We start from the raw sequence: 72,089 nt of genomic DNA, 5'->3' as shown, positions 1-72,089 counted from the left end.
CTCTTGAGAGAAGGGCATCGACTGGATGGAAGGAGTTCGTGGTGAGCGACCACGGACGTTACACACGCACACACACACACTATATATACACACTATACACACTATATGCACTATACACACACACACACTACATGCACTATACACACCCTTTTTCCCCTTACACACACACTATAAACACACACACACTACAGTATATGCACTATACACACACTATATCGACTATACACACACACTATATGAACTATACACACACTATATAAACTACACACACACTATATGCACTATACACACACTTTATGCACTATACACACACACTATATGCACTATACATACACTGTATACACTATACAAACACACACACTATATACACAATACACACACAGTATATACACTATACACACACTATATAGACTATATACACACTATATGCACTATACACACACACTATATGCACTATACACACACACTATATACACTATACAAACACTATATAGACTATACACACACTATATGCACTATACACACACTATATACACTATACACACACTATATACACTGTACACACACATTATATACACACAATATATGCACAATGCACACACACCAACACACACACTATCTACACACACTATGTGCACTATGAGAACATGCGCTACATGCACTATACACACACACGTTATATACACACACTTTATGCACGATGCGCACACACACACACACTATATACATACACAATATGCACTATGAACACACACTATACACACTCACTATATACACTACACTATACACACACTATGGGGAGAGAGCTGGTAGGCCCCTTTAGGGTCCCTGACGGTGTGAAAATTACCTTTGCAAAGTACGTAGAGTTTATGACTGACCACTTTCTTCCATGGTACAAAAAGAAGAACCGTGCCTTCCGTAGAAAAATTATCTTCATGCATGACAATGCACCATCTCATGCTGCAAAGAATACCTCTGTGTCATTGACTGCTATGGGCATAAAAGAAGAGAAACTCATGGTGTGGCCCCCATGTTCCCCTGATCTCAACCCTATTGAGAACCTTTGGAGCATTCTCAAGCAAAATATCTATGAGGGTGGGAGGCAGTTCACATCAAAACAGAAGCTCTGGGAGGTTATTCTGACATCCTGCAAAGATATTCAAGCAGAAACTGTCCAAATACTCTCAAATTCAATGGATGCAAGAATTGTGAAGGTGATATCAAAAAAGGGGTCATATGTTAACATGTAACTTGGCCTGTTAAGTTTTTTTTTTATTGAAAGAGCTTTTGATTTCTGTAAATATGACCTCCTGATGCTGCAAATTCAACAAATGACCATTTTAGTTCTCTTTACAACCTTAAAAATGTTTTGATCTCTGTTGTGCATAATAATTTGAAACAGTGCATTTTGAGTTTTTTACTTTTATACTCCAACGGTTGATTGCTTGAAGATTATACTGACTGTCATTTGCATCGACTATTTAGGAAAATCAGCAAAAAAGTAACATTTGCATGATCATTTGGAATATGGTGTACACTATACATGCACTATATACACAATACACACACATTATATACACACACTATATGCACTACACACACACACACACACACACACACACACACTATATACACACTATACGCACTATACACACACTATACACTATACACACAGACACACTATATGCACTATACACACACACTATATGCACTGTACACACACTTTATGCACTATATGCACTATACACACACACTATATGCACTATACACACACACACACACACACACTATATGCACTATACACACACAATATGCACTATACACACACTATATACATTATACACACACTATATACACACACTATATACACTATATATACACTATACAGATGCTATATACACACACTATTTGCACTATACACACACACTATATACATGCTATATGCACTATGCGCACACACTATGCACACACTATACACTATACACATTCACTGTCTAAACTAGACACACACACAAACTATATGCACTATATACACACACTATATGAACTATACAAACACTATATGCATTATACACAGACACTATAAACACACACTATATACACTATACACACTATATACACTAGACACACACTATATGCACTATACACAGACTATACACACAGACACACTATATGTACTATACACACACCATATGAACTATACACACCCTATATGCACTATACACACACCCTATATGCACTATACACACACTTTATGCACTACACACACACTTTATACACTCACACAAACACACTATATGCACTATACACACACTATATGCACTATACACACACACACACACACTATATGAGCTATACACACATATATGAACTATATACACACGATATGCACTATACACACACTTTATGCACTATACACACATTATATGCACTATAAACACACACTATATGCAATATACACACTGTATTCACTATACAAACACACACACACTATATACACACTATATACACTATGCGCACACTATATGCACTATACACACACTATATGCACTATAAACACGCACTATATGAACTATACACACACTATATGCACGATACACACACACTATAAACACACTATACAAACACTATATACACTATACACACACACTATATGCACTATACACACACTATACACTATTTATACACCCTCTATTCACACGCTATATACATACACACTATATGTACTACACACACACACTATATACACACTATACACACAATATATGCATGATGCACACACACAAAAACACACACTATATACACACACTATATGCACTATGCACACACACGAGCTATATGCACTACACACACACACACATACGCTATATACACACACTTTATGCATGATGCGCATACACACACACTATATACACACACACAAGATGCACTATGCACACACACTATACACACTCACTATATACACAATACATACTCACTATAAACACTATACAATCTCACTTTATACACTATACACACACTATATACACTATACACACACAATATACACACACACTATATGCACTATACACACACACACTATATGAACTATACACACACCACATGAACTATACACACACTGTATGTACTATACACACACTATATACACACACACACTATATACACTACACCCACACTATACGCACTATACACACACTATACACTATACACACAGACACACTATATGCACTATACACACACACTATATGCACTGTACACACACTTTATGCACTATATGCACTATACACACACACTATATGCACTATACACACACACACTATATGCACTATACACACAAAATATGCACTATACACACACTATATACATTATACAAACACACACTATATATACACACACTATACACAGACTATATACACTATACACACACACACTATATGCACTATACACACTATATGAACTATACACACACACTATATGTAATATACACACACTATACAAACACACACTATATACACTATACACACACACTATATACACTATACATACACTATACACACACTATATACACTCTTCTCCAACTTGGCGTACAGACGATTCTCCCTTAACCGCAGCAAAACTTGACGGACATGTCTCTGATGTGTCATAGGATCTGTAGAAAAAATCAAGATGTCATTAAGATAGACCACAACACAAACATAGAGGAGGTCACGGAAAATGTAATTAACGAACTCCTGGAAGACCGCGGAACCATTACACAGGCCGAAGGGCATTACAAGATATTCATAGTGTCCATCACGGGTGTTAAATTCAGTCTTCCATTCATCACCCCAGTGAATCTGGATTAGATTGTAAGCCCCACGCAGGTCTAGTTTGGAAAAAATCTTTGCACCACGTACACGATCGAACAATTCAGAGATCAGTGAAAACGGATACTTATTTTTCACCGTGATTTGGTTAAGACCCTGGTAGTCAATACAAGGACGCAGGGAGCCATCCTTCTTTTTGGCGAAGAATAACCCGGCTCCTGCCGGGGAGGAAGACTTCCGTATGAAGCCTCTCTTCAAGTTCTCTTTAACATAGGTGGACATGGACAGAGTATCCGGCAAGAAGAGAGGATATATCCTACCAGGGGGAATGGATGCACCAGGAATCAGCTCGATAGGACAGTCATACGCCGGCCGTTTTTCACTGTCGTGTGAATAAAGCCTTAGGCTCTATTCACACGACAGGGTCCGAGTGTTGGCTGATAAAAATGACCGTTTTGGTTAATTTTGCTCGGCTGTTTTGCATCCGTTCCAAGACGTGTTTCAATTTTTAACAGTGGATTTTGACTAGTTTTGCTTCCATTTTTCCCTGTCCATTTTAAAAACCGGATAAATTTAATTTGTCAATTTTTGGCCACACACTTCTCTCTTTAGCTAATGCCACACACTGCCCTCTGTAGATAATTCCACACATTGCTCTCTGTATATAATGCCACACAGCCCCTGTAGATAATGCCACACACTTCCCTCTGTACATAATGCCACACACATCCCTCTGTACATAATGCCACACACCTCTCTCTGTAGATAATGCCCCACACTTTCCACTGTAGCTAATGCCACACACTTCCCTCTGTAGCTAATGCCACACAGCCCTCTGTAGATAATGCCACACACTTCCCTCTGTATCTAATGCCACACACTGCCCTCTGTGGATAATGCCACACACTGCAATCTAAAGATAATGTCACACACCTCCCTCTATTGCCAATGCCACACACTGCTCTCTGTAGCTAATGCCACACACTATCCTCTTTAGATAATGCCACACACTGCCCTCTGTAGAAAATCCCACACAATGCCACCTGTATAAAATGCCACACACCTGCCTCTGTAGGTAAAGCCACACATTTCCCTCTTTAGATAATGCCACACACATCCCTCTTTAGATAATGCCACACATTGCCCTCTGTAGCTAATGCTACACACTTCCCTCTGTAGATAATGCACACACATCCCTCTGTAGATAATGCCAGACATTGCCCTCTGTAGCTAATGCCACAAACTTCCCTCTGTAGATGTCACACACTGCCCTCTGTAGCTAATGCCACACACTGCCCTCTGTAGATAATGCCACACAGCCCTCTGTAGTTAATGCCACACACTGCCATCTGTAGATATTGCCACACACTGCCACCTGTAGATACTGCCACACACTGCCCTCTGTGGCTAATGCCACACACTTCCCTCTGTGGATAATGCCACACAGTGCCCACAGAAGATAATGCCACACACCTCCCTCTGCAGCTAATACCATACACTGCACTCTGTAGCTAATGTCACACATTGCCCTCTGTAGATAATGCCACACACGGCCCTCTGTAGATAATGCCACACACTTCCCTCTGCAGATAATGCCACACACAACACACTGCCCTCTGTAGATAATGCCACACACTGCTCTCTGTAGATAATGCCACAAATTGCCCTCCGTAGTTAATGCCATACTGTCATGTCCATGGCTGCGGGCCATCAGGTTCACTCACCTCCTGACGGCCGCAGTCATGGGTTGGCGAGCAATGGCCCCAGTCATGGGTTGGCGAGCAATGGCCCAGTTGGCGAGCAATGGCTCCTGAGGAGACTCCAGCGCTCACTTCCACTCACCTCGACCGTGTCCCGTATGTACGCGCGCACGCTCATGCCCGCTCTTAAAGGGGCAGCACACACACCTGACTTTAATGCTAAATTAGCCCATGAGCCCCCTGGACTATAAGAAGGGCCAAGCCCCTTCCTGCAGTGCCTGAATATTGTTTGTCGTATCGTAGTTTGTCTAAGAAAATGGTCTCCCAGTGTTTTCCAGTTCCTAGTGTATCCTGTATCCCGTGCTATCCTTGTCAAGTGCCATGCTGTGCTGTAGTTGTGCTGTGCTGTATTCCACGCCTGTCCTACTACTCCACGCCTGAGGTCTAACCGCTGCCTAGTCCCAGCCGAGCCTGCCTTGCTACTGTCCGAGATGCTATAGATACCCTATACGAACTATAGACTTTGACCTGGCCCTGTGTGCCAGCTGCCATACCGCCACGTGACAGTACGCTCAGGCCATGGACCCCGCTGGTCGATCCAAGACCAAGATGACATCAAAAGAGATGCGGACGGATATGCTGGGCCTGCGATCTCGACAGGACCAACTCCTCCAGGCCTTGAACATTCTCGCACGCACGTCGGCAGGAAGCACAAGCTGCCGTTCCTCCTACTACACCTCCTGACAGTACTGATCCTCAGACTACACCTCCTGGCATTGTTGATCCTCGTTTTTCTTTGCCACTTCCTGACGGCTATGAATGGAGACGCAGGTACCTGTCGTGGATTTTTGTACCAGTGCCAGATCCACTTCGACCTGTATACTAGGGCATTTTCGTCTGTTGGCGCAAGGTTCGCTTTCATCATCTCTCTTCTTACTGGCAAGGCCCTTGCATGGGCAAACCCTATCTGGGAGAGGCAAGGACCAGAGACCCGTGACTTCCAGGGGTTCATCCGGACATTTTACACGGTATTTGAGGAGCCTGGACGAGTCTCCTCTGCAGCAGCTTCCTTGCTGAACCTACGCCAAGGAGACATCTCTGTGGGCGAGTACGCCATCCACCTCCGCACCCTGCCGGGAGAACTGTTGTGGAACAATGGGGCCCCGGTGGCTACATTCTAGCATGGACTGTCTTATAAAATTAAGGACAAACTTGTCGCTCGAGACCTGCCATCTACCCTGGATGACCTCATCCTTCTGGCTGCCCGGATTGATAGAAGGCTCCGAGAACGGCTCCAAGAGGTCCATCGGGAGGGAGCTGTTCCTAGTCCGGTCGCTGGCCCAGCAGGAACCCCTGTCCTCAGATACCGATCCTCCTAAGGAGTCTGCGAGGATGGACCAATTTGTGCTATCTACCCAGGAGATACAACGCAAACACACTTCGGGACTCTGTCTTTATTGCGGCCTTGGAGCCCATCTTGTGCGTCTGTGTCCCCAAAAGCCCCAAAGCCTAGGGTTGGTAAGAAATACAACCTTGGGCAAAGTAGGACTCCCGTCTAAATTGTCCATACCCGTGACCATAGTGTCCGGTGAGAAAACGCATCAGGTCTCTGCATATCTGGACTCTGGATCCACTGCTAATTTCATTTGTAGAGGCCTGTTGGGCCTTCTTCAATTACCCACTACACCTCTAGGGAGACCATTGATGGTTGCATCGGTAAATGGACTACCTCTGCCAGACCCAGTTGAGCGGACTGAAGGTAGGTAAGGTTCTTGTGGTCGGTGTAGACCAAGATGGGGTAAGCTGCGCCCTTTAGCAGATGTCTCCACTCCTCCAGAGCCAATTCGATGGCCAGTAGCTCCCGATCTCCAATAGAGTAATTGCGCTCAGAAGAAGAAAAAAGTCTTGAGTAGTAGCCACATACTACTGCCTTTCCTTTGGAGTTCCTATGGAACAGAAGTGCACCTGCACCAACAGAGGAAGAGTCCACCTCCAATGAGAACTGCCGAGATACGTCAGGATGATGGAGGATCGAAGCTGAAGTGAAGGCTTCCTTGAGGCTAATGAATGCGAACTCCGCCTCTGGAGTCCATACCTTGGCGTTCACACCCTTCTTAGTAAGGGTAGAGATGGGAGCCGTCAGAGATGAGAAGTTTGGAATAAAGAAATTTGCGATTCCCAGGAACCGCTGTATGGCCCTTAGGCCTTGAGGACGTGGCCATTCCAGGACAGACTTTAGTTTCTCGGGATCTATCTTAATACCTTGATCCGAGATGATGTAGCCCAGGAAGGGCAAAGACCTCTTTTCAAAGACGCACTTCTCCAACTTGGCGTATAAGCGATTCTCCCTTAGTCACAGAAGAACCTGACGGACATGCCTCCGATAGGTCATCAGATCTGGGGAGAAAATCAAAATATCATCGAGATATACTAGAACACACATATAGAGGAGATCTCGGAAAATATAATTGACAAATTCCTGAAATACTGCGGGAGCGTTACACAGTCCGAAGGGCATCACTAGGTATTCGTAGTGCCCATCTGGGATGTTAAATGCCGTCTTCCATTCATCACCCCGGCGCATCTGGATTAGGTTATAAGCCCCCGCAGGTCTAGCTTAGAAAAATGTTTGGCTCCTCGTATGCGATCAAACAGCTCGGATATAAGTGGCAACGGGTATTTGTTCTTGACCGTGATCTGGTTGAGACCACGGTAGTCAATGCAGGGTCGAAAAGATCCATCTCTCTTCTTAATGAAGAAGCTGTTATGGCAGGCAGAAGGGGAAGGGGACAAGTGAGCCCTAATCTACCCACCGCCCTGTCCCTGCCTACTTGCAACGACCTGCCCTAGGCGACGGGGTACAACTGGGCGGCGGTCCCTACGCTGACTAAGTGCAAGGGAATACAAACAGGGAACAAGCAAGGGAAGGGGCAGTAGCCCACGGAACACCGTGAGGAAACCAGAGTGGTCAACGAGCCAGTCAGAATCAGGATGTTACGAAGTATACGAACGCAGAGCAAGTAGCAGGAAGCAAGCCGGGGTCAGAGAGAAGCAGGATAAGCGGAAGCTGTAGCAAGGCTGAAGCAAGGCAGTAGCAGGCTGGAACAAGGCTGTAGCAGGGCCAGTAAACCAGGAAGAATCACAAGCAATGAGGAAGAGAAAACGGCAGGTATAAATGGACAGGGGGCGGAGCTAACTCCGACTGACCAGGCCGCGATAGGCTCTCCCACTCCTGAGCCTGCCACCCTGATTGGTGGGAGCCGGAGTCAGTCTAAGAGGTCCGGCCTCAGGTGTCGATTGATTAATCCTGGGAGTATCCACAGACGTAGTGCCTGGCAGATCCTTTACAGAAGCTGTCCCAAGGCGTGGATGAAGATTTTTGTATAAAACCCCTCTCCAAATTCTCCTTGATATAGGCTGACATAGATAAAGTCTCTGGCAAGGAGAGAGGATATACCCGTCCACGGGGAAGAGAAGCATTTGGAACCAGTTCAATGGGACAGTCATAATTCCGATGTGTAGGCAACATCTTAGCCTCTCGCTTGCAGAAGACATCCGCAAAACTGGCATACTGAGATGGTAGACCGGAGAGTGACTGAGGCAGAGGGGGCATAACAGGACGGACTTGTGACAGGCAATGGCTATGGCATCTGGAACCCCATTGAAGAACTTCTCCGGAACTCCAGTCAAGTACCGGGGCGTGTAGGCAAAGCCATGGCAGACCCAGCAGGAAAGGATTGATAGCCTTAGGGAGTACAAGGAAGGCGATCTGCTCCGAGTGAAGAGCTCCGACCCGTAGTGTCAACGGTTCCGTGATGAACACAATCGTATCAGGCAATGGTAGACCATTCACAGAGGCAACAGCCAGGGGTCTCTCCAGAAGAACTGTGGGTAGATGTAAACGATTCACTAGATCCTGCTGGATGAAATTAGCAGCCGCTCCGGAGTCAAGATAGGCGGAGGAGGGATGTGACGTCTCTCCGGAGACGATGGCCACAGGAATCGATAATTTCGAAGAGGTTTTAATGTTTGGAAACGTCCCACCTAGAGTTCCCTCTCCAACCAAACCTAGGTACTGGAGTTTCCTGGTTTCTGTGGGCATTGACGCACAAAATGAAACTTAAGGCCACAATACATACATAGTCCAGAGGAGCGTCTGCGCTGCTTCTCCTGTTCAGACAACCGGACTCTATATGACTGCATGGGTTCTTCAGGTAGCGCACTAGGGGAAGGCAATAGTGGTCTCTGGACCGAGGGTGCTGGTCTATGGACCCGGCTCTCCTGTCGAACCTCTTAGGTGCACTACCGGATTCTCATATCAACCCAGGTGGCTAACAGGATGAGGGCATCCAAGGTAGAAGGAAGGTCACGGGCTACCACTTCGTCCTTGATGTGAGAGGACAGTCCATGCCAGAAGGTCGCCACCAGTGCCTCATTGTTCCATGCCAGCTCGGCTGGCAGGGTTACGGAAGGAGATAGCATACTCCCCTACTGTGGGACCCTCTTGTTTGAGGGTCAACAGAGTAGCTGCGGCAGAGGATGTTCGACCCGGCTCCTCGAACACGGCACGAAAGTACTGCAAAAACAAGGCTAGGTCCGAGGATACAATTCCTTGTTGCTCCAAGATTCGGTTCGCCCATGCTAGGGCCTTGCCAGCAAGAAGGGAGATGATAAATGCTACCTTGGCCTCCTCGGAGGGGAAGAGATGAGCCCGTAACCTAAAATTAACCGTGCATTAATTAATAAATCCTCTACATGCTCTGGGATCACCGTCGTAGTGAGGAGGAAGAGGCAGAGGTACTGTGGCTCCGGAACAAACAGGAGGAGCAACGGGCAGTGGCACAGCAACAGCTTCAGAAGGAAGAACCGGAGGTGGAACAGTGAGTAGATACAGCCAGACCATGATAAAATTCACAGTCTCAAGGAGTTGATCCTAACGTGTGCGTAGGTCATGCATCTCCGTCTGTATCTTCTGGACTGCGGTCTTGGGCTGGCCAACGGGTTCCATGTACTGTCATGATCACAGGGTATGTGGACCCACTAGGCCGCTCCGCCATAGTGGAGAGGCAGCTGACCAGGTCATAGTCTATACAGAAGTCTATAGCAGTTCGTAACACTTGGGTACCTGAACTACTCCAGACAGTGGCTGTGGCTTCAGCATGGATGGAGGTCGGTGCAGCAGGTAGCGCCAGAAGTGGTGGGCAGTATCCGATGTGGCAGAAGACACTGGACGTGGCAGAAGACACTGGACGTGGCAAACAACAGCAGGAGCAGCAGACAAGACTCCAACACTAGCAGGTACAGGAACAAGAACAGCAAGGGATAAAGGAACAGGTAACAGGGCACGGGTAACAACTGGAACGGGAAACATTAAGGGACCATTTGAGAGACAGACTTGGGATAAACTAACAACACTCAGGCAAGGATCAGAAGGGCTGGGGCCTTCTTAGAGACCAGGTGTAATGACGGGGGTAGGGAAACGGACAAGTGAGCCCTAATCTACCCGCCACTCTGACCCTGCCTACTTGCAACGACCCGCCGTAGGCGACGGGGTACAACTGGGCGGCGGTCCCTACGCTCAGTAAGTGCACGAGACAAACAGACAAGGGAACACAAAGCAAAGGGAAAGGGGCAGTTGCCCACGGCAACACCGTGAGCAACAAGAGTGGTGAACGAGCCGAGTCAAACCAGGAGTGCACGAGGTACCAAACGCAGAGCAGGAGAGTAGTCAGTAAGCCAGGGTCAGTATGGAGCAGGATCAAATAGTTAGAAGCTGTAGCTGGGCCAGGAAACCACACGAGAAGAATCAAAAGCAAACGAGGAACAGGAAAGGCAGGTATAAATAGACAGAGGGCGGGAGCTAGCTCCGTCTGGCCAGGCTGCGATAGGCTCTCCCACTCCTAAGCCTGCGATCCTGAGTGGTGGAAGATGGAGTCAGTCTCAGAGACATAGACTCAGGTGCAGACTGATTACCTATGGGAGTATACACAGAAGTTGTGCCTGGTAGATCCTTTACAGTACCCCCCCTTTTATGAGGGGCCACCGGACCCTTTCTAAGTGGACCTGGTTTATTGGGGAAACGAAGGTGGAACTTCCAGACCAATACCCCAGCGTGAACATCCCGGGCGGGTACCCAAGTCCTCTCCTCAGGCCCGTATCCTCTGCAATGGACCAGGTACTGGAGGGAGCCTTGGACCATCTTGCTGTCCACAATCTTGGCCACCTCAAATTCCTTCTTGGACGGGACCTTAAGGCGCAAGTTCCTAGACGATAACCACACCAGATCCCCAACCAAAAACAAGGGGTTTGCAGAACGTCTTCTATCAGCCTGAGTTTTTTGTACACTCTGGGACACCTCTAGGTTCTTCTGAACCTGGGCCCAGACTGTGCACAGTTCCCGATGAACGACTTCTACCTCGGGATTGTTGGAACCACCAGGTGAAACGGAGGAGAACCGTGGATTAAACCCAAAATTACAGAAAAAGGGGGAGACCCCTGACGAGTTACTGACCCGGTTATTAAGGGAAAATTCGGCGAGGGGAATGAATGAGACCCAATCATATTGACAGTCAGAGATAAAACACCTCAAATATTGTTCTAGAGATTGATTAGTCCTCTCAGTTTGGCCATTAGTTTCAGGATGGAAGGCAGAGGAGAAGAACAGATCGATCTCCAACTTTTTACAGAAGGCTCTCCAAAACAATGAAACAAATTGTACCCCTATGTCCGAAACAATATTGACAGGGACCCCATGGAGACGCAGGATGTGTTTGACAAACAAGGTAGCTAACATCTTGGCGTTGGGTAGTTTCTTGAGGGGCACAAAGTGGCACATCTTACTGAAGTGGTCTACTACCACCCACACCACCGACTTGCCTTGAGATGGAGGCAAATCGTTGATAAAATCCATGGAGAAATGGAACCAAGGTCTCTGGGGAATGGGCAAAGAATGTAGTAAGCCCGCTGGTCGGGACCTGGGAGTCTTGGACCTAGCACAAACCTCACAAGCGGCGACGTAGGCCTTAACGTCTTTAGGCAACCCCGGCCACCAATAGTTTCTGGCAATGAGGTGTTTGGTACCCAGGATGCCTGGATGACCAGATAGTGCGGAGTCATGATTTTCCCTAAGTACCCTTAGCCGGTATTGCAGGGGAACAAACAGCTTGTCCTCAGGAAGGTTCCCGGGAGCTGAACCTTGATCAGCCGCAATTTCAGAGACTAAATCAGAATCAATAGAAGAAATGATTATACCAGGAGGCAAAATACAAGCAGGATCTTCCTCCGAAGGAGGGCTGGCCATGAAGCTACGCGACAGTGTATCGGCCTTAATATTTTTAGACCCAGCCCTATAGGTAACCAAAAAGTTGAATCTGGTAAAAAATAGCGCCCACCGAGCTTGTCTCGGGTTTAGCCTCCGGGCAGATTCTAGGAAAACCAGATTCTTGTGGTCGGTAAGGACCGTTACCTGGTGCCTAGCCCCCTCCAGGAAGTGGCGCCACTCTTCAAATGCCCATTTAATGGCTAAGAGTTCGCGGTTGCCAATATCATAGTTACTCTCAGTGGGCGAAAAGTTCCTGGAGAAGTAGGCACAGGGGCGGAGATGGGTGAGGGACCTGGTACCCTGGGACAAGACAGCCCCCACTCCCACCTCGGATGCGTCAACTTCCACGATAAATGGCTCCATTTGGTTGGGCTGAACCAGCACCGGGGCCGAGATAAAGCACTTCTTAAGGACCTCAAAAGCCTGGACAGCCTCAGGAGGCCAGTGGAGGAGATCAGCACCTTTGCGAGTGAGGTTACATAGTTACATAGTTAGTACGGCTGAAAAAAGACACATGTCCATCAAGTCCAACCAAGGGAAGGGAAAAGGGAAGGAAAAATTTCTACACATAGGAGCTAATATTTTTTTGTTCTAGGAAATTATCTAACCCTTTTTTAAAGCCATCTACTGTCCCTGCTGTGACCAGCTCCTGCGGTAGGCTATTCCATAAATTCACCGTTCTTACTGTAAAGAAGCCTTGTCGCCTCTGCAGCTTGAACCTTTTTTTCTCCAGACGGAGGGAGTGCCCCCTTGTTTTTTGAGGGGGTTTTACAAGGAACAGGATATCACCATATTTTTTGTATGTGCCATTAATATATTTATATAAGTTAATCATGTCCCCCCTTAGTCGTCTTTTTTCAAGGCTAAATAGGTTTAATTCTTTCAATCTTTTCTCATAACTTAAATTCTCCATGCCCCTTATTAGCTTCGTTGCTCTTCTTTGTATTTTTTCCAACTCCAGGGCATCCTTTCTATGAACTGGAGCCCAGAACTGAACTGCATATTCTAGATGGGGCCTCACTAATGCTTTGTAAAGTGGCAATATTACATCTCTGTCCCGCGAGTCCATGCCTCTTTTAATACACGACAATATCTTGCTGGCCTTTGAAGCAGCTGATTGACACTGCATGCTGTTATTGAGTTTATGATTTACAAGAACACCCAGATCCTTCTCAACAAGTGAATCCGCCAGTGTAGCTCCCCCTAGGACATATGATGCATGCAGGTTGTTGGTACCCAGATGCATAACTTTACATTTATCTACATTAAACTTCATCTGCCAAGTGGACGCCCAAACACTTAGTTTGTTTAAATCTGCCTGTAATTCATGAACATCTTCCATAGTCTGAACTATATTACATAGCTTGGTGTCATCTGCAAAAATAGAAATAGTGCTATTAATCCCATCCTCTATATCATTAATAAATAAGTTGAATAATAGTGGTCCCAGCACTGAACCCTGGGGTACACCACTTATAACCGGTGACCATTCAGAGAAGGAATCATTGACCACAACTCTCTGGATACGGTCCTTGAGCCAATTCTCAATCCAATTACAAACTATATTTTCTAAACCTATAGTCCGTAATTTACCCATTAGGCGTCTATGGGGGACAGTGTCAAATGCCTTTGCAAAGTCCAAAAACACTAAATCCACAGCGGCCCCTCTGTCTAGACTTCTGCTTACCTCTTCATAAAAACAGATTAGGTTAGTTTGACAACTTCTGTCCTTAGTAAAACCATGCTGGCTGTCACTTATAATGCTATTTATTGTCACATAATCCTGTATATAGTCCCTCAATAGCCCCTCAAACATTTTCCCCACGATGGATGTTAAGCTTACTGGTCTATAATTACCCGGGGAAGACCTAGAGCCCTTTTTGAAAATAGGCACCACATTTGCCCTGCGCCAGTCCCTTGGCACTATACCAGTCACTAGAGATTCTCTGAATATTATGAAAAGGGGGACAGAAATAACTGAACTAAGCTCTTTAAGAATTCTAGGGTGTAACCCATCTGGTCCCGGAGCCTTGTGCACATTTATTTTATTTAATTTAGCTTGGACCATCTCTACATTCATCCAATTCAGTATATCAGCCGATATATTAACAGCACTGGCACCGGCTACATCAGCTGCTCTTTCTTCAGTTGTATATACAGAGCTAAAGAACCCATTTAGTAACTCTGCCTTCTCTTGATCCCCTGTGATCAACTCCCCATTACCATTATCTAGGGGTCCTACATGTTCAGACCTTGGCTTTTTTGCATTTATATGCTTGAAGAATTTTTTAGGATTTGTTTTACTATCCTTGGCCACCTGCCTTTCATTTTGTATTTTTGCTAATTTTATTACATTTTTACAGATTTTATTAAGCTCTTTATATTTTACAAAGGCTACAGCTGTACCCTCAGATTTGTATTTTTTAAATGCCCTTTTTTTGTCATGTATTGCCCCTTTCACAGAAGGTGTAAGCCATGTGGGGTTTAATTTGAGTCGTTTATACTTATTACCTGTAGGAATAAATTTTGCACTATAATAACTCAAAGTAGATTTGAAAATCTCCCATTTATCATTTGTTCCATTATTTGACATTAGTTCTTCCCAGTCCATATCCTGAATTGCAGCCCTCATCCTGGGGAAATTGGCTTTCTTAAAATTAAATGTTTTTGCCCTCCCAGCCTGCGTTTGTTTTTTACAGTATAGGTAAAATGTAACTATATTGTGATCACTGTTACCGAGGTTTTCACGAACATTGACATTCCCAACAAGATCTGCATTATTAGAAATGACCAGATCCAACAGAGCTTCACCTCTAGTCGGGTCTTCCACAAACTGGCCCATAAAATTTTCCTGCAACAGGTTGAGGAAATGTCTCCCCTTTGCAGTTGAAGCCGAACCATGACACCAATTAATATCCCGGAAATTAAAATCTCCCATTATCACTACAGTACCCGTCTGTGCAGCCCGCTCCATCTGTTTATATAGCTGAACTTCCATCTCCTCAGTTATATTGGGGGGTCTATAGATTACACCAAAAGTAATTTTTTCAGTGTTTACCTCCCTTTCTAGTTCCACCCACAAGGTTTCAACCTCCTCACAGTCTTCACCCACTATTGTCTCTTTCACACTCGCCTTCATATCACTTCTCACATACAGACATACACCACCACCTTTCCTATTTGTCCTGTCTTTACGAAAAAGTAAGAAGGTCCGTAAGAAGCTTAGCGATGACCGAGAAGTTAGCAATAAATCTCCTGTAATAATTAGCGAACCCCAAAAAACACTGTAACGCCTTCAGGGAGGCAGGTTGGACCCATTCCGCCACAGCCTGGACCTTGGCGGGGTCCATGCAGAATTCATGAGGAGTGAGGATTTGACCCAAAAATGGTATCTCCTGTACCCCAAACACACATTTTTCGGTTTTCCCAAACAGTTTGTTTTCCCGAAGGACCTGGAGCACCTTCCTGACATGCTCAATGTGGGAGGACCAGTCCTTGGAAAACACCAGTATGTCATCAAGGTACACTACAAGAAATACCCCCAGGTAATCTCTCAAAATCTCATTTATGAAATTCTGGAAGACCGCAGGAGCATTACACAACCCAAAGGGCATGACGAGGTATTCGAAATGACCTTCGGGAGTGTTAAACGCAGTCTTCCACTCATCCCCCTCTTTGATGCGGATAAGTTTATACGCCCCCCGTAGATCAAACTTAGAGAACCATTGGGCCCCCTGAACCTGATTAAAGAGATCAGGAATCAAAGGAAGGGGATACTGGTTCCTTACAGTGACCTTATTCAAGTTACGGTAGTCAATGCATGGCCTAAGACCACCACCCTTCTTCCCTACGAAGAAGAAGCCAGCACCTACCGGAGAAGTAGAGGGGCGAATGTAACCCTTGGCCAGGCATTCCTGGATATACTCTCTCATGGCTTCACGTTCGGGACAAGAGAGATTAAATATCCTACCCTTAGGGAGCTTAGCTCCTGGTACCAAATCGATAGCGCAATCGTATTCTCTATGAGGAGGTAACACTTCGGAGGCCTCCTTAGAGAAAACATCAGCAAAGTCCTGAACAAACTCAGGTAGCATGTTCACCTCCTCAGGGGGAGAAATAGAATTAACAGAAAAACATGACGTCAAGCATTCATTACCCCATTTGGTAAGCTCCCCAGTATTCCAGTCAAACGTGGGATTATGCAACTGCAACCAGGGAAGGCCTAAAACCAAATCGGACGATAATCCCTGCATCAACAGTACAGAGCACTGCTCCAAATGCATGGAGCCAACAAGGAGTTCGAAAACAGGGGTATGCTGTGTAAAATAACCATTAGCAAGAGGAGTGGAGTCGATACCCACTACCGGGACAGGTTTAGGCAAATCAATCAAAGGCATAGCAAGAGACATAGCAAATTCTACAGACATGATATTAGCAGAGGACCCTGAATCCACGAAAGCACTGCCGGTAGCAGACCTACCACCAAAAGAGACCTGAAAGGGAAGCAAGTTCTTATTACGTTTCATATTTACGGGAAATACCTGTGCGCCCAAGTGACCTCCCCGATGATCACTTAGGCGCGGAAGTTCTCCGGCTGCATTCTTACGCTTAGGACAGTTGTTCACTTGATGCTTGTCATCCCCACAGTAGAAGCAGAGACCATTCTTCCTGCGGAACTCTCTACGTTGTCGGGGGGACACGGAGGCCCCGAGTTGCATAGGTACCTCCGAGTCTTCCGTGGAAGAGCGAAGCAACGGGACCTCGGGAGGCATCATGGGGGAGTCAGAGGGGAAAACACAAAAACGTTCAAGCTGTCATTCCCTGAGACGTCGGTCAAGTCGTACCGCTAAAGCCATAACCTGGTCTAGGGAGTCAGAAGAGGGATAGCTAACTAGCAGGTCTTTCAGGGCGTTCGACAGACCCAACCTAAACTGGCACCTTAAGGCAGGGTCATTCCACCGAGAAGCTACGCACCACTTCCTAAAGTCAGAACAATACTCCTCAACAGGTCTCTTACCCTGACGTAAGGTCACCAGCTGACTCTCGGCAAAGGCAGTCCTGTCAGTCTCGTCATAAATGAGTCCGAGAGCAGAAAAGAAACGATCAACAGAGGAAAGTTCAGGGGCGTCAGGAGCCAAGGAGAAGGCCCACTCTTGGGGCCCTTCCTGGAGCCGGGACATAATTATACCCACCCGCTGGCTCTCAGAGCCTGAGGAATGAGGCTTTAAGCGAAAGTAGAGCCTACAACTCTCCCGAAAGGAGAGAAAAGTCCTCCGGTCCCCTGAGAACCGGTCAGGCAACTTGAGGTGGGGTTCAAGAGGTGAGGTGAGGGGCACTACCATGGTAGCGTCAGGCTGGTTGACCCTCTGAGCCAGGGCCTGGACCTGTAGGGAGAGACCCTGCATTTGCTGGGCCAGGGTCTCAAGGGGGTCCATGGTAGTGTCAGGGAGCAGGGTAGACTAGGTATATGGGCTTGTGATTATGTAATGACGGGGGTAGGGAAACGGACAAGTGAGCCCTAATCTACCCGCCACTCTGTCCCTGCCTACTTGCAACGACCCGCCCTAGGCGACGGGGTACAACTGAGCCGCGGTCCCTACGCTCAGTAAGTGCACGAGACAAACAGACAAGGGAGCACAAAGCAAAGGGAAAGGGGCAGTTGCCCACGGCAACACCGTGAGCAACAAGAGTGGTGAACGAGCCGAGTCAAACCAGGAGTGCACGAGGTATCAAACGCAGAGCAGGAGAGTAGTCAGTAAGCCAGGGTCAGTATGGAGCAGGATCAAATAGTTAGAAGCTGTAGCTGGGCCAGGAAACCACACGAGAAGAATCACAAGCAAAGGAGGAACAGGAAAGGCAGGTATAAATAGACAGAGGGCGGGAGCTAGCTCCGTCTGGCCAGGCTGTGATAGGCTCTCCCACTCCTAAGCCTGCCATCCTGAGTGGTGGAAGATGGAGTCAGTCTCAGAGACATAGACTCAGGTGCAGACTGATTACCTATGGAAGTATACACAGAAGTTGTGCCTAGCAGATCCTTTACACCAGGTAATCAAGTGGTTGATAATGATGATTGTTTTACAGGTGCGCGCACTGGCCCTTTTAGAGCGGGAAACAGCAGACCGGAGCGGAAGTGAGCGCTGGCGTCTCCTAGGAAGGAGATGGGGACCAGCGCTCACGGATCCATGGCTGCGGGCCTCGGGAGGTGAGTAAACCCAACGGCCCGTGGCCATGGACGCTACAACCAGTCACTAGAGAATCTCTGAATATTATCAAGAGGGGGACTGAAATAACTGAACTAAGAATTCAAGGGTGTAACCCGTCTGGTCCCGGGGCCCTGTGTACATTTATTTTATTTAATTTAGCTTGGACCATATCTACATTCATCCAATTCAGTATATCAACTAATATATTTACAGCACTGGCACCGGCTACATCACCCTGTTCTTTCTTCTGTTGTATATACAGAGTTAAAGAACTCATTTAGTAACTCTGCCTTCTCTTGATCCCCTGTGACCAACTCCCCATTACCACTATCTAAGGGTCCTACATGTTCAAACCTTGGCTTTTTTACATTTATATACTTATAAATATATATATATATTTATAATTTTTGGGGATTTGTTTTACTATTCTTGGCCACCTGCCTTTCATTTTGTATTTTTGCTAATTTGATTTCATTTTTACAGATTTTATTACGCTCTTTATAATTTAAAAAGATGTACCCTCAGATTAGTATTTTTCAAATGCCCTTTTTTGGTCATGTATTGCCCTTTTTACAGAAGGTGTAAGCCATGTGGGGTTTAATTTTAGTCGTTTATACTTATAGGAATAAATTTTGCACTATAATTACCCAAAGTAGATTTGAAAATCTCCCATTTATCATTTGTACCATTATTTGACATTAGTTCTTCCCAGTCTATATCCTGCATGTCAGCCCTCATCCTGGGGAAATTGGTCTTCTTAAAAGTAAGTGTTTTTGCCCTCCCAGCCTGTGTTTGTTTTTTACAGTATATGTAAAATGTAACTATATTGTGATCACAGGTGTTTACGAACATTGACATTGCCAACAAGCTCTGCATTATTAGAAATAACCGGATCCAACAGATCTTCACCTCTAGTCGGGTCTTCCACAAACTGGCCTATAAAATTTTCCTGCAACAGGTTGAGGAAATGTCTCCCCTTTGCAGTTGAAGCCGAACCATGACGCCAATTAATATCCAGGTAATTAAAATCTCCCATTATCACTACAGTACTAGCCTGTGCAGCCCGCTCCATCTGTTTATATAGCTGACCTTTCATCGCCTTTTGGGGGGTCTATAGATTACACCAAAAGTACTTTCAGTGTTTACCTCCCTTTCTTGTTCCACCCACAAGGTTTCAACCTCCTCACAGTCTTCACCCTCTAATGTCTCTTTCACACTCGCCTTCATATCATTTGTCACATACAGACATACACCACTGCCTTTCCTACTCACCCTGTCTTTCCGAAAAAGTGTAATACCCTGTGGATTTACAGCCCAGTGATGTGAAGAGTCTAGCTATGTTTCAGCAACACCAACTATATCTATATTTTCTTCCAGCATAAAGGCCTCCAGCTCCCCATTTTGGTTGCTAGACTTCTGGAATTTGTGAACATACACTTTTACTTGCCTTTCAGCTTTCCACTTTCAGTATCAGAAATGTGATTATTTGACATTATTTGGGCATTTTTATTTTAATTTTCATTGCTGTTTTGTAAAAAAAAAAAGGATCTCCCTATCCTGTTATCTAGTCCTCTCTCCACAGTTTGTTTCACCCCCCCCCCCCACCAATATAGTCTGACACCTCTCTAACCTGACTACCCCTTTATTTTCTACATTGACCTCCCTCTTCAGCCCTAGTTTAAATACTCCGCCACCCCAGCTAGAATTCTCTCCCCCAGCACAGCGGACCCCCTTCCATTTAGGTGCAAATCATCTCCAGAATACAGTTTGTACCCAATGAAAAGTCAGCCCAGTGCTCTAGGAACCCAAAGCATTCTCATCTACACCAATACTTAAGCCATGCATTTAACTCAATGAGCTCCCGCTGTCTTTCCTGTGATACGCATGGCACAGGCAGTATTCCTGAGAATACAACCTTGGAGGTCCTTCCCTTCAGCTTGTAGCCTAATTCTTTAAAATTATTCTTAAATCTCCTCCACCTACCATTTATTCTGCCGTTGGTAGCCACATGGACCACAACAGCTGGATCATCACCAGCCCCTCCCAGTAATTTATCCACCCGTTCCACCACATGCCGAACCCTGGCACCCGGGAGGCATCAAACCATTCGGTTGAGGCGGTCTTGGCGACAAATTATTCTATCCGTCTTCCTGATTATAGAATCCCCTACAACTACCAATTGTCTTGCCTTACCTGCATTTCCATCCTGCCCACTACTAGCTGGGATGTTTTCCCGGCTGTTAGGGAGATCAGTATCCACTAGGGCTGCCATTTTTGAGACCAACACCCTTGCATCTTCACCCAACTTGGCAATTTTGCTTGGAATATCAGAAACAGGATTGGCCTTTCTACTGCCCCTAACTACATTAACCCAGCGACTTGCCTGATCCTGCTGACCCATGTCTTCACCCTCCAGTTCTACCCCACTAAGTGCTTGCTCAGTCAGCAGCATGCTCCGCTCAAGATGGTCTATCGCCCTCAGTGTTGCATTTTTCTCCTCCAGATCTCTAATGCGAGCTTCCAGTCAAACAACATGCTCACATCTGCCACAGAGGTATTCACCCTGGACCTCCGGGTCCAGTCGTGCATACATATGGCAAACTGTGCACTGAAGAAAACCTCCAATCTTGCTGTCCATTATCCCAGTTACAATAAAAACAGTGAACAATTGTCAAAGAAAAGAAGAATATTTACAGGGGCTTTATCACCTCTTTTTAACTACGGTTTTGTAACTCCACTTGATATACAAACCCCTTGATTTATTAAGCCAAAACAGAGCAGGCTCTACAGAGGCATGAGGGCTAATTTATACCACCTGTGAGCAGTTAACCCCTCCTCCCCAGTCAGCTGCATAGCAGGACAGAAGCTAAGAAGGAAAAATGGGTTTTAAATTGTGTCAGTTTTGCTAACTTTTTAGCAAGCACTCGATTCATATATCACACAGTGCTACACAGAACCCCCCGTATATTGCCACACAGCCCCCCTTGTATATAGTGCCACACAGTGCTCTCCCCCCTTGTATATAGTGCCACACAGTGCTTTCTCCCCCTTGTATATAGTGCCACACAGTGCTCTCCTTCCCCTTGTATATAGTGCTACACAGCAATTCCCCACCTGTATATTGGCACACAGCCCCCATAAAAAAAATATTGTACTTGCATTGCCCGTTCCGGCAACAGACGGAGTGCTGCACATCCTCCGGGCGGGACGCATGCACAGACCAGCGTGTGCAGTGACGTCATCACGCCGGCCTGCGAAGGGAGTCTTTCCAGCGCCTTTTAGGCTGCTGTAGAGACTGGGTAGGGAGACAGCCAGGTGAGCCCTAATCTACCCGCCACTCAGTCTCTGCCTACTTGCAACGTCCCGTCCTAGGCGACAGCGTACAACTGGGCGACGGTCCCTACTCTCACTATGTGCACGACAGACAAACAGACAAGGGTACAGAGAAGCTAAGGGAAATGGGTCAGATGCCCACGGCAACACCGTGAGCTACAAGAGTAGTGAACGAGCCGAGTCAAACCAGGAGTGTACGAGGTACCAAACGCAGAGCAGGAGAGTAGTCAGTAAAGCCAGGGTCAATATGAAGCAGAGGACAAATAGTACAAGCAGCAGCAGAGCCAGGAAACAAGCAGAATCACAGGCAAAGGAGGATCAGGAAATGAAGGTATAAATAGACAGAGGGCGGGAGCTAGCTCTGTCTGGCCAGGCTGTGTTAGGCTCTCCCACTCCTCAGCCTCCCAGCCTGTGTGGTAGAAGGAGGAGTCACTCTATCAGACTTAGGAGCAGGTGCAGACTGACTAACCACGGGCGTCGACACAGAAGCTGTGTCTGGCAGATCCTTTACAGTACCCCCCTTTTATGAGGAGCCACTGGACCCTTTCTAGGCGGACCTGGCTTATTGGGGAACCGAAGATGGAACCTCCTGAGCAATACCCCAGTGTGAACATCCCGGGCGGGTACCCAAGTCCTCTCCTCAGGCCCGTATCCTCTCCAATGGACCAGGTACTGGAGGGAGCCTAGGACCATCCTGCTGTCCACAATCTTGGCCACCTCGAATTCTACCCCTTTAGGGGTGAGAACAGGGACCGTAGGTTTCCTCGAGGGAGCCAAGGACGGGGAGCAGCGTTTCAGGGGGGAGGCATGAAACACGTTGTGTATTCGAAAAGACGGGGGTAACTCCAGTCGGAAGGAGACAGGGTTAAGGACTTCAATGACCTTGTACGGCCCTATATATCGGGGAGCAAATTTTTTGGACGGGACTTTAAGGCGCACATTTTTTGAAGACAGCCACACCAGATCCCCGACCACAAACATGGGGTTAGCAGAACGTCTTCTATCTGCCTGAGTCTTTTGTATGCTCTGGGACGCCTCTAGATTCTTCTGAACCTGGGCCCAGACTGTGCACAGTTCCCGATGAACGATATCTACCTCGGGATTGTTGGAACCACCAGGTGAAACGGAGGAGAACCGTGGATTAAACCCAAAATTACAGAAAAAGGGGGAGACCCCTGACGAGTAACAGACCCGGTTATTAAGGGAAAATTCAGCGTGGGAAATGAAGGAGACCCAATCATGTTGACAGTCAGAGATAAAACACCTTAAATATTGTTCTAGAGACTGATTAGTCCTCTAAGTTTGGCCATTAGTTTCAGGATGGAAGGCCGAGGAGAAGGACAGATCAATCTCCAACTTCTTACAGAAGGCTCTCCAAATCAATGAAACAAATTGTACCCCTCTGTCAGAAACAATATTGACAGGAACCCCATGGAGACGCAGGATGTGTTTGACAAACAAGGTAGCTAACGTCTTAGCATTGGGTAGTTTCGTGAGGGGCACAAAGTGGCACATCTTACTGAAGCGGTCTACTACAACCCACACCACCGACTTGCCTTGAGATGGAGGCAGATCGGTGATAAAATCCATGGAGATATGGGTCCAAGGTCTCTGGGGAATGGGAAAAGAACATAGTAAGCCCGCTGGTCGGGACCTGGGAGTCTTGGACTTAGCACAAATTTCACAAGTGGCGACGTAGGCCTTAACGTCTTTAAGCAACCCAGGCCACCAATAGTTTCTGGCAATGAGGTGCTTGGTACCCAGGATGCCTGGATAGCCAGATGAAATGATTATACCTGGGGGCAAAACACAAGCAGGATCTTCCTCTGAAGGGGGGCTTGCCATGAAGCTATGCGACAGTACATCAGCTTTAATATTTTTAGACCCAGCCCTATAGGTGACCAAAAAGTTGAATCTAGTAAAAAATAACGCCCATCGAGCTTGTCTCGGGTTTAGCCTCCAGGCAGATTCTAGAAAAACCAGATTCTTGTGGTCGGTAAGGACCGTTACCTGGTGCCTAGCCCCCTCCAGGAAGTAGTGCCACTCTACAAATGCCCATTTATTGGCTAAGAGTTTGCGGTTGCCAATGTCATAGTTACTCTCAGTGTGTGAGAACTTCCTGGAGAAGTAGGCACAGGGACGGAGATCGGTGAGGGACCAGGTACCCTGGGACAAGACAGCACCCACTCCCACCTCGGAGGCGTCAACCTCCACGATGAATGGCTCCATTTGGTTAGGCTGAATCAGCACTGGGGCCGAGATAAAGCACTTCTTAAGGACCTCAAAAGCCTGGACCGCCTCAGGAGGCCAGTGGAGGAGATCAGCACCTTTGCGAGTGAGATCCGTAAGAGGCTTAGCGATGACCGAGAAGTTAGCAATAAATCTCCTGTAATAATTAGCAAACCCCAGGAAGCACTGTAACGCCTTCAGGGAGGCAGGTTGGACCCATTCAGCCACAGCCTGAACCTTGGCAGGGTCCATGCGGAATTCATGAGGAGTGAGGATTTGACCCAAAATGGTATCTCCTGCACCCCAAACACACATTTTTCGGTTTTAGGAAACAGTTTGTTTTCCCGAAGGGCCTGGAGCACCTTCCTGACATGTTCAAAGTGGGAGGACCAGTCCTTGGAAAACACCAGTATGTCATCAAGGTACACTACAAGAAATACCCCCAGGTAGTCTTTTAAAATCTCATTTATGAAATTCTGGAAGACCGTGGGAGCATTACACAACCCAAAGGGCATGACGACGTATTCGAAATGACCTTCGGGCGTCTTAAACGCAGTCTTCCACTCATCCCCCTCTTTGATGCGGATAAGGTTATAAGCCCCCCGTAGATCAAACTTAGAGAACCATTGGGCCCCCTAAACCTGATTGAAGAGATCAGGAATCAAAGGAAGGGGATACTGGTTCCTTACAGTGACCTTATTCAAGTTTCTGTAATCGATGCACGGCCTAAGACCACCATCCTTCTTCCCTACGAAGAAGAAGCCAGCACCTACCGGAGAATTAGAGGGGCGAATGTAACCCTTGGCCAGGCATTCCTGGATATACTCTCTCATGGCTTCACGTTCGGGACAAGAGAGATTAAATATCCTACCCTTAGGGAGCTTAGCTCCTGGTACCAAATCGATTGCGCAATCGTACTCTCTATGAGGAGGTAACACTTCGGAGGCCTTTTTAGAATAAAACATCAGCGAAGTCCTGAATAAACTCAGGTAGAGTGTTCACCTCCTCAGGGAGAGAAATAAAATTAACAGAAAAACATGATGTCATGCATTCATTACCCCATTTGGTAAGATCCCCAGTATTCCAGTTAAACGTGGGATTATGCATCTGCAACCAGGGTAGGCCTAAAACCAAATCGGACGATAATCCTTGCATCACCAGTACAGAGCACTGCTCCAAATGCATGGAGCCAACAAGGAGTCCAAAAACAGGGGTATGCTGCGTAAAATAACCATTAGCAAGAGGAGTGGAGTCGATATCCACTACCAGGACAGGTTTAGGCAATTCAATCAATGGCATAGCTAGAGACATAGCAAATTCCACAGACATAATATTAGCAGAAGACCCTGAATCCACGAAGACACTGCCGGTAGCAGACCTACCACCAAAAGAGACCTGAAAGGGAAGCAAGATCTTATTAGGTTTCATATTTACGGGAAATACCTGTGCGCCCAAGCGACCTCCCCGATGGTCACTTAGGCGCGGAAGTTTACGGCTGCTTATTCTTACGCCTAGGACAGTTGTTCACTTGATGCTTGTCATCCCCACAGTAGAAGCAGAGACCATTCTTCCTGCGGAACTCTCTACGTTGTTGGGGAGACACGGAGGCCCGAGTTGCATAGATTCATCCGAGTTTTCCGTGGAAGAACGAAGCAACGGCACCTCGGGAGCCATCATGGGGGAGCCAGAGGAGAAGGCACAAAAATGTTCAAGTCGTCGTTCCCTGAGACGTCGGTAAAGACGTACCGCTAAAGCCATAACCTGATCTAGAGAGTCAGAGGAGGGATAGCTAACTAACAGGTCCTTGAGTGCGTTCGACAGACCCAATCTAAACTGGCACCTCAAGGCAGGGTCATTCCACCGAGAAGCTACACACCACTTCCTAAAGTCTGAACAGTACTCCTCAACGGGTCTCTTTCCCTGACGTAAGGTCACCAGCTGACTCTTGGCAAAGGCAGTCTTGTCAGTCTCGTCATATATGAGCCCGAGAGCAGAAAAAAAAAGGTCAACAGAGGAAAGTTCAGGCGCGTCAGGAGCCAAGGAGAAGGCCCATTCTTGGGGCCCGTCCTGGAGCCGGGACATAATTATACCCACTCGCTGGCTCTCAGAACCTGAGGAGTGGGGCTTTAGACGGAAATAGAGCCTACAACTCTCCCGAAAGGAGAAAAAAGTCTTCCGGTCCACCTGAGAATCGGTCAGGCAACTTGAGGTGGGGTTCAAGAGGTGAGGTGGGGGGTACTACCAGGGCAGCATCATGCTGGTTGCCCCTCTGAGCCAGGGCTTGGACCTGAAGGGAGAGGACCTGCATTTGTTGAGCCAGGGTAGAAAAGGTATATGGGCCTGTGATTATGTAAAGACGGGGTAGGGAGACAGACAGGTGAGCCCTAATCTTGTAAATCATAAACTAAATAACAGCATGCAGTGTCAATCAGCTGCTTCAAAGGCCAGCAAAATATTGTCGTGTATCAAAAGAGGCATGGACTCGCGAGACAGGGATGTAATATTACCACTTTACAAAGCATTAGTGAGGCCTCATCTAGAATATGCAGTCCAGTTCTGGGCTCCAGTTCATAGAAAGGATGCCCTGGAGTTGGAAAAAATACAAAGAAGAGCAACGAAGCTAATAAGGGGCATGGAGAATCTAAGTTATGAGGAAAGATTAAAAGAACTAAACCTATTTAGCCTTGAGAAAAGACGACTAAGGGGGGACATGATTAACTTATATAAATAGATGAATGGCACATACAAAAAATATGGTGAAATCCTGTTCCATGTAAAACCCCCTCAAAAAACAAGGGGGCACTCCCTCCGTCTGGAAAAAGAAAGGTTCAACCTGCAGAGGCGACAAGCCTTTTTTTACTGTGAGAACGGTGAATTTATGGAATAGCCTACTGCAGGAGTTGGTCACAGCAGGGACAGTAGATGGCTTTAAAAAAGGCTTAGATAATTTCCTAGAACAAAAATATATTAGCTCCTATGTGTAGAAATTTTTTACTTCCCCTTTCCAATCCCACTTCCCCTTTCCCATCCCTTGGTTGAACTTGATGGACATATGTCTTTTTTCAACCGTACAAACTATGTAACTATGTAACTATGTAATCTACCCGCCACTCAGTCCCTGCCTACTTGCAACGGCCCATCCTAGGCGACGGCGTACAACTGGGTGACGGTCCCTACTCTCACTATGTGCACGACAGACAAACAGACAAGGGTACATAGAAGCTAAGGGAAATGGGGCAGATGCCCACGGCAACACCGTGAGCTACAAGAGTAGTGAACGAGCCGAGTCAAACCAGGAGTGTACGAGGTACCAAACGCAGAGCAGGAGAGTAGTCAGTAAAGCCAGGGTCAATATGAAGCAGAGGACAAATAGTACAAGCAGCAGCAGCAGAGCCTGGAAACAAGCAGAATCACAGGCAAAGGAGGAGCAGGAAATTAAGCTATAAATAGACAGAGGGCGGGAGCTAGCTCCGTCTGGCCAGGCTGTGATAGGCTCTCCCACTCCTCAGCCTCCCAGCCTGAGTGGTAGAAGAAGGAGTCACTCTATCAGACTTAGGAGCAGGTGCAGACTGACTAACCACGGGCGTCGACACAGAAGCTGTGTCTGGCAGATCCTTTACAGCTGCAGTCCTAACGTGGCCTTTAGCCTATAGTATTCATTTGTATCTGCGTCCTGAGGATGGAGAAACAAGTGAATGTGGCTGACGCTAGCCCCAGGGCGATCTCCGGTGCTAAAGACGCCACTGGGCATGAGGGGCCCAAACCACCCTAATGATGATCTGTATATAGTGCTACACAGGTCCCCTTTGATATAGTGCCACACAGCCCGACGTTGTATATAGTGTCTCTTAAAGGTTAGAGACGGTGGAAGGTGCACGGCCGCCCAGCCCCGTTCCTTATAGGGTACACTGCTTCACACTTCACAGTCCTGCAGCCTATGAGATGCCGAAAGGGAAACTTATGTAAGCCGGCACAATGCAGTAACGTCATCGTGACGGCCTGTGCAGGGATCCTGCTCCAGCATCTTATAGGCTGCAGGCCTAACATCGCTTGTAGCCTAGTGAATGGTGGAGCAGGGAGCTTGCAGCTCCCTACTCCACCATAGTATTCAATTGTATCTCCGTCCTGACGACACCACTGGTCTGGACAACTGGCATCCGCGATGCGGGTTCGAAATGAGGTCTGCCAATTGAGGACCTCTGGTCTACAGAATCACAGTCAGCACCAGCAAATTTTTTGAACTCCACTTGTTCACAAGCCACTTAGTCGAACAAGCCCAGTAAGAGCAATACATCATTGTATGTACCAGAAACAGCACAACTTTTGTATTCTAAAATGAGTACATTATTCAAGGCTGGCTGGATATATAGGCATTACAAAGAAATAAGAACTTTTTTTTCATTGCTTGTGGAGGCCAAACTATAAGGAGGATATCCAAAAATATTTTTTGTCATGTATGGTTTGTTTTTAGTAACAACCTCTACGCTCTTACCCTTTTTGTGTTTGCTACAGCCACTCCCTATTCCACATTGCCCCTTAGGGCTCAGTTTCTATGGTTTTTTTTTGTAATTGACCTACCAGCTTCGAAAGGAATGAACACCATCCTGGTGTTCGTAGACCGTTAAAAAAACCCAATTGTTTTCTTATTTTAACCCCTCACTGACCACCAATACGCCTTTTCACGGCTGTCACTAAGGGGCCTTAGGCTAGGCCGCTGCCTTTTCACGGTGGTCCAGTCTAAGTCCTGCACGGGTGTCTCGTGTAGGCTGGAACTGGGGCTCGGCTGTCTGATGACAGCTGGGCTCCTTCTCCCACGCCCGCGATCAAAGTTTACGTAGATCGCGGCCATTTAACTTGTTTACAGAGGGAGGGAGCTCCCTGTCACACATCGGCGGCCCGCAAATGCAATCGCGGGTCTCCGATGGGGTGTAATAACAGCCGGGGCCTGATAAAAGCCCCAGGTCTGCCCTGGGCATATGCCCATTAGGCCAGAGGCACGTCCTAATAGATTGCCTGTCAGATTACACTGACAGGCAATAATGCTTTGGTATACTAAGTATACCAAAGCATAAGTGCAGCAAAGACTTTAATAGCTAGACACTGGAAAGAAGTTGATCCCCCTACAGTTACTGAGTGGTTAAGAGAAATAAATATATTACAATCGGACGAAAAAACTAAATGGCTTTTAAACCAAGACCTAGACAAATTCCAACAAATATGGGACAATTGGATACAATTTTATAAATCTGTAGAGCTTGATCCCCCATCTATATCTTCATCAGCTTTTATTCCTGAGGCAAGTCATCTACTCACCAAGTCTTCCGTATATTGGCTCAAGGGATTTAATGCCACATTTTCTAAGATTAACACAATATTGATTTCTCAAAACAATCATTACACCGGATTATATTGTTTGAGATGCATTATTATATTAACAGATGTTTCGCATTGTGAAGATGATCTGATATCCCTTCCCTTTTTTATTTCTGTACCCTACCCTTTCCCTTTTTATTTCTGTACCCTTCCTTTTTCTTTGTTGGAAAAACCTTAAATAAATAAAGAATTTACAAAAATAAATAAATAAATAAAACCATTTTTTTCCATAAAAAGTGGTTTTATTAAGTAAAAGTGTAAAAAATATATAAAAGTACACATATATGGTATCGCCCCGACCGTAATGAATCAATTAACAAAGTTCATATGTAATTTAAACTGCAAGGTGAACACCGTAAACAAAAAATGCCAAAAACAATGGCGAAATTGCTATTTTTTTACATTGCCCCCAAAAAGTCGTAATAAAAATTAGTCAATAAGTCCCATGTACCCCAAAACAGTACCAATCAAAACTACGTCTCATCCTGCAAAAAACAACTCCGAAAAATCACTACATTGACGGAAAAATAAAAAAATTACGGCTCTTGGAAAGCAACGATGCAAAAACAAATAATTTTAGTTCAAAAGAGTTTTTATTGTGCAAAAATAGTGAAACATAAAAAACCTCTACATATGTGGTATCGCCGTAATTTTACCGACCCATAGAATAAAGGTAATGTGTTATTTACGCCGCACAGTGAACGGCGTCAATTTAAAACGCATAGAACAATGGTGGAATTTCAGTGTTTTTTTCTAATCCCCCCCAAAAAAAGTTAATAAAAGTTCATTAAAAAATGATATGTACCCTAAAATGGTGCCATTAAAAATTACAACTAATCCCGCAAAAAAACAAGTCCTCATACAGCTATGTAGACGAAAAAATAAAAAAGTTATAGCTCTTTGAATGCAACTATAGAAAAACGAAAAAAATAGCTTGGTCATTAGGGCCCAAAATAGGCTGGTCACTAAGGGGTTAAATCAAGAGAATACCCACAACCAATCCAACTGATTCAGGGGTATTCAAATTACATGGCATTCCAGACAATGTGATCCCTGATCAAGGGGTAGAGTTCACTTCCAAATTCTGTAAAAGTTTTTACTCTGCTCTTAGGAAATAGTAAATTTGTCTTCTGCCTTGCATCCCCAACCAAATAGACAAACTAAAAAACTAATCAGACTCTTGAACAGTACCTTCAATGCTTCAATAGCTTTCTTCAGGATGACTAGTTGGAATACTTACCCACAACTGAGTTTACATATAATAATTTAGAGCATAGATCAACATCACAAGTTCTTTTTATGTGAATGTAGGCCTTGACCCATTCTTCATTCCTGATTTACAGATTTCTACCCCCCTTCCAGACGTCCCTACGCACACGCTACGTATATCAGCGTTATTTTTAAGTACCACTGCAGATGTTTAATCACTGATACATTTAAACCTTCACAATAAGTAATATACGTCTGTAGGTCAGAATATTTAAATTAACACATTAGCAGCATTTCTCCTCTGAACTGCAAAATCATGACAATCACAATTACCTGCACATTTTGCTTTAAAGGACTATTCCTAACTCATACATTTATGACGTATCAACAGGGTATACCATAAATGGATAATGCAGATCCCACCTGTGGAAAATGGGGGCCCCTAAACCCTGTCCTGCCAGGTGCGGCCAAGACCCCTGTTCTCCACATAGATGTGGGTCCCAGAGGTGGGGCCCACACCTATCACACATTTATGGCACATGCTGTGATATGAGTTGGGAATACCCCTTTAAGTGCTCATGCAGTGAGAGATAGCATTTCAGAGAATTCATTGATTTCAGTGAACGACTAAAGTCCTCTTGCGCTGAAAAACATGCCTGTCAGTACAGTACAACATAATTACAATATATGCCGGACTTATATTATCTGAGGACCCTGCTCTATCAGCAACACATGTCCTAAATGGGCTTGTGAAACAGGCTCTCTGAAATGGGCAGCACTTTTAAACATGCTGAAAATGTGTAATTTAGGAAAGAGCAAAAAAACGCAAATTTCTCTTAAAAGCTGTGTGGTGTCTGTTTCCTATTCCATATATGAGAAGAAGTCGTTCCCTTAGTGCAGAACCACACTGCATCTGCTTCCTATAATACGCTAAATCTTTCTTTTTTGTGTTCACTTGTAACAGATGTGAGCAGCATCTGGACAAAAGCCACCTCCACCCCTCTCATTCATTGGGTGCCGTAGTTACTCCCTAAACTTCTGAGAAATAACAGGTCCCATAGGTCATTATTAATTCACTCCTAGGAGCTGACAGTGTTATTCCTACCATAGCTGGACAATGTGCACCCCAAATGATTCAGCCATCCTGCATGCCATATTTAATCCTAGTGCTCCATTTGGTGATATGTGTGGGGATAAAAACAATGACATACAAGAGGACCAAGACCTAGGTGAGTTCTATAATACACAATACTTGTTGCTGGCGAGCAGGGAACATAGAAGTGAAAACTATTCATTGGTTATATGCTGCAATGTCTTATAAATGAATTTATTTTTAGATCGCAGCAGCTGTAGACCACAGGTAGGTCTTACAGAATGTCTTATCACATTTTTCGAGACACCGCTAAACATATTTCTTGTCAATTCTTTTTTCGTCGACATAGCTGTATGAGGACTTGTTTTATGCGGAACAAGTTGTAGTATTTAACCCCTTAATGACCAGCCTATTTTAAACCTTAATGACCAAGCCATTTTTTACGTTTTTCCATCGTCGCATTCCAAGAGCTATAACTTTTTTATTTTTGCGTCGACATAGCTGTACAAGGTCTTGTTTTTTGTGGGACAAGTTGTGTTTTTAATAGCACCATTTTGGGGTACATATTATTTATTGATTAACTATTATTAACTTTTTTTTGGGAGGGGATAGAAAAAAACCTTAAATTTTACCACACTTTTTTGCATCCTAAATCTACACCGTTTACCGTGTGGTATAAATAACACAATAACTTTATTCAGCGGGTTGTTATGATTGCAACAATACCAAATTTGTATAGTTTTTGTATGTTTTACTACTTTTACACAGTAAAAACGCTTTTTTTAAAAAAAAATTATTTGTTTTTGTGTCTCCATATTTGAAGAGCCATAACTTTTTTATTGTTCTGCCGATGCAGTTGTATGAGGGCTTTTTTTTTTGCGGGAAGACTTGTAGTTTTTATTGGTACCATTTTGGAGTAGGTGCGACTTTTTGATCACTTTTTATAACATTTTTCTTAAGTCAGGATTCACAGAAAACAGCAATTTTTCCATAGTTTTTTATTTCATTTTTTACGGCGTTCACCGTGCGGGATAAATAATGTAATAGATTTATAGTCGGGGTCGTTACGGATGCGGCAACACCAAATATGCGTAACTTTTTTACTTTATTTTGTTTTTTCAATAGTAAAGCAGTTTGTAAGGGGAAAAAGTGGGTTTTAAATTTTTTTTTCCACATTTTTTTTTATTAACTTTATTCAACTTTTTTTTTACTTTTTTACTAGTCCCACTAGGGGACTATAATATGTGAGCTTCCGATCGCTATTATAATACACTTAAATACTTTTGCATTTTAGTGAATTACTGACGATCCGGCATGATCTAGCAGGCATTCACTACAGGCAAGCCTGGGGGCCTTTATTAGGCCCCGGCTGCCATCGGAGACACAGACACTCGGTGATCTTATCGCCGGGTGTCGGTGGGATGAGAGGGAGATCCTTCCCTCTCTCCAAAACAACTCAGATTAAACAGGTGAGATCGATACATATATCGAGCTCACACATTCGAGCAGGGACGCCCCCAGCTCTCAGCTACCTCTGGTAGCTGAGAGCAGGGAGATTCAACAGTTCCCTACTCTGTTTATTTATCCTGATGCAGTGCCGTAAAAAGGCTTATGCATCAGAATAAAGCCCGAACATTGCACTCGGCTATCTTCGGTGCTCCCATAGAGAATGAATGGAGTGGCAGTGCGCATGAGCAAACTGTCGCTCAGTTCAAATAAGTGGTTCGGGCAACTTCGGGATACCCGTTCTCGTAAACGGTGGGGGTCTAAAATTTCAGACATCCAACAATCAGCAAGTTACCCCTTACCTGACGGATAGGGGTAACTTGTTGTAACCGGAATACCCCTTTAAATTCTGTGGCAGCTATTGACCACAGCATTTAAGGGTTTAAACGGCCGGAATTGGGGGTTTCTACAACCCTAGCCATTGCAGCGGGAACCCAGCTGTCAGTCACAGTAGGGCTCCAGCGGTGATCCTGCAGGCAAAGCATCTGTGCCTGCACGAACAACATCACGTACATGCTTATCAGAATGTGCGAAGTGTTGCCTTCCCATGAAGTGCATGTTCATGATTCTGCATTAAGGCGTTAAATTGTGTCAGTAGTTATTACACAAGCTGCACAAAAAACTCTTCCTGAAATTGAATTGAAGCACTCAAACAGTCTACAGCATGGGTACTCAAGTACTTTTCGCAAATGTCCACTTACCGGGGTCTGCCATCAGAAGTCAGAGCTGAACACCAGTATTAAAGATGTTGTTTTGCAAACTCTGTCAAACTATTTACATCCGGATTTATTGTTTATTAGTGGGAAAACTGGCATCTCTTCTATTTCATCAGCACTTTGAATTTAGGTACTAAGGGGATGACTGATTTACCCTCAGGGGCAGATTTGGCATTTCTGGGGTTCCAAGCCAAGTTATGTCTGGTGGCCCTAATCAAATACACCATTAGAAAGTGCCCCACACAGTGTCCCCTGTAGAAAATGCTACTCACAGTGCCCCTGTAGATAGTGCCGCGCACACACTGTAGATAGTGCTTTATCCCCCCTTTATATAGTGCCTCACAATCCCCTGAAGATAGTGCCACACAGTCCCCTGTAGATAGTGACACACAGCCACCTGTAGATAGTGTCACTCCCATAGATAGTGCCACCATCAATAAATAGTGTCCCCAAAGAAATAAAAAAACTTGTACTCACCTAGCCCCGTTCCCATGATGAAAGAAGTCTTGGCAGCTCAGAGGTGGGTGATCTGATGACCAAAAGTAATATGCTAATAAAGCATACTAAATAAGAGAGTAATAAAATGTTTATTTTAAATTAGTTTAAATTACTTTTTAAATACTATAATATTAGAAGTACACCAGTAAAATACAGTTTTAAACATTAATTATAGGCATCAATGAAAGAATCCCTCTCTTATACCCCTGTCCCTATCCGCCACACAGACCTCATGTAGATAGTGTCACACACAGCCCCTGTAGATAGCGCCACACACATCCCCCTGTAGACAGCATCACATACAGTCCTACCTATAGATAGCGCCACACAGCCCCCCCTGTAGACAGCACCACACCCTGTGGACAGCGCAAACCCCCTCCCTGTAGATAGCATCACACACACACACACACACACACACACACCCTGTAGATAGTTCCACACAGACCCCCTGTAGACAGCATCAGATATAGCCCTATCTATAGATAGCACCACAAAGCCCCCCTGTAGACAGCACCACACCCTGTGTATAGCGCAACACACCCTCCCCCCCCTTGTAGGTAGCATCACACACAGCCCCCCTGTAGATAGTTCCACACAGACCCCCTGTAGATAGCGCCACACAGCCCTCCCCCTCTTGTAAATAGTACCACACAGCCCCCTTTGTATATACTACCACGCAGAAACCCCCCCCCCCCGTTGTATATAGTCAGTGGCGGATTTAGTGTACCACGGGCCCTGGGCTTTTCTTCTTTGAACTTTTATTAAAACGTTAAAACAAACAATCCCGGTTAATAATTTTCAAATATAAAACCGTAGTATTTGATCCTGCGTGGACCCGCTGTCACTAAACCCATCAGTCCCGCTGACCTGATGGATACAGGTTTTAGTGCTAGATACAGTTGCTCTGTATACAGGATACAAAGCGGCTGTATCTCAAAAAGCAGTTTTTAAAAGGCGTAGCCTTTAACATCTCAAATAAAAAATGATGACACCTCTCTTTGTGTATGGTCCCAATAGAAAGTCTGAGAGTCGACTGCGCTATTGATTCTGCCAAAAAAAAGGAAACCTTATGGAATGGAGAATCAATGGTAATGAAGACAGAAGCTATGGTTTCCATTTGCCTTTCCGTTGATGGGTTCCTCCAACAGAAAGGTCTGATGGAATCTATCACCGGAACCTCGATGCAGATGTGAACACACCCTTACTGTATCAATAATGCAGTCAATTCAGAAGGCAGTGTGCAGAGAACTGCATCACTGATTTCTAGCGTGTCCAGGAGTGTTGCAAGCCCCAAAGCATATGTCCCCCACTCTTACACAAAAAAATGGTCTATATACAGTTATTAAAACATACCATTATACCAGATAAAATATTACCTGCATAATTTACTGAATACAACGCAATATGATAAGATCAATATGACCTATAATAACACATTATAAGGTCCAAATAATACTGCCGTACCATAACCAGATAGTCACTGACTAAAACCCCCATACTGTTACTGAATAAAAACCACCACACCATAACCACATAGTGACTGAATAATACCCCCATACTGTTACTGAACAAAAACCACCACACCATAGCCACATAATGACTGTATAATACCCCCATACTGTTACTGAGTACTAAGATACAAGTGAATGTGGCTGTCGCTAGCCCCAGGGCCCCCACCGGTGCTAGCATCGCCACCTGGCATGAGGGGGCTCGTGAGGTTGGGTGCGGTTTGGGTAGCATTGGGTCCCGGGTGTCCTTACGAACAGCCTTAATGATGATATGCCACAAGGGCTCGCTTTGATATAGTGCCACACAGCCCCCGTCTGTTAAAGTTTAGTGAGCGGGGGACCGTGGAAGGTGCACGGCCGCACAGCCGTGCACCTTATAGGGAACACTGCTCCACAGTCCTGCAGCCTATGAGATGTTGAAACTGGAAACTTATGTAAGCCGGCGTGATGCAGTAACGTGATCGTGCTGGCCTGCACAGGGATCCTGTTCCAGCGTCTTATAGGCTGCAGGCCTAACATCGCCTGCCAGGGCCGCCATCAGGAATTTCTGGGCCCCATACAGCCATGATGTCTGGGCCCCCCCTCCATTACCGTGGGTGGGCAACGGAAAGTGTGGCGCTCACGTTTGTACGTTAATCGCATTAAATGATTTTGGTGCTGATGTCAATTACAGTGAAGGAGACCATGGAGCCGGCAGTGACCGGTTCATGCTCCGGATTTTGATCTATTTAGCTAAAACGTATCCGACTGTATGGCATATAGTGGGATACGTCGCCTGGGGAATGGCCCAGGGGAAACTACTGAAGCCACTGTCCATGAACAGGGCTGGAGCCTTCTACTAGCGCTCTGCCCAGGGACTATGGCGCTGCTCTTGATGTCCATATACATAAAGTGACGTCCGAAGCTGCACAAAGCCTGAGTACACGGCCGGAGCGTCGGCAACATTCTGGCCAGGGATTCCGGCCCTGGAGAATCCCCTGATGTGACTTTACATATATGGACAGTGATGTCAGGAGCTCCCAGAGACAAAGTCCACGGGTAGAGCACTTGTGATGCTGCCTGGGGACTCCGGAATAACAAAGTTTACTACGCCATTTCATCCTTCAAAAAGAAGGTAAACCGACGTCCACCAGCCCGACAGAGGCTAAAAGGACATAATGGAGCCCTGTGAATTATCGTCTACGTTGTTTATACTGTAAGGTAGGAGATTTCCTGACTACACGATAAACTTAGGGCAACAATACGATGTGAAGGGGCCTTAAAGAGGCTCTGTCACCAGATTTTGCAACCCCTATCTGCTATTGCAGCAGATAGGCGCTGCAATGCAGATTACAGTAACGTTTTTATTTTTCAAAAACAAGCATTTTTGGCCAAGTTATGACCATTTTTGTATTTATGCAAATGAGGCTTGCAAAAGTACAACTGGGCGTGTTTACAGTAAAAGTCCAACTGGGCGTCTATTATGTGCGTTACATCTGGGCATTTTTACTTCATTTACTAGCTGGGCGTTGTGAATGGGAGTGTATGATGCTGACGAATCAGCATCATCCACTTCTCTTCGTTAACACCCAGCTTCTGTCAGTTCACAGACACACAGCGTGTCCTCGCTCGTCCGACGCAATGAAGTTCCTGTGGGAGGAAGTGAGTGACGTCACAGCGTGATCTCGCGAGGACACGCTGTGTGTCTGTGCACTGCCAGAAGCTGGGTGGTAATGAATAGAAGTGGATGAGCAAACACGAGTTTTCTTAAAAAACTTCTGAAAATCAGGAGCTGTTTTCCCTTGAATATCTCTGTATTTTCAGACTGTTTTTGCTAATTGTGTGAACATACCCTAAGGCCTTATTCACACGACAGTGTCCCGCCGTTTTTCCCGGCCGGTTTGCATTAGTTTTGCATCCGTTCCGGGCTGGGCATATCTGGACAGTGACATCAGGGGCAACTCCTGAAGGGGAATCCCCATGTGGCCGGTGATTCCACTTCAGGAAAAGCCCCTGTCGTCTGTGTCCATTTATGGACACTGAACGTTACTGGCTTCTCCTGGTGTGGAATCCCCGGTCACAGAGTGTTCGGGGATTCCGCTTCAGGAGTTTCCCCTGATGTCACTGCCCAGATATGGACAGAGACATCAAGCGCTCTGTCCAGGAGCGGAATCCCCGAACACACAGGGATTCCGCTCCTTCAGGGAGCTAAAGTGGGGCTAGCACATAGCAGAGCAGGGACGAAGCTACAACAGTAGCAGCCACAGCAGCTGCTAGCGGAGCCATCGGCCATGGTAGGTGTCGCCACTAGCAGCTGCTATGGCTGCTGTAGCTGTAGCGATGCCTGAAGAAGCGCCAGGGCGGAAAGGAGGCTGATTCGCCGGGCCAGGGCGATTTGGGAAGGGAGCCAGCGCAGCGCCCCCTTCCACCTGCTGTACACCCCAGCCCTGCCACACAGTACCCCTGCACATAGCAGAGCAGGGACGTCGCTACAGCAGTACCCCCACAGTGTTACCTCCAGCATAGAGCGCTTCTTCTGAATGAGATACACTCCTCCTCCTCACATGCACTCTGCGCTGTGAGGAGGAGAGAGCGAGCGACGGTAGACACGGCCATCACTCGGAAAACATTCCGGTGATGGCCGTGTATTACCCGGCCCCATAGACTTCTATGGGAGCCGGGCGGCCGGGCAAACGGCCGAAAATAGGGCATGTCCCATTTTTTGACGGCCGGTTTTCCCGGCCCGTCAAAAAATCGGTCGTGTGAATAGCCCTTTAGGGATCTATTGTTCCTACTGCAGCCGGGTGACGGCTGATTTATGAACGGCCGTCACCCGGCCGGGAAACCCTGTCATGTGAATAAGGGCTAATAGGCATGCAGCTTATTTAACCCCTTCCCTCCTCAGCCATTTTTGGGATTTTAACTTTTGTTTTTTCCTCTCCACCTTCCAAAAGCTATCATTTTTTTTACTTGAGGGCTTGTTTTTTGCGGTACAAGTTGTAGTTTTTCATGGCACCATTTATTGTACCGCATAATGTACTGGGAAGCTGAAAAAAAATTATTTGTGGGGTGAAATGCTGCACGTGCATGAGGTTCTGACAAACCCCATTCACATGAGTTGCGGCTTATTCAGACTAACGTGTTAATCGTCCGTGTGAAGGACGTTTTTTTTAATGGCCGTCACACGGCTGCATGTATTTCTATGGGGCTATTCACATGGTTGTTGTTCTAACGGATCGTGTGAATGGCCTGTAAAAAAATAGGACATGTCCTATTTTTGTGCATTTTCACGGATCCCTCAATAGACTCAAGTCTATGAGGGATGTGTGAAAATGGGTCCCGCACGGCTGCAAATCGGCCACAAAAAACGGCCGTTCTTCACGTCTGATTTCACACACGTTGTTCTGAATATCGCCTTAGGCTTTATTCACACGAACGTGTCCGTTTTGCACGCGCAAAAAACGCTGCATTTTGCCCGAGCAAAAGTTCAGTGTGGGGTCAGCATATGGTGCGTGGCTGCGTGATTTTCGCGCAGCCGGCATCATTATGACACTCTGTTTTGATGTTACAACACAGTAAAGAAGGGGGGGCTTTTATGTTTCCCTTCTCTTCTTTACCTACTGTAGTGCGAATCACGCGCGTCACCCGGAAGTGCTTCCGTGTGCCGTGCACGATTTGCACGCACTTCAAAGGGTGTGTGCTGCGCGAAACACGGGCAAGTATAGGACATGTCGTGAGTTTTACACAGCGCACATACACTGCGTGAAATTCACTGACAGTCTGAACGGCCCCATTCACTAACATAAGTCTGTGCGACGTAATAAGTATCACGGACGTATAACACGTTCGTGTGAATAAGGCCTTATATTGTAATTTGTAGTGAATTTTCAGTGCGCAATCCGCACCAAAAATAGGAGGCAAGTAAGTGGCTTATTCAGATGTCCATGTTCGGTCTGTGATATAAGGACCGTGTATCGGCCATATTTCCCGGACCGACCACAGTTCAGGGAGCCGGGTTTCTAGCATCACAGTTATCTATGATCATAGTCCCTCCCCTCCCGTGGGAATACTGTGCCCGGTCCCGTACTGAAAGCATCATTACAGTATGGGACAGTATTCCCGCGGAGAGGCAGGGACTCCCAGCAACACTGATAACTATGATGCTAGGAGTCCGGCTCCATGAATTGTGGTCAGCCTGTGAGATACAGGCGATACACGCTCCGTATGTCACGGACCGAATGCGGCCGTCTGAATAAGGCCTTAGTCTAGTTACACAGTGCGGTGAAATCCCATTTTTTTGCCACAATTTTTGCAAAAACGTGACTTGACCGCACTGTGAGAATATAGCCTAACAGCACTTTTCATGTTTTGTATCTTTTTTTTATGCAATTTTCGTAATTGCGGCACAAATCACGCGGTTTTGGCGCGATTTTTATATAATCGCGGCAAAACTGCGCCATTTTTGCCGCGATTACGAAAATCGCGGCAAAAAAACGCTAGGAAAATGAAAAAATACCAAAAAACTTTTTAACCAACTTTATACAATCTACAAATGGGGTCAGGGGGATGGGAATCAGGATAGATAGGGGAACATACTCACCAGCCTGCAGGTCCGGTCGGCAGTGTAGAGGAGCTGGGGGGCGGGATCTCCACACGCAGCTTCAGCACATGCTGCATCTTCCCCTCCAGTGAAGCTACAACAGGTATGCAGGGGCTGCCGCGAGTGTTGCTAGGGGAGTGTCGCTAGGGGGGGTGTCGCTAGGGGGGTGTCGCTAGGGGGGATGTCGCTAGGGGGGGTCGCTAGGGGGGTGCCGTGGGCGTTGCGAGGGGGGGCCCGTGAGCGTTGCGAGGGGGGGGTAACAGTCCGAGGGGGGGGGCGACGGCAGCCCGGCGGGCCCCTTTTCTTCATCCATGTGGCCGGGCCCCTGACGGGAGTACCAGTAATACCCCCCTGATGGCGGCCCTGTCGCCTGCAGCCTAGTGAATGGCAGCTCCCTACTCTGCCATATTATTTAATTGTATCTGCTGCGTCCTGAGGACGCCACTGATCTGGACAACTCGCGTCCGCGATGTGGGTTCGAAATGAGGTCTTCCAGTTTAGGACCAATGGTCTACAGAATCACACTCAGCACCAGCGAATCCCTTTTTTGAACTCCACTTGTTCACAAGCCACTTAATTGTGTGAGAGCAATACATCATTGTATGTACCAGAAACAGCACAACTTTTGTATTCTACAATGAGTACATGATTCAAAGCTGGCTGGATATTTGGGTATTAAAAAGAAATAAGAAATTTTTGTTCATTGCTTGTGGTGTCCAAGCAGGGGCGTAACTAGGAAAGACTGGGCCCCATAGCAAACTATTGACTGGCACCCCCCTCCCCTGGGTATCACACAACCCCCCTTGCAGATAGTGCCTCCCTATGGATTCCGCCACACAGCGCCCACTATAGATAGCACCATACATCCCCCCCGTAGATAATGCCATACAGCCCCCCTGTAGATAACGCCATAGAGCCCCACCAGTATATAACGCCATGCAGCCCTTCCCCTGTAGATAATGCCATACAGCCCTCCCCCTGTAGATAACTCCATACAGCCCTCCCCCTGTAGATAACATCATACAGCCCCCCCCTGTAGATAACACCATACACCATACAACCCGAATTAAGTCCATAAATAGTGTGTGTGAACCCAGCCTAATAATTTAGAGCATAGTTCAACATCACAAGTCCTTTTTATGTGAATTCAGGCCTTAACCCATTCTTCATTCCCGATTTACCAATTTCTGCCCCCCTTCCAGACGTCCCTACGCACATGCTACGTATGTCAGCGTTATTTTTAAGTGCCACTGCAGATGTTTCTTCACTAATACATTTAATCCTTCACTATCTCTACATATAATAAAACTGTAAACTTTGTGTATATGTACATTGAAAATATTTTTGGCAAAATGTTTTTATTGGCGGGGATGAAGGATAAGTGATAGAATGCATTAAGATCATTTTTGGAATTTTTGTCTGTTTGTTTGTGCACGCATCACGTAAAAACTACTGACCCAATTCAGATGGATGTTTTAGAAAAACATAGGGGTCAACTTGAGGTAACATTTTGTTTTTATTTTATCGCAATCTGTTCACCCAATCAGAAGAACTCCTTCCCAACTGTAAAGGATCTGCCAGGCACAGCTTCGGGGTTAACTCCCATAGGTAGTCTGCACCTGAATCTACGTCTCTGAGACTGACTCCATCTTCCACCACTCAGGATGGCAGGCTTAGGAGTGGGAGAGCCTATCGCAGCCTGGCCAGACGGAGCTAGCTCCCGCCCTCTGTCTATTTATACCTGCCTTTCCTGTTCCTCCTTTGCTTGTGATTCTTTTCGTGTGGTTTCCTGGCCCAGCTACTATTTGATCCTGCTCCATACTGACCCTGGCTTACTGACTACTCTCCTTCTCTGCGTTTGGTACCTCGTGCTCTCCTGGTTTGACTTGGCTCGTTCACCACTCTGGTTGCTCACAGTGTTTCCGTGGGCAACTGCCCCTTTCCCTTTTCTTTGTATTCCCTTGTATGTTTGTCTCATGCACTTACTGAGCGTAGGGACCGCCGCCCAGTTGTACCCCGTCACCTAGGGCGGGTCGTTGCAAGTAGGCAGGGACAGAGTGGCGGGTAGATTAGGGCTCACTTGTTCGTTTCCCTACCCCCGTCCTTACACCAACATTTGTCGTAGGTATATGTCATGGAAAGCTAGTGCTTCCCGTAAAATCTTGTATACTTAAGACAAATGTATGGCACCAGCTCAGAAGCTGAGTCGGTGCCATCACCCCCGGATATCAGCTGTATCTTACAGCTGACATCCGGCTGAAATGGTGAGGACCGAATTTAGCTTCAATCCCCGCCATTAACCCCTTAAATTCAGTGCACAAAAGCGATCGCTGCATTTAAGGTGTTTGCAGCAATGGCAACCGGAGGCCTAATACTGGCCTCCCGGTCTGCCTAGCACCGAAAACTTTCAACCCCCGTCTGGAGCTGAGCCAGCGTCATCAGCGGTGGATGTCAGCTGTATGTTACAGCTGACATCCACCTGTAATAGCAGGAAACTGAGTTAGCTCCGATCCCTGCCATTAACCACTTAGATGCAGCGATTGAAAGCGATCGCTGCATCTTAGAGGTTGTCAGCAGATCGGCAGACCTGATTGTACAATCAGGGCTGTGGACTGCTACTATGGCAACAGGAGACCTAACAATGGCCTCCTGCTTTGCCATCATGGAAGCCGACTAGGCCCCCACCGGGAGGTGAAGCCTAATCGGCTTGCTGTCAGTGAATGACTGACAGATCTAATACATTTCACTACATTGGTAGTGCAAATATAATATCACTGCCTTAATGAACGATTAAAATTGAATTTTATTGTAGACATTCAAGACTAAAAATCGGCTAAATAGCCCATGAAACTATATGCGTAAGCAGGGGGACTAGTATTGGGAACGCAGAGTGATGCTCTTTTCCTAAGCAGACACCTCCACCTGCATATAGAGTATTTATCCCTTTAAATTATGATATATAACCTGGTCAACCCTGCCACTAAAATTGTGTCCCAACGAGTTTCAACACCCCCAGTTCATGGGGAGCGTCATCAGGGGGCACAGAGTTTATGTATATGAAACACAGAAAGGCCGGTTAGTACATGTTGCGTGCTGTAACATTCACCCGGCTCATGCACGACACTAGTCAGCTGGTCGAACACGAGCCTAGTGAACGCCGACCTGTTATAGTCCAAACCCCTCCCACCACCAGGAAACACGGCGCCCGGCTGACCAATCACAAGCAGGCGCGCCTGGCTGACGTCACCCGCAAATGACGAGCCTCCGGGAGCTACGTGAAGCCCGTAGTGAGAGGAGAAAAAGCGTCCCTAGTAACCAGGGATCTAAAAGCGGCCATACAAATCCCTGGTAGATACAAGTTGGCAATGCATTACTTAAAACCCTAGAAGTGTCGATTGATGCTGGAAGTAATATGAAAAGTAGGGGCCATGATTGCATGAATATTTGGTTTGATAGACAGATTGTATATGAGTGAGAGGTGAACTATATTCATATTTGTGGCAGTCAATGCCCAATGTGATTATATTAGGGAAGGAACTAGGATGTATGAGAATAAACATAGAGGAGATAGGACTATAAGAAACATGTAAGGACAACTGTTCATTGAGGCCCGCAGGTTTCACAGTATGCATACGGAAAATCCATTGGGCCTCTTTTTGCAGTATCCTCTTGTCCAAATCACCCCCCCTGGCCGATGGTCGTATATGCTCAATCCCCTGGAATGAGATCGCATTGATGTTACCAGCATGGCATTCCCATACATACTCATTTCTACAAATGTCCCCTATGTGGTCCCTAATTCTTCTCCTGAATTCCCTAGATGTTTTGCCAATGTACTGCAACCCACAAATACATGAGATAAGGTATATAATTCCTCTTGTTTTGCAATTGATGAATGATCTATTAACAAATGTCCTCCCTGTGGAGTAGCTCGGAAAAGTCTTGTGGCATAGTATGGAATCGCAGGTCTTGCATGCGCCACATCTGAAAGTGCCCTTAATGTCATGTGAGAGCCACGATGTAGACGAGGTAGATTGCAAGTGGCTGTGTACCAAACGATCCCTTAGGTTTCTACCCCTTCTATACATCACCAGTGGTCTTTCACCCACCATGCTTCCAATATCGGGGTCCGTTTTAAGGATACCCCAGTATGCTTGGAGCACCTTAAGCACTTCCTTATTTAACTAATCATAGGTCCCAATGATGCGTATCTGCTCATCTGTAACTCTCTTCTTGGGAACAAGGAGATCACTTCTATTACTGTTTAGAGCGTGTTGGTACGAGGATCTCAAGACTTTACGAGGATACCCTCTCCGGAGGAATCTATTTTGTAGATATGTTGCAGCTATTTTAAAGTCTGTAATGGTAGAGCAATTCCTACGTACCCTTAGGTATTGGCCCTTGGGTATCCCCCTTTTAAGGGGTCCAGGGTGCCAGCTCTCCCACCTAAGAAGACTATTAGTCGCTGTATTTTTTCTAAAGACGCTAGTCTGAATACATCCTTGTTCAGTCTTAGATATATTTATATCGAGGAAGGTCATTTTGTTGTCATGGATCTCAGAAGTGAAAAAGAGTCCCATCTCATTTATATTCAGGATGGCTACAAATTCACTGAACTGTTCCTTAGTACCTGTTCACAGGATGAAGACATCGTCAATGAATCTTAGCCACAAGGGAATCAAAGATGTCCATCTATCCATGTCCTCATTGAACACAACCTTCCTCTCCCACCAGCCCAAGTATAGGTTGGCATAGGAGGGGGCGCATGGACAACCCATCGCCACCCCCCTGAGCTGCTGATAGTATTTAGGGGCAATCAATATCAGGAGAGGAATCCTACCCGTATGAACCAACGGGGTAGAGGTAGAGGAAAGAGTTTCAACAGAGAAGGTTTTTTTTATCCAGGAACCATCCCATTTCAGAGTACCTCCTACGAGACCGGAGAGAAGTATGACCTTGAGTCATAAGGAGGATGATATGCAGATAATTAATCTCTCATCACGAATTTTAACCATAGAAGAGACCAGCATTCTTAAAAAGGGATTGTCCTTTGTGCCCACAAACAGATTCGATTTATTTACATGGGTCAAGGATTTAAGTCTGTTTGTGCGCAAGCTTAAATGGAAAAAATTCTTTAAAACTCATGACAGGAGACAGTGCATGGAACTAGGGATTGTGGAAGATGATTTACCACATTTGAGAATACTTGATCAACTACTGGAAGAGGGTCAAAGAAATACGGGGGATGGACCGTTTACTCATTTGCGGCCCCAATCAATGAAAAATGCTCCCATTAATGACAATACACCGATTGACGTATTCCTAGAAGTAGTAATTGATCAATTGAGGAAAATGGATTCTCTTTATACAACCTATTTTAATACCTAAAGAGGAGATAGCTGCTCTACAAGCACTTGAACAAGATGAGACCATTGTCATTAAGCCCTCTGATAAAGGGGGCAACATTGTGGTTCTGGATCGGAGACAATATAAAACAATATGTCTTCGTATTCTGGGCGATTCAAACTGTTATCGTATCTTACCAAGTGATCCAATGAAGATCTTTGGTAATATTCTTAAGGAATTAATAAATCAAGGTAAATCTCTGAATCTGCTCAGTACGGATGAACAACGGTTCATCCTAGTTGACCATCCACAATATGCTACCTTCTTTAGCTTGCTAAAAGTGCACAAGGGTCTGTCTCCTCTTAAGGGTCGCCCCATTGTCTCAGGGGTCGATAATCTGACCCAAAATGCTGGTCTCTATATTGATCAAATTCTGAAACCACTTGTGCTGACTCTCCCGTCTTACGTCAGGGACACTATGGACGTACTGAGAAGACTTGAGGGCATTAGGTGTGATGCCGGTGTCTACTTGGCCTCACTGGATGTTGAGGCCCTCCACAGCTCTATACCCCATGAATTTGGGTGTTGGGCTGTAGGGGACTTCTTGAATGAAAGGGGACTACATTATCAGGCTCACAATGAGTTTGCGGTCAGCCTACACAAATTTGTCCTTGAACACAACTTCTTCCTATTTGATGGTAAATACTATCAGCAGCTCAGGGGGGTGGCGATGGGTTGTCCATGCGCCCCCTCCTATGCCAACCTATACTTGGGCTGGTGGGAGAGGAAGGTTGTGTTCAATGAGGACATGGATAGATGGACATCTTTGATTCCCTTGTGGCTAAGATTCATTGACAATGTCTTCATCCTGTGGACAGGTACTAAGGAACAGTTCAGTGAATTTGTAGCCATCCTGAATATAAATGAGATGGGACTCTTTTTCACTTCTGAGATCCATGACAACAAAATGACCTTCCTCGATATAAATATATCTAAGACTGAACAAGGATGTATTCAGACTAGCGTCTTTAGAAAAATACAGCGACTAATAGTCTTCTTAGGTGGGAGAGCTGGCACCCTGGACCCCTTAAAAGGGGGATACCCAAGGGCCAATACCTAAGGGTACGTAGGAATTGCTCTACCATTACAGACTTTAAAATAGCTGCAACATATCTACAAAATAGATTCCTCCGGAGAGGGTATCCTCGTAAAGTCGTGAGATCCTCGTACCAACACGTTCTAAACAGTAATAGAAGTGATCTCCTTGTTCCCAAGAAGAGAGTTACAGATGAGCAGATACGCATTATTGAGACCTATGATTCGTCGAATAAGGAAGTGCTTAAGGTGCTCCAAGCATACTGGGGTATCCTTAAAACAGACCCCGATATTGGAAGCATGGTGTAATGACGGGGGGTGGGGAGACAGACAAGTGAGCCCTAATCTACCCGCCACTCAGTCCCTGCCTACTTGCAACGACCCGCCCTAGGCGACGGGGTACAACTGGGCGACGGGCCCTACGCTCAATAAGTGCACGACAGACAAACAGACAAGGGTACACAGAGCTATGGGGAGAAAGGGGCAGTTGCCCATGCAACAAGAGAAGTAACAAGCCGAGTCAAACCAGGAGTGTACGAGGTACCAAACGCAGAGCAGGAGAGTAGTCAGCAAGCCGGGGTCAAAATGAAGCAAGGATAATAGTACAATTAGCTGCAGCAGGGCCAGGAAACCAAACGAAAAGAATCACAAGCAAAGGAGGAACAGGAAAGGCAGGTATAAATAGACAGAGGGCGGGAGCTAGCTCCGTCTGGCCAGGCTGTGATAGGTTCTCCCACTCCTAAGCCTGCCACCCTGAGTGGTGGAAGATGGAGTCAGTCTCACAGACATAGAAGCAGGTGCAGACTGATTATCTATGGGCGTTAACACCGAAGCTGTGCCTGGCAGATCCTTTACACATGGTGGGTGAAAGACCACTGGTGATGTATAGAAGGGGTAGAAACCTTAGGGATCGTTTGGTACACAGCCACTTGCAATCTACCTCGTCTACATCATGGCTCTCACATGACATTAAGGGCACTTTCAGATGTGGCGCATGCCAGTCCTGCGATTCCATACTATGCCGCATGACTATTCAGAGCTACTCCACAGGGAGGACATTTGTTAATAGATCATTCATCAATTGCAAAACAAGAGGAATTGTATACCTTATCTCATGTATTTGTGGGTTGCAGTACATTGGCAAAACATCTAGGGAATTCAGGAGAAGAATTAGGGACCACATAGGGGACATTCGTAGAAATGAGGACACCCCAGTGGCAAGACATGTATGGGAATGCCATGCTGGTAACATCAATGCGATCTCATTCCAGGGGATTGAGCATATACGACCATCGGCCAGGGGGGGTGATTTGTACAAGAGGATACTGCAAAAAGAGGCCCAATGGATTTTCCGTATGCATACTGTGAAACCTCAATGAACATTTGTCCTTTACGTGTTTCCTATAGTCCTATCTCCTCTATGTTTATTCTCATACATCCTAGTTCCTTCCCTAATATAATTACATTGGGCATTGACTGCCACCATTATGAATATAGTTCACCTCTCACTCATATACAATCTGTCTATCAAACCAAATATTCATGCAATCATGGCCCCTACTTTTCATATTACTTCCAGCATCAATCGACACTTCTAGCGTTTTAAGTAATGCATTGCCAACTTGTATCTACCAGGGATTTGTATGGCCGCTTTTAGATCCCTGGTTACTAGGGACGCTTTTTCTCCTCTCACTAAGGGCTTCACGTAGCTCCCAGAGGCTCGTCATTTGCAGGTGACGTCAGCCAGGCACGCCTGCTTGTGATTAGTCAGCCGGGCGCCATGTTTCCTGGTGGTGGGAGGGGTTTGGACTATAACAGGTCGGCGTTCACTCGGCTCATGTTCGACCAGCTGACTGGTGTCGTGCACGAATAGGGTGAATGTTACAGCACGTAACATGTGCTAACCGGCCTCTCTGTGTTTCATATACATAAACACTGTGACCCCTGATGACGCATCCCATGAACTGGGGGTGTTGAAACGCGTTGGGACACAAGTTTAATGGCAGGGTTGACCAGGTTATATATCATAATTTAAAGGGATAAAACTCTATATGCAGGTGGAGGTGTCTGCTTAGGAAAAGAGCATCACTCTGCGTTCCCTATACTGGTCCCCCTGCTTACGCCTTATATAGTTTCATGGGCTATTTAGCCGATTTTTAGTCTTGAATGTCTACAATAAAATTCCATTTTAATCGTTTATTAAGGCAGTGATATTATATTTGCAATACAAGTGAACGTATATCTAGCAATATCAGCACAACGGTGGGTGTGCAGTGTTAATTCTACATTGGTAGTGCAATGTATTAGAAAAAAAAATCTGACAGTTTGACCTTCAAGTCCCCTAGTGGGACTAAAGAAAAGTGTAAAAAAAGTGTAAAAAAAAAGTGTGAAAAAAAGTTGAAAAAATATAATCACAGTTTCAAGTAATGAATTAAAACACAATCACCATTTTCCCCTTATCAAGTCCTTGATTATTGAAAAAAATGAAATAAACCATACATATATGGTATCCCTGCATCCGTAATGACCTGTAAAAGTATTATGTTATTTATACCACGCGGTGAACGGCGTACAAAATTTTGTTTACAAACAATGCCAGTATTTCAGTTTTTTGGTCACTGCCCTATAAAAATGTAAATAAAAAGTTATCAAAAAGTCGCAAGTATCCAAAAATAGTATTTATAAAAACTATAGCTCGTCCTGCAAAAAACCAAAGCCCTCATACAGTACCGTCGACGAAAAAATTAAAACGTTATGGTTCTCAAAACATGGCAACAGAAAAAATACATTCTTTATACAAAAGTAATTTTATTGTGCAAAAAGTTGTAAAACATACAAAAGAGCTATAAATTAGGTATCGCCGGAATCTGACTGTCCCGCAGAATAAAGTTAAAGAGGCTCTGTCACCAGATTTTGCAACCCCTATCTGCTATTGCAGCAGATAGGCGCTGCAATGTAGATTACAGTAACGTTTTTATTTTTAAAAAACAAGCATTTTTGGCCAAGTTATGACCATTTTTGTAGTTATGCAAATGAGGCTTGCAAAAGTACAACTGGGCGTGTTGAAAAGTAAAAGTACAACTGGGCGTGTATTATGTGCGTACATCGGGGCGTGTTTACTACTTTTACTAGCTGGGCTTTCTGACGAGAAGTATCATCCACTTCTCTTCAGAACGCCCAGCTTCTGGCAGTGCAGACACAGCCGTGTTCTCGAGAGATCACGCTGTGTCGTCACTCACAGGTCCTGCATCGTGTCAGACGAGTGAGGACACATCGGCACCAGAGGCTACAGATGATTCTGCAGCAGCATCGGCGTTTGCAGGTAAGTCGATGTAGCTACTTACCTACAAATGCTGATGCTGCTGCAGAATCAACTGTAGCCTCTGGTGCCGACACGATGCAGGACCTGTGAGTGACGTCACAGATCTGCACTGTCAGAAGCTGGGCGTTGTGAAGAGAAGTGGATGATACTTCTCATCAGAACGCCCAGCTAGTAAAAGTAGTAAACACGCCCAGATGTAACACACATAATACACGCCCAGTTGTACTTTTACTTTTCAACACGCCCAGTTGTACTTTTGCAAGCCTCATTTGCATAAATGCGAAAATGGTCATAACTTGGCCAAAAATGCTCGTTTTTTAAAAATAAAAACGTTACTGTAATCTACATTGCAGCGCCGATCTGCAATAGCAGATAGGAGTTGCAAAATCTGGTGACAGAGCCTCTTTAACATTTAGCTTATAAAAAATGGGAACTCAGCACTCCAAGGTATTATGCAATAAGTTATATTTTATTTCACATATAGCGAAAAGTAGTAATCCAAAATTAGGTATAATGTTTCGGTCTAATTATTCGACCTTCTTCAGACACTACAAAATTAATATACACAGAAATCAAAAAAGTAAGACCAAATCCACAAATATATATATTCAAAATAAATCTCCCCTAAACTTAGGTGGAGATAAATTGAAGTTCGCATACTGGTATACAGAAGTTTATCTATAGCTAGATCTGTTTTACAATGTATGGATAATTCTGAAGAATACATAGTACAAAATGCATTTATCGGAGAGGAAGACACGGAGAGAGTAACTGTGATATGACATTGGTACAGAGCACACATTGAAATGGTTACTCGTAATAAAGCAATGAGATTTATTGTAGAATCGATGACGCTGAGACCAAGTTCTCAATAGGAAAGATTCTCATTTATTATCATATACAGCGTATATTTATAGGACACATAGAACAAAGAGCATAACTCAGAGCATAATCAGCAAAGGGAGAATCCCTCCCTCTGACCTTCAGTGTCATCACAAACTGTTACTTGCATGAACTGTTTTACTGCCAAAAACAAAATAACTAAGTCATCTGCAGAGCATCTGCAGATTATTACGAGGCAAACCAAAAAAAACAAAAATGAATATCTTACTGTGCAGTGTATACTGAAACAAAATACAAAACATGGAATTTTGAAATTATTCCTTCACAATAGGACCACTCTTTGTTCCTTTTGAGAGTCACATCTGGCTGTATCATACTAGTAATATGCTTATACATTGCTTATCTTTTAAGATGCTATGCTAAATTTGGTGGAACGATAGGTATTGTGTCAAATGATGCTCTAAAATGTACCCTTATTTTGCTATACAATAAAAGAAGGTGCTGAGGTAATGTGTCTTGCTCTCCGACATCTGTCAACCATTACAATTAGGAACACAGGGTGGATGGATTTGATAGCATTTGTCTATCACCTACTCTTTGGATTACTCTAAGGATATGTGCACTTGACCTCTTTTCAGACGTAATGGAGGCGTTTTACGCCTCGAATTAAGCCTGAAAAGACAGCTCCACTACGTCGGCAAACATCTGCCCATTGCTTGCAATGGGTCTTATGATGTTCTGTGCAGACGAACTGTAATTTTACGCATCGCTGTCAAAATATGCCGTGTAACATGACGGCTCGTTAAAAGAAGTGCAGGACACTCCTTGGGACGTTTTTGGAGCCATTTTCTCATAGACTCTATTGAAAACAGCTCCAAAAACGGCGAAAAACACAGCGAAAAGCGTGAGTCGCTCAAAAATCGTCTGAAAATCAGGAGCTGTTTTCCCTTGAAAACAGCTCCGTATTTTCAGACGTATTTTGTTAATCGTGAACATACCCTAATACTGACGTATACCGCCCTAGAGTGTCCTTATGGGTACATTTGGTATATGCACCGAGAAAATGCTGTGTGAAAGGGGCCTAATTTCTCTCACAGTTGAGGATTTGTTACAATGTATTCATTCTAGGCAAAGCTCTGTGAGCTAAATACATCAGCAGTAGCTGCACAAATCTGTCTACTTGCATATCTCTCAACTGTCCCGGATTCATCGGGACAGTCCCGGATTCTGGGCAGTGTCCCGCTGTCCCGGGCGGCGAGGGCTATCTCCCGTTGTCAACTGCAACCTCAGGACGCAGATACAGTTGAATCCAATGCTGAAGTGGGGAACTATCAGCTCCCTGCTTCAGAATTAGTCCAGAGCGGAAGAGCAAAGGGAGCCCCTCCGTTCGCCAAGGACTGCCCGGACACAGCGCTACTTTAACTGCTGTACTCGGGGAAGTCCTTGACGTCACCGTCCATATATGGACATTGACGTCAGGGGCTCCTCCTGGAGCGGAATCCTGGGCCAGAGGTGGCCACGGGGATTCCGCTCAAGGAGTAGCCACTGATGTCACTGGCCATATATGGACAGTGACATCAGGGATTCCATCTAGGAGCAGAATCCCCAGCCTATGCGCTGCCTGTGGATTCCACTACTAGAGGGAGAGTCCCAATGGAACTATCTCCAGGGGGGTTGTGGCACAATCAACATGGACACTGTGGCACTATATAGGGAAACTATCTACATGGGCACTGTGGCACTATCTACAAAAGCACTAGCACTCTATATGTTAGCACTGGTACTAGGGGCAGCTTTGGGGACATTACACTCTATGGGGGCAGCTAAGGGGGCATTATACTGTATGGGGCAGCTATTGGGGCATTATGTTGTATGGGAGCAGCTATGGGGCATTATACTGTATGGGGGGGCATTAAGCTGTATGGGAGCAGCTATGGGGCATTATACTGTATAAGGCAGCTATAGGGGTATTATACTGTATAGGGGCATATGTGTGGGCATTATACTGTATGGGGGCATTATATTGTACGGGGAAGCTATGGGGCATTATGCTGTATGAGGGAATTTGTTTGGGCATTATACTGCATGGGGACATCTGTGTGGGGATTATACTGTATGGGAGAATCTGTGTTGGCTTTATACTGTATGTGGCAGCTGTGGGGGCATTATACTTTATGGGGGAAGCTATGGGGCATTCTACTGTATGGGTGCATCTATGGGGGCATAAATGGGGCATTATACTTTTATGGTTGCATCTATGGGGGCATTATACTGTATGATGGCAGCTATTTGGGATTATACTGTGTGGGAGGTACTATGGGAGAATGATACTGTATGGATTTAACTGGGTGTGTATAGGCGGGGATTGGGAGGGATTAAAGGCGTAGATTAAAAGAAAAAATTTGCCACAGCGCATTATGCGTGCTGAATCGTTTGTCCTTCTTTCTGATACTTGAAAGTTGGGAGGGATGTACTTGTTTGATAAAAGCTATCAGTGTGGAGTCCAAGCTGTTTAGTTTACAGAGCATTACCTAGACTGGATACAGTTGTATCCACTTCTCCACCCAGAGATATGTACAGGTTTGCATAAAAATAATGTGTTCTTGTATTCTGAGCAAACAAAGAGTTATTCTATGTCCAGAGTACATAGACTGTGTAACCCATTATTTGTTTTCTCGGGCTCATCCTCCACACTAAAATGTCAATTTGTCTCCATCATAAAAGACTCCTAGGGGTTCAGTTATGTGACTGTGTGCACTGGGAACCCATCCACAAATATGTGTGTGAAGTAAAAATAACCAAGTGGTATACTGATTTGTGGGGATCCCGCTTCTGAAGCCCCACCTATCAGGAGAACTGGGTGAGTCTGTTTCCATCCCGGCCAGGTAGGATGGTGGCCGCATTCAGGCTAAGAATGGATGGAGAGGTGGCAGTGCATGTATACTGCTCTCACTGTTCAGGTCTATTAGGCTGGATTCACACGAGCATGTTACGTCCGTAAAGGATGGAACGTATTTTGTCCGCAAGTCCCGGACCAAACACACTGCAAGGAGCCGGGCTCCTAGCATCATAGTTATGTACGACGCTAGGAGTCCCTGCTTCGCTGCGGGACAACTGTCCCGTACTGTAATCATGTTTTCAGTATGGGACAGTAGTTCCACGGGGAGGCAGGGACTCCTAGCATCGTACATAACTATGATTCCTTGCAGTGTGCTTGGTCCGGGACATGCGGTCGAAATACGTTCCGTCCTTTACGGACGTAACATGCTCGTGTGAATCCAGCCTTAGAGTTACGGAAACAGCTAAACATGCATATACCTAAAATGTAACTTTGTAACTACATTGCATTACTTACATTACAGTATGTATTATGGTGCAGAGCTGCATATGTAATTCTGCTGGTAATTATAAACATTCAGCAACTTTGTCATCAGACACATCCTTAACAGTTTAGTTGAGCCCTTTTTACTGCAGTTGGACAGTTAGTTTTTCCTATATCACATTACATTATAGTACATGCTAAAAATAATACACTTTTATTAATGTAAATCACCAAAGCAAGCTCTGCACAAATGTTGAGGAAGCAACAGTGGTGATTGGGCAAGATCAGGGCCGTTTCAAGCTTTTCTGTTGCCTGAGGTGAAAATGTAAATAGCGCCACCCAGATATTGATTGACATCCCCCTGGCTGTTCTACATCACAAGCAGCCTCCTCTAACACATGCAGATGCGCCGTTGCCTTGTGCTGGCATGCGTGGTGCAGCCGGGCAGAGTACACCAAGTAGTACAAGACAATGGCGCATCCAAGAATGTTGGAGGAGACTGGTAGTGATGTATAGCAGCCAGGGGGTGTCAATCAAGCATATAAAGGTGGGTTTGAAGGCAAGACTATGTGACTCTTCAGGATAGCGGCACTGCCCCAAGAGCCCTTAATGACTAATTAGCATGTGGTGTGCACCGTTTTAAAAGTTGATTTGATAGATCTAGCTGCATCTGAAAAAAACATACAGGGGAAAGTTTCGAAATATTGTCAAGTCATGTATTACCGCATGGTGGCCATATAAGTGGTTAAAACTACCTCACCGGTTCCCATTAAATATACAATGAATTGAAAACAATTCTATCTGCCCTGCAATTTTGTTATAAATATATCCTACATAATTACAGCATCAGAACCAAGCTCTGACATATATGGCTTCAGAACCAAGCTCAATACATATACAGTACACAGTACCAGAACTAACCTCAGTACATATATACAGCCCCAGGACCAAGCTCAGTACATACATACAACACCAGACCCAAGCTCAGTACATACATACAGCACCAGAACAGAGCTCATACATATATTCAGCACCAGAACAAGCTCAGTACATATATAACACCAAAACCAAACTTAGTACATATATACAGCTCCAGAACCAAGCTCAGTACATATATACAGCTCTAGAACCAAGTTCATACATTTATCCAACACCAGAACCAAACTTAGTACATATATACAGCCCGAGAACCAAGCTCAGTACATAAATACAGCACCAGCACAAAGCTCAGTACATATATACAGCACCAGAACAAAGCTCAGCACATAAATACAACACCATCACAAATACAGCTCAATTTAGTGAAACCCCTGCCGTATAAGTTTGTACGGCGTAAAACTGCAGCTCCCAGCATGACCCAAAAAATTGTAAGGATGTGCTGGGAGTTGTAAATCATACCACCCATCATCTCGCTGCAGATCATACAGTGACTACATTACTGATTCGAGGCAGAATAAACATTTACATTAAGTGACTCACCGGTGATGTCTCAGATTCTAGATATTTTCTTCTCCCTCAGGTCCATACCTCTATGATGGATTTCTATCGGCCATGACCCATTTCTGCAGTTTTCCGCTCAGATGTCTTCAGCTTCTCACTTTTAAAACATTTCTGCACCTATAAACGAAGTTAAAATTCTCAACACATCTAAATATAATAAAGTGCCATACACTGCACCTCTAACTATAATAGCGTCAAATACTGTGTCCCTGATTATAATAGTACCATACATTGTCACACACACACACACCGTGCCCCCTGTAGATAGTGCCCCCATAGTCCCCTGTAGATAATGACCCCCATAGAGCCTCTGTAGATAGTGCCCTACATACAGCCCTCTGTAGATAGTCCCCACATATGGACTTCAGAGCTGCAAGGCAATAGTGCTAACCACTGAGCCACCGTGCTGCCCTACATATAGCTCCACGTAAAGCCCACCTCTGTAGATAGTGTCTCACATATAGCTCCCCCTGTATATAGTGTCCCACATATAGCCCACCCCTGTAGACAGTGCCCTACATATAGCCACCCTGTAGCTAGTGCCCCACAGGTAACCCACCCCTGTATATAGTGCTCCACATATAGTCCACCCCTATAGAAAGTCCCTGTATATAGTGGCCCACATCTCCACATATAGACCCCCCTGTAGATAGTGGCCCACATCCCCACATATAGACCCCCCTGTATATAGTGGCCCACATATAGACCACCCCTGTATATAGTGGCCCACATATAGACCCCCCTGTATATAGTGGCCCACATCACCATATAGAGACGCCCCTGTATATAGTGGCCCACATCCCCACATATAGACCCCCGTAGATAGTGCACCACATATAGACCACCCCTGTAGATAGTGGAACAAGCCCGGCCATTCAGCGCTAATGCATGTATTTGGCTGTCACTAGCACCAGGGCCCCCTCCGGTGCTAGCAACGCCTACGGGCATGAGAGGGCTCGGCGGCACGGGCCCCGTAGTAGCGGCACTACCGCTGTAGCAGCCATAATGGCTGCTAGCTGCGCCATCCGGGCATATGGGGGGCATGTTGGCTGGTGGCACGGGCGCCCTCAAGCCGCTACGGCTGCTACTGTGGTAGTTACGCCACTGGCCCCCCGTAGATAGTGCCCCACATATAGCCCCCTGTAGATAGCACTCTAAATTTAGCTCCCCTGCAGATAGCATTCTATATATAGCCCCCATGTAGATAGCGCTCTACATATAGCCCCCCATGTAGATAGCGCTCTAAATATAACCCCGCCTGTAGATAGTGGCCAACATATAGCACCCCTTGTAGAATGTGCCCCACATATATCACCCCGATATATAGTTCCAGAAATATAGCCCCCCTGTAGATAGTGTCCCACATATAGCCCCCCTGTAGATAGTGCCCCACATATAGCACCCCCTGTAGATAGTGCCGGTGCAAGTCATTCTGTCCTGCCAAACAGCGCCTTTCAACGACGTCATCGCGCCGCTTACGTGTTCAGCCCAAGCAGACCTGCTCAAAAGAGAGTATGTAAAGTTTGTTTTTTCACTTAAAAGTGTGAGTGGCATTATCTTGTAGCATCGTTGAAAGGCACTGATTGGCAGGGCAGAATGACTTGCTCTGCCAATCAGCGCCTTTCACCAACGGAAGCGCTAGTGTCGTCGAAAGGCGCTGGTTGGCGGGGCAAGTCATTCTGCCCTGCCAATCAGCGTCGTTGTAAGGCGTGAATGGTCGGGCAAAGAACGTGCCCAGCCATTCAGCGCTTATGTATGTAATTGTATCTGCGTCATATAGGCGCAGGTACAATTAGTGCAGGAAGGGGTGGCGATGGCTGTTTTCAGTTGCGACCCCGCCCCTCAGAGAGGCAGCAGGCCGTCTGAGGCGAGAACCTCATCTCGCCTCATGGACGGTCTGGCCCTGGGCAAGACCCTCACTGAGCAAGTCTAACACCCCCTCCCTATAGACTTATTCAGAGGTTACATTCCATCACATCTAAGCATCCTGATAAACAATACATAGTTACATAGTTAGTACGGTTGAAAAAAGACACATGTCCATCAAGTTCAACCAAGGGATGGGAAAAGGGAAGGTAAACATTTCTATACATATGAGCTAATATTTTTTTGTTCTAGGAAATTATCTAAGCCTTTTATAAAGCCATCTACTGTAGCTACTGTGACCAGCTCCTGCGGTAGGCTATTCCATAGATTCACAGTTCTCTCTGCAGATTTAACCTTTTTTTCTCCAGACGGAGGGAGTGCCCCCTTGTTTTTTGAGGGGGTTTTACATAGAACAGGATTTCACCATATCGTTTGTTTGTGCCATTAATATATTTATATAAGTTACTCATGACCCCCCTTAGTCGTCTTTTTTCAAGGCTAAATAGGTTTAATTCTTTTAATCTTTCCTCATAACTTAGATTATCCATGCCCCTTATTAGCTTCGTTGCTCTTCTTTGTATTTTTTCCAACTCCACGGCATCCTTTCTTTGAACTGGAGCCCAGAACTGGACTGCATATTCTATATGAGGCCTCACTAATGCTTTGTAAAGTGGTAATATTATATCCATGTCCTGCGAGTCCATGCCTCTTTTAATACACAACAATATCTTGCTGTCTTTTTAAGCAACTGATTGACATTGCATGCTGTTAATTAGTTTATGATTTACAAGTACACCCAGATCCTTCTCAACAAGTCACACCCCCAGTGTAGCTCCCCCTAGGACATATGATGCATGCAGGTTGTTGGTACCCAGATGCCTAACTTTACATTTATCTACATTAAACTTAATTTACCAAGTGGACGCCCAAACACTTAGTTTGTTTAAATCCACTTGAAATTCACGGAAATCTTCCATAGACTGAACATTACTACATAGCTTGGTGTCATCTGCAAAAATAGAAATAGTGCTATTAATCTCATCCTCTATATCATTAATAAATAAGTTGAATAATAGTGGTCCCAGCATGGAACCCTGGGGTACACCACTAATAACCGGGGACCATTCAGAGTAGGAATCATTGACCACAAACACTCTGGGTATGGTCCTTGAGCCAGTTCTCAATCCATTTACAAACTATACTATCTAAACCTATAGTCCTTAATTTACCAATTACATGTCTATGAGGGACGGTGTCCAATGCCTTTGCAAAGTCCAAAAACACTATATCCACAGCCCCTTCTGTCTAGGCTTCTGCTCACTTCTTCATAAAAACAAATCAGGTTAGCTTGACAACTTCTGTCCTTAGTAAAACTGTGCTTGCTGACACTTCTAATACTATTTTTTGTCACATAATCCTGTATATGGTCCCTCAATAGCCCCTCAAACATTTTCCCCACGATGGATGTTAAGCTTACTGGTCTATAATTACCCAGGGAAGACCCTTTTTGAAAATAGGCCCCACATTTGCCCTGCACCAGTCCCTTGGCACTATACCAGTCACTGGAGAATCTATAAATATTATGAAGAGGGTGACAGAAATAACTGAACTAAGCTCTTTAAAAACTCTAGGGTGTAACCCATCTGGTCCTGGGGACTTGTGTACATTTCTTTTATTTCATTTAGCTTGGACCATATCTACATTCATCCTATTCAGTATATCAACTGATATTTTAACAGCACTGGCACCGGCTACATCAGCTGCTCTTTCTTCTGTTGTATATACAGAGCTAAATAATTAATTTAGTAACTCTGCCTTCTCTTTATCCCCTGTTACCAACTCCCTATTACCCCTATCTAGGGGTCCTACATGTTCAGACCTTGGCTCTTTTGCATTTTTATACTTGAAGAAATTTTTGGGGATTTGTTTTGCTATCTTTGTCCACCTGCTTTTCCTTTTGTTTATTTTTGCTGATTTTATTGCATTTTTACAGATTTTATTAAACTCTTTATAATTTAAAAATGCTACAGCTGTACCCTCAGATTTGTATTTTTTAAATGCCCTTTTATTGTCCTGTATTGACCTTTTTATAGAAGGTGTAAGCCATGTGGGGTTTAATTATAGTCGTTTGTACTTGTTACCTAGAGGAATAAATTTTATTTAGCTTATCCCGAAAAAAATAAGCCCTCACACCACTTAATCGACGGAAAAATAAAAAAGTTATGGCTCTCAGTATTTGGCGACAGAAAATAAATTTTATTTTTTACACTTAGGTTTTTACTTGTAAAAGTAGTAAAATATAGAAAAAAAACTATATATATTTGGTATCGCCGTAATCGTACTGACCCACAGAATAAAGTTAACATGTTGTTTTAATTGCACAGTGAATTCCGTAAAAACGAAGCGAAGAAAACAATGGAGGAATAGCTGTTTTTTTCCATTTTCTACCTCACAAATATTTTCTTCTCGTTTGCTATTACATTATATGGCACAATAAATGGTGTTACAAAAAACTACAACTCATTCCGCAAAAATCAAGCCCTCATAGGACTATATCGACAGAAAAATAAAAAAAGTTGTGGCTTTTGGAAGGTGGGGAGGAAAAAACGAAAATGAAAATCTGAAAAATGGCTGCGGCGGGAAGGGGTTAATATCCCGGTAATTAAAATCTCCCATTATCACTACAGTACCTCTCTGTGCAGCCTGCTCCATTTGTTTATATATTTGACCTTCTATCTCTTCAGTTATATTGGGGGGTCTATAGATTACACCAAAAGTAATTTTTTCCGTGTTTACCTCCCTTTCTAGTTCCACCCACAACGTTTCAACCTCCTCACAAACTTCACCTACTATTGTCTATTTCACACTCGCCTTCATATCACTTCTCACATACAGACATACACCGCTGCCTTTCCTATTTGTCCTGTCTTTCCGAAACAGTGTAAAACCCTGTAGATTTACAGCCCAGTCATGTGAAGAGTCTAGCCACGTTTCAGTAACACCAACTATATCTATATTTTCCTCCAGTACCAAGGCCTCCAGCTCCCCCATTTTGCTTGCTAGACTTCTGGTATTTGTGAACATACCTACAAATTATCTGCAGAATACAGTTTGTACCCCAATGAAAAGTCAGCCCAGTGCTCTAGGAACCCAAAGCCTTCTCCTCTACACCAAGACTTAAGCCATGCATTTAACTCCCTGAGCTCCCGCTGTCTTTCTTGTGATGCGCATTGCACAGGCAGTATTCCTGAGAATACAACCTTGGAGGTCCTTCCTTTCAGCTTGTAGCCTAGTTCTTTAAAATTATTCTTAAGGCTCCTCAACCTACCATGTATTCTATTGTTGGTACCCACATGGACCACGACAGCTGGATCATCACCATCCCCTCCCAGTAATTTATCCACCCATTCCACCATATGCCAAACACTGGCAAACCATTCGGTTGAGGCGGTCTTGGGGACGAATTATTCTATCCGTCTTCCTGATTACAGAATCCCCTACAACTACCAATTGTCTTGCCTTACCTGCATTACCATCCCACCTACTACTAGCTGGGCTGTTTTCCCGGCTGTTAGGGAGATCAGTATCCACTAGGGCTGCCATTTCTGAGACCGACACCCTCGCATCATCACCCAACTTGGCAATTTTGCTTGGAATATCAGAAACAGGATTGGCCTTCCTTTTCTTGGACCCCTTTCTACTGCCCCTAACTGCATTAACCCAGCTACTTGCCTGATCCTGCTGACCCATGTCAGTACCCCTTGAGAAAGCTGACGGCGAAACGTGCGTTGGGGGCGGTCAGTGTGGAGTGTTCCTGCGTGCTTCCTATCATGCAGTCCATGGGTTTGTGCAATATCCTTTATTTATAAAGCATGGTCTTTGTTTTGGGTGCAACTTGGAGCTTTAGCTGTACACTCTTACATGTATGCACAATTGTGTGCTCTTATGTCAGGTGCTAAATATATTTATGTGCTTCTGTTGTCCAAATACTTGATCTATATGATTATCTTTTCTATAGATATCTGCATTTGTTACCACATCATAGGATGTTTTTAGTATGGTAGCATATATATTGGATTATTCACGCAGCTCCTCCATACTCTCCTTTTTAACAGTGTGCTATATTGTTTTTATATTTTGATGGCCAATGTGTTATGTATATTTTAATAAAGTTTATTTTATATTGTCATGGTACATGACTTGTGCTATGTGTGTTTCATTTTCTGGATATACTAGTAGTCTTCACAGTCTGGTATAGGTATTGATGGATTCTGTCGTTGGTACCTACATGGACCACGACAGCTGGATCATCACCAGCCCCTCCCAGTAATTTATCCACCCGTTCCACCATATGCCAAACACTGGCAAACCATTCGGTTGAGGCGGTCTTGGGGACAAATTATTCTATCCGTCTTCCTGATTACAGAATCCCCTACAACTACCAATTGTCCTGCCTTACCTGCATTACCATCCCACCTACTACTAGCTGGGCTGTTTTCCCGGCTGTTAGGGAGATCAGTATCCACTAGGGCTGCCATTTCTGAGACCGACACCCTCGCATCATCACCCAACTTGGCAATTTTGCTTGGAATATCAGAAACAGGATTGGCCTTCCTTTTCTTGGACCCCTTTCTACTGCCCCTAACTGCATTAACCCAGCTACTTGCCTGATCCTGCTGACCCATGTCTTCACCCTCCAGTTCTACCCCACTAACTGCTTGCTCAGTGAGCAGCATGCTCCGCTCAAGATTGTCTTTCGCCCTCAGTGTTGTGTTTTGCTCCACCAGATCTCTAATGCGAGCTTCCAGGTGAACAACATGCTCACATCTGCCACAGAGGTATTCACCCTGGAACTCCTGCTCCAGTCGTGCTTACATATGGCAAACTGTGCACTGAAGAAAACCTCCAATCTTGCTATGCCAGCTTGCAATTCCAGCTACAAGAAAACAGTGAACAATTGCTAAAGTAAAAGAAAATAATAGTACTTACAGGGGCTTTAACTCCTCTTTTTAACTCTGGTTTAGTAACTCCACTTGATATACAAACCACTTGATTTATCAAGCCAAAACCAAGCAAGCTCAACAGAGGCCTGAGGGCTAATTTATACCACCTGAGAGCAGTTAACCCCTCCCCTAGTCAGCTGCACAGCAGGGCAGAAGCTAAGTAGGAAAAAGGGGTTTTAAATTGTCAGTTTTGCAAACTTCTATTAGCAAGCACTCAATTCATATATCACCCACAGTATCCAACCCAGTATCCCACACAAGAATACAGCAAGTCAATCCGGTTAAGTAACTCCACTTGATATACAAATCACTTGATTTAGCAAGCCAAAACAGAGCAAGCAAGCTAAAACAGAGCAAGAGGAATATAAAGGGATACTTAGAAGTAAAACGTGTCAAAGGGGTTCTCTTATCTTGACACTCTCTATTTAGATCAAAATCGGCCTGACAATTAACTAATAGCTGCAGGATTAGCTTCAGAAACCTCCAACGATTCGATGTTATTTCCATGAGAAGCTGTGGAGAGCCATCCATTATCCCAGTAGGGGAAATTAAGTGCCTAAATTCTGACAGAATCCTGAATGTGTGAACATGGTCTAATGCAGCAGTGCTAAAAATAAGTTTGGTTTAATAGAAAGACGAGGGAGTGATGTACTCGAGTGGTGTATATGAGCATTGGGAGCACACAAGAAGCAGATTGCTCTGCCACTTCCTTTCTGCTCGGTTTGACTTTCCTCAGAAAGCCGAGCAAGCAGTATACGGACTCATAGACTTTCTCTTGAGCCAGTACACCACTCACTCGGCTTTCTATTAAAGCTGAGCAGAGCAGAAACAAAGCGGCAAAACACTCAGTGCTCGGACCCCCACTGATAAAAAGTTCTGACATGTCACAATGATATGTCAAATGTTTTTTGAAAGTATAGGTATACTTTAAGTGCAGTCACGAGTGTGAGGGTTTTGCCAACCAGCCCTGTCTGATGTAGTGAGATCCATTAGGGTACGGAGGATCCTGAACAGAAGGACAAAAAAAATTCACAGTAGCAACAAAATGTGAGAATTTATTCTACTACTAAGAGAGAGAAAGTTTTGTTGGTAGGGAAACTGTTACATCAGGAGGAATACTCTGTAAAGAACTCATCTTTACAATTTTTACTATAGACAACAGATTCCCAGCTGATCTTCTGGAAAAGGCTCAAAAACTAGAGCTGAGTGGTATGATAGCAGCAGAATCTGGAGATGTGAAGACCGCTGTACAGAAATTTAGTGAGGCCATCGCACTTCTTCCGGATCGTCCATCTGCATACAACAACCGTGCTCAGGCTCTGCGACTAGAGGGTGATGTGACAGGTTAAAACTTACATTCACTATTGTACAATGCATGCCAAATGTAGTGTAAAATAGAGGATCTGGAGCCCCTATGTAAGCTACAACCAAGAGGAACACCAGGGACCCCGTGTAGTCTGACCTTACTGCATTTTTAAGGAATAACTTTTACAGCACCCTCTTTCTTGGGATCTGTGAATGTCTTAACAGTCAGGCCCCCATCATTGGTTATGTCATCCTCTTTAAGAAAACCTCATGTGTGTATACAGGTTTTAAAGATATTTTGTGTTGACGCAATCATGGCCAAAAAATATATTAGACTGAAATTTGTAATGGGTATGTCAACCGATACCCCCAGTTAATTTATCCAGTCCAAATCATAGATTATATCAATATATATATCGGAGAGAAATACAGAGACACAGACACTGCTGTGAGAATGACAATATTTCATATTGGGCCAATCACAGACATACAATACATTTCAAATACATTATAATTTCTCATTAGATGCATACGTCAGGCTAACTTTACATCTCTGCACCTGCTATCCACATTCCCAGGCCAGAATACAATGTTATCCTTTGCCTTGTTCTATCCCACTAAAAGTATCAAATTCTTATCTCGCTCCCATTCTTCGCTGTGAATAGTCTTTCTATACAATTGCAACCCCCCCCCAGGTCAAACACACATCTGTCCATTTCAAACTCTAGATAAAAAAAATTCAGAGAGACACATAGCTAGTTAAGGAACAAAATCAACATTAATATACTTGTCTCATCCATGTCTTAAAGCGACATGACTTCTTATTCATTCAAATAGAAACAAGATGGAAACTCCATCCAAGATGGTGTCACATAGCCATACTTAATAAAATGGAATAAATTAAACATATTTTAATCACTTTCACATATTGTATACTGAAATGTTATCCAATTTAAAGGGGTTATCCGTGTTCTGAATTTTTTTCTGCAATGGATGCAAATGAGACAAATTAAGAAAAGAGACAGTACTTACCTATCTTTTCCCCTGGAGATCCAGCGGTCAGGTGTTGTATTTCTGGTATTATGCCATAAATGCAATTTGGCAGCTCTGAGCCCCACTGTGCCCTCTGATAGGCTGCAGCGGTCACATGCTACGTGCATGTAAAAAATGTGCTGGTCACATGCTACGTGCATGTAAAAAATGTGCTGCTGGAGCATCAGCATTGGATCACCTGGGAAAAGTATAGGTAAGTACTGCGTCTTTTCTTAATTTATCTCATTTGCAGCCATTGCAAAAGAAAATCCAGAACCAGGATAATCCCTTTAAAGTTGCTAATTACTCTGTGTAAATTTAAATTTTCTGATTTACAACTAAGGGATAAGGAAACAAGGGGAGTTATATAACTGTCCCACATGCAGGAATCAGGGAAATAGATAACTAAAATCTAGGTTCTAAATCAGTATTTTATTATATTAATATATTATATAACATGAACCAAAGATTTTAATTGCACTGGATTTTAAAAATTTGAATAACATAGTTTAACAGCATGATACTTACACAATTACAAAATACACTAAATTGAGTGTTTTATTTTCCTTTTTTTCCACTAGGGGCGCTGCAAGATCTGAACCATGCAGTGGAATTGAGTAAAGGAATGGGTGTTGCAGGACTTCAGGCTCTGGTCCAAAGAGGGCTAATATCACGACTAAAAGGCAGTGACGAAGCAGCTAGAGAAGACTTTCAGAGAGCAGCACAGCTAGGAAGTGACTTTGCCAGGCAGCAGTTGGTTCAACTTAATCCATATGCAGCTCTCTGTAACCGCATGTTAAGGGACATGGTGCAGAAACTGCAGGAGCCTGACATGCCAGAGGGCTGACAGTCATTTAAACTAAGCTAAGACTTGGCAGTTTATTATCATTACTATATAGAAGAATAGATGTTACAGTGAAGCAGGTCATCCAGGTCCACAATTGGATAGTAGTGGTTCATGTTTAATGAATGCTATCCGCAGAGTTGTAACTGGGCTTTCCTTTCCCCGTGCAAAGACTCAATTTACTGCTGTAGCCGTGTATCCTGACCAATCCAGAGTGGATTCTTGGTGCCCTTCTGGCACCTAAGGCACATGCCCTGTCTGCCCCCCCCCCCCCTCAGGCTACCCCGTGCTATCTGAAGTTGTTATTTTATCATTTTACTCTCAACTAATCACTTTGCATGACAAAACTGAGGATGTACTTATGTTTCTAGTAAATAAAATGCTACAAAAGCCATTAAGTCATTACTCCTATTGTAGATCAGAGAGGTGTCAGGAGACATGTCCTGAAGTCTTCTTAGACATGCCAGGCACCGTATCCATTAGGGCATGCCCAGACGTGGCGGAATTCTTCCGCTACTGTCCGCATCAATGCCGCACAGAATCTGTGTTGCAGATTCTGATGCGTCTCTGCCCAAAATGGGCAATAAATTGATGCGGACTAGCCATTGCGTATTGAGGTGAAGTACTTCCCTTCTCTCTATCAGTGCAGGATAGAGAGAAGGGACAGCACTTTCCCTAGTGAAAGTAAAAGAATGTCATACTTACCCGGCCGTTGTCTTGGTGACGCGTCCCTCTTTCGGCATCCAGCCCGACCTCCCTGGATGACGCGGCAGTCCATGTGACCGCTGCAGCCTGTGATTGGCTGCAGCCGTCACTTAGACTGAAACATCATCCTGGGAAGCCGGACTGGAGGAAGAAGCAGGGAGTTCTCGGTAAGTATGAACTGCTATTTTTTTTACAGGTTGATGTATATTTTGATCGGTAGTCACTGTCCAGGGTGCAGAAACAGTTACTGCCGATCGCGTAACTCTTTCAGCACCCTGGACAGTGACTATTTACTGACGTCGCCTAGCAACGCTCCAATAATTACGGGTGCACACACGTAGTCACCCGTAATTACGGGAGCCCCATTGACTTCCTCAGTCTGGCTGTAGACCTAGAAATACATAGGTCCAGCCAGAATGAAGAAATGTCATGTTAGTAAAACCAATACGCTCCGCAGCACACATAACATCTACATAACATGTGCGGACTTCATTGCGGAAATTTGACTCTCCATTGAAGTCAATGGAGAAATTCCGCAATGATTCCGCAACCAGTCCGCCACACGTCCGCAACAACCATTGTATGTTACGGACACCAAATTCCACACCGCAGCCTATGCTTCGCAGCGGAATTGTCCGCAACGTGTAAACGAACCCTACTAAAAAGCTGTAGAAGGCAATGGAGAAACGGGTCCGGAGCGGAATTCCAGAGCAATTCCGCCACGTCTGGCCATGCCCTTAAAGGGAAACTTTTTTAATAGTCCGTGTCAACCTGTTACTTACATTGTGCATGCTTATTATCTCACATAGTAAAAGTATTTTCCCAATTCTATATTGGCTGCCACGGTCTGCACATATGAAGGGACACACGTATCAATGGGAGACTATAAAGGAATCAATATGTATATTTCTAAGTTTTTTTTTATTTTTAAGTCCAGAATAACAACTTTAACCCGTTCAGGACCCAGCCTGTTTTGGCCTTCAGGACCCAGCCAATTTTTTCAAATCTGACATGTGTTACTTTATGTGGTAATAACGTTGGAATGCTTTTACCTATCCAAGCGATTCTGAGATTGTTTTCTCGTGACATGTTGTACTTTATGTTAGTGAAAAAATTTTGTCGATAATTTTGGTATTTATTTCTGAAAAACACCACAATTTAGAAAAAAATTGCAAAAATTAGCATTTTTCTAAATTTAAACATATCTGCTTGTAAAACAGATAGTAATACCACACAAAATAGTTACTAGTTAACATTTCCCATATGTCTACTTTATGTTTGCATAGTTTTTCTAACGTCCTTTTATTTTTCTAGGACGTTACAAGGCTTAGAACTTTAGCAGCAATTTCTCATATTTTAAAGAAAATTTCAAAAGGTTATTTTTTCAGGGACCAGTTCAGTTCTGAGGTGGCTTTGAGGGCCTTATATATTAGAAAATCCCCAGAAGTCATCCCATTTTGAAAACTGCACCCCTCAAAGTATTCAAATCAGCATTCACAAAGTGTTTTAACCCTTTAGGCGTTTCACAGGACTTAAAGCAAAGTAGAGGTGAAATTTACAAATTTTATTTTTTTTGCCGAAATTCATTTCTAATACATTTTTTTGTAACACAGAAGGTTTTACCAGAGAATGCAACTCAGTATTTATTGCCCAGATTGTGCAGTTTTTAGAAATATCCCACATATGGCCCTAGTGTGATAATGGACTGAAGCACTGGCCTCAGAAGCAAAGGAGCACCCAGTGGATTTTGGGCCTCCTTTTTTTTAGAATATATTTTAGGCACCTTGTCAGGTTTGAAGAGGTCTTGTGGTGCCAAAACTGTGGAAACACCCCAAAAGTTACCCCATTTTGGAAACTACACCCCTCAAGGAATTTATCTACGTGTATAGTTAGCATTTTGACCGCACAGGTTTTTCGCTAAATTTATCAGAATTAGTCTGTAAAAATGAAAATCTACTTTTTACTGAAAAAACATAGAAATATTTAATATTTACAAGAAATAATAAAGAAAATGCACCCCAACATATGTAAAGCAATGTCTCCCGATTACGGCAATATCCCATATGTGGTAATAATTTGCTTATTGGACCCACAGCAGGGCTGAGAAGGGAAGGAGTGCCATTTGGATTTTGGAGCATGGATTTTGCTGGATTGGTTTTCGGTTCCATGTTGCGTTTGCAACACCCTGGAGGGACCAAAACAGTGGAAACCCTCCATAAGTGACCCCATTTTGGAAACTACACCTATCAAGGAATTTATCTAGGGGTATAGTTAGCATTTTGACCACACAGGTTTTTCGCTAAATATATTTGAATTAGTCTGTAAAAATGAAAATCTACTTTTTTTCTGAAAAAACATAGAAATTTGTAATATTTATGAGGAATAATGAAGAAAAGAACCCCAAAATTTGTAAAGCAATGTCTCCTGATTACAGCAATATCCCATATGTGATAATAAACTGCTGATTGGACCCACAGCAGGGCTCAGAAGGGAAGGAGTGCCATTTGGATTTTGGAGCACGGATTTTGCTGGATTGGTTTTCGGTGCCTTGTCGCGTTTGCAACGCCCTGGAGAGACCAAAACAGGGGAAACGCCCCAAAAGTGACCCCATTTTGGAAACTACACCTCTCAAGGAATTTATCTAGGGTTATAGTTAGCATTTATACCACATGGGTCTTTTGCAGAATTTATTAGAATTAGGCGGAGAACATTTTTTTCCACTAAAATGTTGAATTTTCTAATTTTCCCAAGATATAAAGGAGAAATAAACAACCAATTTTTGTAAAGCTATTTCTCCCGGGTACGGAAATACTCCACATGTGGTCATACATTTTTTTCATTAGAAATGAATTAACCCTTTCAGGACTGATCCATTTTTTGCTTTCTTATTTTCGTTTTTCACTACCCGCATTCCAAGAGCCATAACTTTTTTCTTTTTCCGTCAGTAGAGTGGTGTGGGAGCTTATTTCTTGCGGGAGGAATTGTAGTTTCTATTGATACCATTTAAAGTGCCATAAAAAGTACTGGGAAACTGAAAAAAAATAGGAAAATATAGGATCATAGGAAAAAAATCTGATTCCATTTTTTGGGGTTTTCGTTTTTACAGCTTTCGCCGTGCGGTAAAAACAAAAACTACAGCGATTTTGGCGGTTTAAATTTTTTAAGTTTTCTACGGTGTTCACCGTGCGAGTTAAATAATGGTATATTGTAATAGTTCGGCCTTTTACGGACGTAGCGATATCAATCCTGTTTATTTTTTTACATTACTTTTGAAGAAAAATGGGAAAAGTTGTTTTTTTTTTTACTTTAAACTTTTTTCTTTCTCACTACTAATAACTTTAATTCTTGTACACATTTTATTAGTCCCATTAGGGGACTTGTACCAGCGATCATTGGATCCGCGGGTGCAATATGCTGCATTACTAATGTATTGCAGTATATTGTTATTTTTACAGACTCCTGTAACAGCGCGATCGCTGTTCCTGTCCGTTAGTCTCGGGTGTCAGCTGTAATACACAGCTGACACCCGCAGTGTATGGAGCGGGCTCAGCACGTGAGCCCGCTCCATACATCACCCCCGCACCATGACGTGCTATTAAGTCATAGCGCGAAAAGGGGTTAATGCACAGCGGGTGGTGTGAATATTGCAATTTTCCACTGATATGCCATTTTAGTGCATAATATTTCGTGCCCAGTTTGTGCCCCTGAAGACATATACCTCAAAAAGCGTTAAGCGGGTTCTCCTGGGTATGGCGATGCCATATATGTGGGCACAAACTGCTGTTTGGGCAAGCTGCAGGGCTCAGAAGGGAGGGACGCCATTTTGCTTTTGGAGCGCAGATTTTGCTTGGTAGTTTTTCTGTTTTGGGTTTCGCTGGTATTTCAGTTTATAATGTGGGAGCGTATGTAATCTGTGCGGGGTACATCAGGGCATAATAAGAGGGTATAATAATTCGGTAAATAAATAATAATTCATAGATGTGTGGCCGGTGTCGCACTGATAAATGGTGTCGGATGTTACCCGCTTTTAGAAAACACTGCACATTTTGCATCGCCATAATCCTGGGAGCCAGAACGTATTTATTTTTTCACCACCGGAGCTGCGTGAGGGCTTATTTGTTGCGGGACAATCTGTACTTTTCATTGGTACCATTTTGGGGTACATGTGATTTTTTTGATCACTTTTTATTAAATTTTTTTTGCAAGCCGGGTGACCAAAAACAAGCAATTCTGACAATGTTTTTTCGTTTATTTTTTGCGGCGTTCTCCGTGCACTATAAATGACCATTATATTTTATTCTGCGGGTCGGTACGATTAGGGCGATACCAAATGTATATAGGGTTTTTTTATGTTTTGCAGCGTTTGCGCAATAAAATCACTTTTTTATAAAATAATTTATTTTCTATGTCACCATATTCTGAGAGCCGTAACTTTTTTATTTTTCAGTCAAAAAAGCTGTGTAAGAGCTTGTTTTTTGCGGGACGGGTTGTAGTTTTTATCGGTACTATTTTCGGGTACATGCGACTTTTTGATCACTTTTTATTCTCTATTTTGGGAGGGGTGGTGACCAAAAAATAGCGATTCTGGTGTAGTTTTTTATAGATTTTTTTGGGGTGTTCATCGTGCGGGAAAAATAACATTATAGTTTTATAGTTGGGGTCGTTACGAACGCGGTGATACTAGATATGTGTACTTTTTTTAGCGTGTTCATTTTTTTCCTATAATGAAAGACTTATTATAGGAAAAAAAAGCAGTGTTTGTTTATATAACTTATAACCAGTGGCGTAACTACCACCGTAGCAGCCGTAGCAGCTGCTATGGGGCCCGCGGC

The 72,089-nt window shown here is 44.6% G+C and overlaps 1 protein-coding gene across 2 annotated transcripts; it reads left to right on the top strand.

Annotated features, from left to right (window-relative positions):
* Positions 1-32,230: 32,230 nt before the first annotated feature.
* On the top strand, positions 32,231-66,946 carry TTC36 (tetratricopeptide repeat domain 36). 2 transcript variants are annotated; one of them, XM_075838882.1, is made up of 3 exons: positions 32,231-32,403; positions 64,527-64,703; positions 66,290-66,946. In XM_075838882.1, the coding sequence occupies exons 1-3, from the start codon at positions 32,292-32,294 to the stop codon at positions 66,553-66,555; spliced, it is 555 nt and encodes a 184-aa protein (XP_075694997.1). In that variant the 5' UTR covers positions 32,231-32,291; the 3' UTR covers positions 66,556-66,946. The 2 variants fall into 2 exon arrangements, with proteins under 2 accessions (XP_075694997.1, XP_075694996.1); XM_075838881.1 differs by having other exon boundaries at positions 64,527-64,715.
* The last annotated feature ends 5,143 nt before the right edge of the window (positions 66,947-72,089 follow it).

Source organism: Rhinoderma darwinii, chromosome 10 (assembly GCF_050947455.1).
Source record: "Rhinoderma darwinii isolate aRhiDar2 chromosome 10, aRhiDar2.hap1, whole genome shotgun sequence".
NCBI lineage: Eukaryota > Metazoa > Chordata > Amphibia > Anura > Rhinodermatidae > Rhinoderma > Rhinoderma darwinii.
Note: the sequence above shows the minus strand (reverse complement) of the source record. Positions and strands in the feature narration are given on the sequence as shown.

What these genes read in the sequence shown, in the direction of transcription:
- TTC36 (XM_075838881.1), top strand. Translation starts at nt 32,292, where the DNA reads ATGTGCACCCCAAATGATTCAGCCATCCTGCATGCCATATTTAATCCT. An exon ending in ACAAGAGGACCAAGACCTAG is followed by an intron (nt 32,404 to 64,526) that starts GTGAGTTCTATA and finishes TTTTTACTATAG; the next exon opens with ACAACAGATTCCCAGCTGAT. An exon ending in ACTAGAGGGTGATGTGACAG is followed by an intron (nt 64,716 to 66,289) that starts GTTAAAACTTAC and finishes TTTTTCCACTAG; the next exon opens with GGGCGCTGCAAGATCTGAAC.